Source organism: Schistocerca gregaria, chromosome 1 (assembly GCF_023897955.1).
Source record: "Schistocerca gregaria isolate iqSchGreg1 chromosome 1, iqSchGreg1.2, whole genome shotgun sequence".
NCBI lineage: Eukaryota > Metazoa > Arthropoda > Insecta > Orthoptera > Acrididae > Schistocerca > Schistocerca gregaria.
In genome coordinates, this window is record NC_064920.1 from 555225040 (window position 1) to 555292838 (window position 67799).

The 67799-nt window shown below is 41.6% G+C and overlaps 1 protein-coding gene and 1 non-coding gene across 2 annotated transcripts; one reads left to right on the top strand and one right to left on the bottom strand.

The window, feature by feature from the left end:
* Nucleotides 1–26125: 26125 nt before the first annotated feature.
* Trnas-uga (transfer RNA serine (anticodon UGA)) lies at nt 26126–26200 on the bottom strand. The gene has a single exon. It is a non-coding gene; the product is annotated as a tRNA-Ser (tRNA).
* Nucleotides 26201–37125: 10925 nt separating this feature from the next.
* Nucleotides 37126–60647, top strand: LOC126356302 (DDRGK domain-containing protein 1). Its single transcript, XM_050007251.1, has 6 exons — nt 37126–37364; nt 37437–37538; nt 48080–48216; nt 54523–54786; nt 56290–56395; nt 60423–60647. The coding sequence occupies exons 1-6, from the start codon at nt 37271–37273 to the stop codon at nt 60599–60601; spliced, it is 882 nt and encodes a 293-aa protein (XP_049863208.1). The 5' UTR covers nt 37126–37270; the 3' UTR covers nt 60602–60647.
* Nucleotides 60648–67799: the final 7152 nt, after the last annotated feature.

Consider the following 67799-nt stretch of genomic DNA (forward strand, 5'->3'; position numbering starts at 1 on the left):
ATCTCGTCAATTAGAGATTTATTACAACTTTTGTAAGTCCAGCAGTCAGAATATTCATTCATAAATAAAAATTTTCCACAACATAAGCAAGGGCAACAGGTATACGGCAACTAGGATCAGCCACGCTATTTTAATAGCAAAGGAGATAGACGTTCCCGTAATGACAAGAACTAACAGCACGACTTTAATAACAGACAGAATTTTAAACGTCAGAGCCACAAAATTATCAGCAACCGCAGACATATTTTGGCAACAATCGAGGCTTTTCCCCACTACAGCAACAGAACCAGCCAGTTAGCGTACCTAACCAACAATTTTAATTTACAAGGTCAGTCAAACTTTGATGCTACGCCGCCTGCACGTACTAGGGGGGATCCAAAAGTAACTTGAATCGTAATGCTGCACATCGTGTACTTGTAGTAGCAGGTTAGGCCGCCAGAAGGTTGTAGTAGGAGCTCTGCTGAGTCATTCTGCCACTCGGCGTCACCCAACAGTGACAAGAGTGGTTTCTTTGGCAGTTCTTTGAGTGTGCGAACAGTGCAGACGTGACACGAGTAAGTGGCTAGTTCTTAAGAACAACGTACGGCAGTGAAGTTTTGTTTCTTTCTCGGCAAGAACGCAGCAGAAACTGTTGCTATGATTCAGACAGCCTACAAAGACCATGCTCTTAGTAAAACGCAAGTGTACGAATGGTTTTCTTGGTTTAAATATGGAGAAATGGTGCTTGAAGATCAACCCCGTTCCAGTCGACCTTATGGGTTCTCATCCTCCATCAGCTCCTTTCACCTCTCCCCCCTTCGCTTTTCCTCTCCTTCCACCCTTTTTTATTTTCCCATCATCTGTCCAGTCCTCCCCCCCCCCCCCCCCCACCTGCTCTCGGCTGTGGTATGTCACATTTGCCAACTTTTTAGTGCAGTGTTCCAGTGAATGTTCAGTGTTGTTCCCCTTTCTAGTGTTGCGTACAGAAACCAGACTGTCGCCTTGTTTTTTAATTGTCTGTCTATTATTTTATCTGTCTGCTTCATATGTATTTTATTAGCATCATCATCCCTTTGATCCAGAAAGGAAACAACAGTCATCGCAGTGGAAGTCACCTGGCTCACCTCGACCAAAAAAAGCTCGACAAGTGAAATCAAATGTGAAAAAGATGTTGATCTGTTTCTTTGACATCAAAGGGATCGTACACTCTGAATTTGCCCCTGAAAACCAGACAGTAAACCAACAATTCTATTTGGAGGTTATAAAACGGCTTCGCAGAAATTTGTCACGAAAACGTCTGGCTTGTGTTATTCTGGTGTGTGGTTTCTGCATCACGACAACGCTGCCGCGCACACGGCCCTCAGCGTTCGCCGGTTTTTGGCCCCAATGAAGACGACTACCTTGACCCATGCGCTCTTTCGCCGCATTTAGCACCCCAGACTTCTTCCTATTCCCGAGGATGAAAAGAGACTTGAGAGAGATGCGTTTTGCGAATGTGGAAGACATAAAACGCAATTTCATGAAAGTGCTAGCAGGTATCAAAGAGGACGAATTTAAAAGGTGCTTCGAACACTGGAATGATGTTTGTACAAGTGTATTAATGCTAATGGAGAGTACTATGAAGGAGATTAAGGTTGTATTTGAAAACAATAAAGTTTCTTGTTGTGGTCTTCAGTCCTGAGACTGGTTTGATGCAGCTCTCCATGCTACTCTATCCTGTGCAAGCTTCTTCATCTCCCAGCACCAACTGCAGCCTACATCCTTCTGAATCTGCTTAGTGTATTCATCTCTTGGTCTCCCTCTACGATTTTTACCATCCACGTCGCCCTCCAGTAGAAAATTGGTGATCCCTTGATGCCTCAGAACATGTCCTACCAACCTTCTCTAGTCAAGTTGTGCTACAAGCTCCTCTTCTCCCCAATTCTATTCAATACCTCCTCATTAGTTATGTGATCTACCCATCTAATCTTCAGCATTCTTCTGTAGCACCACATTTCGAAAGCTTCTATTCTCTTCTTGTCAAAACTATTTATCGTCCATGTTTCACTTCCATACATGGCTACACTCCATATGAATACTTTCAGAAACGATTTCCTGACACTTAAATCAATACTCGATGTTAACAAATTTCTCTTCTTCAGAAACGCTTTCCTTGCCATTGCCAGACATTTTATATCCTCTCTACTTCGACCATCATCAGTTATTTTGCTCCCCAAATAGCAAAACTTCTTTACTACTTTAAGTGTCTCATTTCCTAATCTAATTCCCTCAGAATCATCCGATTTAATTCGACTACATTCCATTACCCTCGTTTTGCTTTTGTTGATGTTCATCTTATGCCCTCCTTTCAAGACACTGTCCATTCGGTTCAACTGCTCTTCCAAGTCCTTTGCTGTCTCTGACAGAATTACAATGTCATCGGCGAACCTCAAAGTTTTTATTTCTTCTCCATGGATTTTAATCACTACTCTGAACTTTTCTTTTGTTTCCTTTACTGCTTGCTCAATATCTAGATTGAATAGCATCGGGGAGAGGCTACAACCCTGTCTCACTCCCTTCCCAACCACTGCTTCCCTTTAATGACCCTCGACTCTTATAACTGCCATCTGGTTTCTGTACGAATTGAAAATAGCCTTTCGCTCCCTGTATTTTACCCCTGCCACCTTCAGAATTTGAAAGAGAGTATTCCAATCAACATTGTCAAAAGCTTTCTTTAAGTCTACAAATGCTAGAAACATAGGTTTGCCTTTCCTTAATCTTTCTTCTAAGATAAATCGTAGGGTCAGTATTGCCTCGCGTGTTCCAAAATTTCTACAGAATCCGAACTGATCTTCGCCGAGATCGGCTTCTACCAGTTTTTCTATTCATTTGTAAAGAATTCACGTTATTATTTTGCAGCTGTGACTTATTAAACTGATGACGACGACGTAACAGCGACCGAACGCCCAATCGGTCGAAACGATGCCGTCGCCCACCTTTGATGCCCTTAAATAGTGCAGACCGCTGCTGAATCCGCCAGTTACGCGGCGCCGTGTTTATTAGAATGTTCTCGATGAGTTCGCTAACGCAAGCGCGCCACACGCGTCCCGCGCCTGCGTAATTCTGCTAATGCTGCATTCTGGCTGTTGATGGATACCGCGCACGTACACACATACCGACGCTCGTTGCAAAACTGTCACCTGCATAACGCGCCGGCCAGCCTTTATCCGCTGTCTGCCATGAGGCTGGCGCATCGCGCACTGAAACACAATAAATCACAATTTCGCACCATATTTCCTAAAAATAACCCCTTGTCCTCCATAGGATTGTACCTTTATTGGCAACAGTCGTTATTTTAGGTACGAATTTTTTGGTACAACACGACGCAATTATCGATTTCAAAAAGTCTTATTCGATGTTAAAGAATGGAAAAGAGCAGCTTGCATTGAAATTTCAGCACATATTATCAGCAGAAGAACAGGCAATTAATCGAATAGAAGTCATTTGTACATTCCATAACATAGACTGGCATTCCACGTTTTTCACAGAAACATATGTACACAACTACAATAAACCAGACGAACTTAATTACGACGTGATACAAATGATTTCTGAGAAAGTAAAACACAGCAACGCAAATACAATTCACGAACGCAGTCACCTATGCAATATTCTTTTACACGAAGCCACAGTTTTCGACAACATCCCTTGTACTATGTACGAATTTCATGTTAAACAGAACGATGCATTTAAAGCCAAAATATTATTCTATTCCTTGTATCCATAGAGAACAAGTCAAGAAAGAACTACAAGCTATGCTAGATGAAGGCATTATCGAATTGGAAGTTAGTCTGTATATAAACCCGCTTCACATTGTTAAGAAGAAAGACGGCTCACTTCGTTTTGTACTTGATTCTCGTCACGTTAACGACGTTAACATTACACAAAACCGATCGGCCACAGACACTAGAAGAATTTCTTCAGAAACATCATGGTACTTCTATTTATTCCACCTTAGACTTAAAATCCGGGTTTTGGCAGATTCTACTCCATTCGAACTGCAAAAGTACACAGCTTTTCTCTGTTTTGGTGATTGTTATCATTTTTGCATACTACCGTTTAGTTTAACAATTTCTTCAGCTGCATGTATTCGTGGTATGAACACAATACTTCCGAAAGAACTTAAAGATAGAATTACAACGCACGTAGACGACATCTTTATAGTAGAAGCTAACTGGCCTCAACATAATTTCATTCTTGAACAACTGTTACGAAGTTTTCGTGCACAAGGACTCACAGTTAACCTTAGCAAATCGCGCTTTGGCAAAACCTCCATAAAATTTCTTGGACATGTAATCTCAGCAGATGGGATTGCGCTTGACACAGAAAAGCTTCAGCTTTACGTGACATCACTGTTCCAGCGACTAAGAAACAACTCAATAGTTTTCTAGGATTCATTAATTTTTTTTCGTAAATTAATTCATTACTTTGCTTTGGACAGTCCTAGATTATGCCAGTTGACAGGCTAAAACACTATTTGGTCCTGGGATAACCAAGCGCAATCTGAGTTTATTAATCTGAAACATTCCTCGTTGAACGCACCACTTTTATCACACCCATATCCCACCCAAAATTTTTCCGTTGCTACAGACGGTCCTAACACCGCTCTAGGCGTACACATCTTTCAGAAAATCGAAGAAGATGGTTCTACAGTAACAAAAAACATCGCATTTGCAAGTCGCATTCTATTACCTGCTAAACGGAATTATTCAGTTACAGAGCTTGAAACATTATGTGTTGTATGGGCATTTACCAGATTTAGGCATTTTCTTAATAGAAGACATACTACCGTTTACACAGACTAAGGAGCCATACAGTTTTTACTTTCCGCCAAATTCACACATGGCAGATTAAGTAGATGGAAAATTTATTTGCAGAAATTTGATTTTACAATTGTTCACATTTCCGGTGCGAAAAATATTGTAATAGGCGCACTATCCCGTTCTCTTGGCAATAATCAGCAAAATGTCGCAGCCAACTTCTGCCAAACAAATTTCATTTCGTTCTCATTACGAGACATTGCGAAAGACCAGAGCACAGACAACGTATGGAAATAAATTAAATACCTTCGGGAAGACAGGAATAACGTACCATTAGAAACAATTTGCTGTATGCAACAACATTTTGTTTCGCCGTTCTCGCCCTGACAGCAACAACTTGTTACTCTGCATTCCGGAAGAGCTTGTTAACAAATTAATCTGGAATACTCATTTAAGCTTCGCCCATTATGGAGGCAGATAATGTTTCCTCATCCTAAGACAGAATTGTTAATTTGCAAACATGGAAAAACCTATTCGACGAGTTTTAGCGTAATGTAAAATCTGCCAAAAATCTAAATCATCCACTACTTCACATATTCCACCGTTATATCCTATTGCAAAGATACTGCTAAATCTGTTCCAAATGCATTCGTAAAACATTTTCTATCTCATGTAGGCCATGTACTAAAAGTAATTTCCGACAATGGACCACAATTTCGATCTGCAACATGGATACGTATGTTACAAGCTAAAAACATTTCTCTAACTTATATTTCCAAATATTATGCTTCGTCCTACCTTTTTGAACTTTGGACGAAGGAAATTGGTAAATTATGTAGAATATACTGCCATAAGAAATACACTCCTGGAAATGGAAAAAAGAACACATTGACACCGGTGTGTCAGACCCACCATACTTGCTCCGGACACTGCGAGAGGGCTGTACAAGCAATGATCACACGCACGGCATAGCGGACACACCAGGAACCGCGGTGTTGGCCGTCGAATGGCGCTAGCTGCGCAGCATTTGTGCACCGCCGCCGTCAGTGTCAGCCAGTTTGCCGTGGCATACGGAGCTCCATCGCAGTCTTTAACACTGGTAGCATGCCGCGACAGCGTGGACGTGAACCGTATGTGCAGTTGACGGACTTTGAGCGAGGGCCTATAGTGGGCATGCGGGAGGACGGGGTTGATGTACCGCCGAATTGCTCAACACATGGGGCGTGAGGTCTCCACAGTACATCGATGTTGTCGCCAGTGGTCGGCGGAAGGTGCACGTGCCCGTCGACCTGGGACCGGGCCGCAGCGACGCACGGATGCACGCTAAGACCGTAGGATCCTACACAGTGCCCTAGAGGACCGCACCGCCATTTCCCAGCAAATTAGAGACACTGTTGCTCCTGGGGTATCGGCGAGGACCATTCGCTACCGTCTCCATGAAGCTGGGCTACGGTCCCGCACACCGTTAGGCCGTCTTCCGCTCACGCCCCAACATCATGCAGCCCGCCTCCAGTGGTGTCGCGACAGGCGTGAATGGAGGGACGAATGGAGACGTGTCGTCTTCAGCGATGAGAGTCAATTCTGCCTTTTTGCCAATGATGGTCGTATGCGTGTTTGGCGCCGCGCAGGTGAGCGCGACAATCAGGACTGCATACGACTGAGGCACACAGGGCCAACACCCGGCATCATGGTGTGGGGAGCGATCTCCTACACTGGCCGTACACATCTGGTGATCGTCGAGGGGACACTGAATAGTCCACAGTACATCCAAACCGTCATCGAACCCATAGTTCTACCATTCCTAGACCGGCAAGGGAACTTGCTGTTCCAACAGGACAATGCACGTCCGCATGTATCCTGTGCCACCCAACGTGCTCTAGAAGGTGTAAGTCAACTACCCTGGCCAGAAAGATCTCCGGATCTGTCCCCCATTGAGCATGTTTGGGACTGGATGAAGCGTCGTCTCACGCGGTCTGCACGTCCAGCACGAACGCTGGTCCAACTGAGGTGCCAGGTGGAAATGGCAATGCAAGCCATTCCACAGGACTACATCCAGCATCTCTACGATCGTCTCCATGGGAGAATAGCAGCCTGCGTTGCTGCGAAAGGTGGATATACACTGTACTAGTGCCGACATTGTGCATGCTCTGTTGCCTGTGTCTATGTGCCTGTGGTTCTGTCAGTGTGATCATGTGATGTATCTGACCCCAGGAATGTGTCAATAAAGTTTCCCCTTCCTGGGACAATGAATTCATGGTGTTCTTATTTCAATTTCCAGGAGTGTATATTGATTGGGACAAACACATTTTTTCGTCCCAAGATGTAATTAATTCTATATACCAAATGAATCCACTATGTTATCTCCTACTGTTATTTTGAAGAAGGTTTAACCATCCAATAAAATTAATGAACTGGTATCTTTTCCTACATCACATCGACTACGTCACCATGAAATAATTGACATTGCCCTCAAAAATCTCAAGTGTGCCACACAGCGCCGCAAAAGACAGCAAAAATAGGTTTGTAAACTCCGTGAATTTCGCATAGGACAGAAGGTATTGGTACGCACACATTATTTATCCAACAGAGGAAAGAATAAGTGCGGTATATTTGAACTTCTATACGCTGGTCCGTATTGAATCCTCAGCATCCCTCACTCCAATGTAGTACATATCAAAACTTTACAAACCAGAAAGTCAAATGTTACCACCACATTTCAAGCGTCAAACCCTTTATAGAATGAACTTGTTTTATGATTTATCACACTATAATGCCATTTCCAGTTACATTTACATTTATGTCACTACATACTGATTATGATTGTATTTTTCTTGGGAAATGCCGAGCAAGGTGAGCGTAGCAGATCACTTTTCTTGTCGTAATAGCAGACTATCTACATTTTCTACATAATACAATTTTTCTTGGCAAATTCCCAATAACTTGAACTTAGCAGGTTAGTTCACTTACTGTAATCACAGACCTAGCACATTTTCCACTTTATAATGTACATATGATGGTTTGCTATAGAAAGGAGAGTATTCTCTGTATATACTGTATATTTTTTTAAGATATAACAAACACCAGTTCACTTTGACATATTGCCTTATGACATTTCACTATCTTGTTTATTTCATATTTCTTTATGCCACTACATTGTGATATTGTGTATGCATTCCTGTGCTAGAATATATTCTTGTCTATGGATTGGTACCTACCACATTTTTCTATTATGCTATGCTATATACACATACTTGATGTATATTATAAAACAAAAAAATTTGCTATGTTATATTTGATCATATCTTTAGAAATAAGTTTTTCAAAATCTGTATGTAATATAAATGCTAGATATTGATCCATATTCATCATTTTCAGAAAGTAATACCTGTAAAAGAGATAAGTTAAACAATAACAGTGTTTACTATAAACTGACTTGGAAATTTTACCATCAGAACGAAAGAGAGAATATGCAACACTTTGCCATGAAACGTAAATGGACCGACATTAACAAGCATTAACAAGACTACAGTATACACACCATATGATAGCAGTCTTTTTACTAATTATCTTTCTTTCATAGTATGACACGACTATGGCAGGCCAACAAGTAAAACTATATAGATAAATTTTAGTGATGAGGTATTTTAGATGTCAGAAACTCAATCATTTGTGAAATGATGATGAGAATGAAATAATGTGAAAGAGAATGGTGCAGTGTGTGAAGTAATATTAAAGAGAATGATAAAGGTAATAATTTTATATGAAGGAGAATGATATTAGAGAAGTCATGCAATGAGATGACACAAACAAATGATGATGATGAATACTGAAGTCTTTATTTTTGCATATGATGATAATGATGAAGTTTTCCCTTTAGTTATGAGATGGTATGTAGTTGTCTAATTATTTCTTGTAATTTTTTGACAGTATGTCATATATTGCATAGTATAGTGAATGAATATTTTTGGGAGAGACAGCTAGCATACATTCATATTAGACACAATTTTTCATTACCTATTAATTTGGAGTTAATTACTTTTTCTGCATAATATGCATACATTTCTTCTTTCAGCTTAATAATCCACTTTGTATTTTTTCCAGGAATAACATTTCATGTCATCAGAATCATATTTGAAATATGTTTTTTATGTTATATGCTACAGACACTTAAGTATTAAGCTTGTTCCACTACTTGTATTTTATCAACTTCTTTCTATCATTCATGAATGTGATCACATATACTTTACTTATTTGATAACCTTGCTGCAGCTGACTCATGATGAGTGACAAATGACGTTAATCATTTTATTTCCAGCAACAAATCAAAAGCAAATATTCTCACATGCCAGAAATTAACCATTAATCCCAAAGGAATACATAGCTAGTCCATAAAACAAATATATATATATTATATATTCCAAAATTCCGTTCTTATCTCATGTATATATTCCATTATCTGTAAGTATCATTAGGCTAATCATCTTGCTCACTAGATTTGAAACGTCCCCTTAGAACAATTATACAAGACTGTGCTTAAACTGACACACAATATTTTTAGCACAATGCAGTCTGAGTTTCAAAAATCCCTACAAAAGAATGGCCCTGACTAACATTAACCTATACGTTTCACAAATAACTTACCTCACAAAAATGTTGATTACTCGAACTATTGCAATGCAGCGAGCGCCACTACTACCAGGTAAATAAAAGATTGAAACTACTGAAGGCACTAACTACTGATAGGGATAATTAGCAAATGAAAGATTTTAATAGAGAACAAACAATGCATTTACCTTAATATCATCAAAAGTCGTAATATATATAGCAGTTCATAACATCCAGTCTTACAAATTTCCAAACTCCGCCATTTTTCGCCCCACTCCACCACTGCTGGTGGCTCACCTCCAACTTCGCAACACTAAGTGCTGTTCACAACCATCTGCCCAACACTACAATGGCGAGTATTACAACAATGCCAAGCAGCCACAGACTGCACACAGCACAGCCAGTGATTTTCATACAGAGGTGGTGTTACCAAAAAGAAAACCTAAACAGCCTACTTACAGATTAAATGTCATTCATTTTAGGTATCTCTCATATCACTTACACAATATTATATGTACTTACTAGCAGCTAAATGCTACATTTAATAACAACTATTTCTGGATAATAATTTGTATATCATTTGTATCAGTTAATGATATTTTGAATGGCCAATGAGTGTCAACACTTCTCCAGCTAAGAATATATAAGACTGCTGCAGGTGATTTCTATGTTACACTTTGATATTTTAATTTTACTGTTTGGTCTTTGAACGCCGCAAAATTTTGTAAAATTGTCATGTAAAGCTTCCTAGAAAACACATAAATGAGTAACATAAAAATTTTTCTTCATCTACTAATTACATCAAATCGAGTATATACTGAATCTATGTAAAACCAATAATGAAACGCTCATGTAAGCTTAACTTACATATGCTATGGGACAGAAACTCAGCTTATGTTTTATAACTATGGATTGATGTCAATAAGGTAATTTTCACAAAATGTTATAAGACTAAATGTATCCTTCAACCTCTGACCCAATTATCACCAATTAACGAGACTTTCCTATATCCTGCCCATCGTCATGGTCACGGAGCACTCTATTTGGTTTTTTTTGCACTGATTCTGCTTTGATGAACAAATAATGGATTCTACAAGAACGTGGTGTTGACATATCAAGCTGTCCACCACACTGACCAACAGAGATATTGTTATGGACCTACTGCTTAGTGTATCTAATGTACTACCAAAAGGGCAATATACATTATTAGTACTACATTTCAGTGTCTTGGCTACACTGATTAATACTTCGGAAAAGAGAACTTCAGATTGTCACACCTGGTGTTGTGCTTCTGTAAAAAGATGCAGACTTTTCAGTGCAGCTATGTGCAACCCACTGTGGTACAACCATGATGTTATTTTTTCCATTCCTCACCTTCTTCTTATAAAGGGTACTAAAGACTTATACTAATCAATAATTTGAATTGACATTGCTTGTGCACTTTATATGATTCTTAATATTCATAACTACCTTTGTATGGTCAGTACTTAGATAATTTGTCAATGATTTCATATATATACTCTGTAATTATGTAAAACAAATGTATATTAGTTACCAAAACTCATTTTGTAGACTTAGTAAACTAAATATTTCATATCAGTTTGCAATAGAAAAATTTGTTGCTCATGGTACGTCCAATTGTCTCACTATTGATGCCAAATATTTTATCCGCCAGTGGAGGGTTATGTAAGGGGTTCACCACTCTGCTGGAGCAAATGTAATCTTGATGTATTGCTCACTTGCTAGAACGACAATTCACAGGCGCTGCCTGAGACATAAAATATCTTTGCCCCTGTCAAAAGGGAGCTGCAATAGACTCACAGGTCAGAGCAGTCTCTGCAGCACTTCCAGTTGCTCGCTGCTACAGGTTAGTTGTAGTCTGTCGCTGGTACAGTACTGTTTATAGTTAGTAGTTGTTAAAGACACAGTGCAGAACAAATTGTAAAATTTTATTATATGGAACTGTATAGTATTTTCGTTCAGCTGCAGAGCTAAATGATACCATGGAATGAGATGATGATGAACAAATGAATAATTGTCAATATAATGAAAAAACAACAGTCTAATAAGTCAACCATCTATCGTAAGGTAAATTTTATTATTTTTATTGGCATGCACATAGTTAAGTCACTTCTCTGAGAAGTTAATATGAATTTGTTTCAATCTTACTTTTGCGATTCCTCAGCACCAGTTGACTCAGATTCGTAACATATATAACTTTCCTGTGTAATGGATTGTAGATCTTTATCAATAACGTAAAAAGTTTAAGAAAATAATTGTTTTTACCAGTCAACTATAAAAGTATAATTTCTCCTTAAGTCATTGCATCCTGATGCAGTCATTTTTCTAAATTAAAATGTTCCAGAATTTTTGTCAGATCATAGTAATGTGCTCTTTAGTAATCAGATGACCAGATGTGCAACTGTGTCACTAAGTAAAGTCAGTTTTTTAGTAATTCACATCTCAGACAAATGTTATCCAGTATTAGTAGATAGTCCAGCATTGTACTAAGCTGTACCATTTATGAGCAGATATACAGACAGCGATACCCGGTGACAGCATCATGAGGTGAGAATTTTTCATTTTATTTCTCACGGTCAGATTCAGATTGATTTCACAGAGCCATGGCGTAGTGCTGCTTACATTAAAATTTATTAGTTTTTCATAAGTGAAGATTTATCAGTTTCCTTACATCAGAATTTAATTATCCAAATTTAATTATTTTTATTTTCTGTTCAGGAAGGTTACCCATCTTTATTTTATATTTTTTTATTTATACAGGAAGGTTACAACCTTTTATCACCGCCCTGAATGTGTCTCGCTCTGATGTTGGATATGTGTGATGGGGAATGTTGTTCCTCTGGAAGTAATCTTTTATTGTCCTGTAATCTGGAGGTGAAGACGCCTGAAATGTTACTGATAAGCCCTTACATGAGGCGTTGAGGCCACCTTTTAACATCAGCACAATCTCTTTGATTATATTCATAGTACAATTTTGAATTGTGGCAATGATGGGGGGTATCTTTTCCCTCTACTGTTTAGGCTGGGTCCCCAGTGTGGAGGGTTGATCCTTCTTCGCCACAGTTTCATTTGCTTTTGCGGTTGGAACTGGGGCAAAGCTGTTTGATGTGGAGATGTTGGTGACTACAGTGTCATCACTAGCTCTATGTCATCTCCGGTAGTGGAACACACCGAAGCGAGCTGGCCACAGGCCGAACACTCAAAACGAAAACAGCACGACCCCAGCGGCCTCCCCACTGCCAGTAGACCGGCAGCAGCTGCGTCACAAAGGGACCATGCCTAGGTCTTACCACACAAGAAAGTTCTACTGCGTTGCGTACACACAACGCACAGGATGACTTCTACGTCGCTACAGCAAGTGTAGCGCACTCGAAGAGCGACAGGCAGCACAGCGTCCGACCACCACGAGTCCTCCCACTCGAATGCCGTTTCTGTTTTCGATAGCATGAATGCATAATTTTGTAACCTGCAAACTTATTCTTGATTAAGATTAATTTTCATTGAATTATGAAACAAAATGATATCCAGTTCTGTAAAACAAAAAACAACTATGAAACTCATTGAGACTGCACCAATAATGGAAGTAAATCTCGAAAATTTTGATTTCGAATATTCTTGTGACATTTCACAGAAACTTGGGGAAATGACACATATTTCCCTTGTTCAGTTGTAATTTGAAAAACTTAAGTTTACACCAGAATCCGTAAACAAATCACAAACAGTGTGTTCCTTTCATTGCGAACAGTAATTCATATTATGTAAATAATTTGTAAAGTCTCTTAGAATTGCTGATTATGGTGAAAAAGGTGAATCATCAGTTCATCTTCAAAGTTCTTACTATCCTCTTTACTTTAAAAGTTATATTCTTAGTGCAAAAAGGCTAGTTAAACATTTTCCTGCACAGGCGACGAATTTCGAAATGAAGAAGTATGTCGCCGCAAACCGCATTAACTTCTTCCAAGTATTATTTAAATTTTCGATGAGAGAGAGAGAGAGAGTATCCTCAGCGTATTATATTCGCAATTTTCGTTAGTCTTTCATTGCGGACAGCAGTCTGACTTTTCCCACATGGTGGTTTTTGGTGAATAATGTAGTGAAAAATTAAACTATCCCGTCTTTTCTTAACTGACTAACGAAATTATTTTCGCTACCGACCGCAGCTTGCTGTGTGTAGGTAAAAATTTTAGAGCGTTTTTTGAAACCACAAATTTTGTGAACGCACTTTTAAATTGAATTAAACTATACAAATCTGTTATCTTGAGCTTTGAAACTAAAGCGAGTAACTCTTCTCGTACGGAAAGTCGTCCTTTAACACGCGAGAAAGATTAATAATTGACAAAGATCTGTTCTACTAGTACTCTCTTCCACACACACAGAAATAGTACATACAACTTGGAATTAAATTGTTGTTTCTTTTTCATGTTATGTACAATATCATGAATTAACAGTATCACGTGACAAAGCAGCTGTATTAAAATGTACGGCTATTGCCATTTCTATTGCAGATTATTTTTTGAGTAAGTCGGCGCTTGCTAATTTCTGAACTTTATCTAATTTTAACTGCACACTATAGGATGCTGTGATATTCTATTTTTTAAACTCGACGATTCAAACAACACTTATACCTCTTTTCTTTATCGACAAAAGAGCATAGTTCATCGTGAGAGCAGCCCCTATAGTTTTTTACATATTAAACATTGAGATTTTTCATCTGAATTGTGTACAAATAGTAATCGTAGAAAAGTACTGGCACTCTCATAAGTGATCCAAAGTTTCTAATATGTTTGGAATAGGGTATGCGTCCGTTACTGTCTTATTTTTGAGGTATCGGTAGTCACAACAGAACCTGTATTTCTTAGTTCCATCCATAGTTTTTTTAGGCACAACGACAATGCACCAGCCCCTGCTACTATTACTATGCTCTACAACACTGTCCGCAAGCTTTTGATCCATGAAATCCTCCACAGTCGGCTGCAAACACATCAGTATTCTGTATGGTTTATGGTAAACAGGTGCTTCATTCCCTGTTGGTATACTTTGTTGAAGTAATGGAGTTGCTGTTAACGGCCCTCGCGAAAAAAAACAAATCCTTAAATTCCCACAACAATTTTTTCATATGCCCTTTTTCTCCTCCTTTTAAATTCTTAACTTTGTTGCGCAGTTCAGTTCTATCGGCAGTTAGTGGCTAATCGCCACCCATACCTCTCGAACACCAGTCTTTGTCATCTGGTACATTCAGATTCGCTACTAAAACTCCTTTTCCCAAATTCACGTCTACAGCACTAAAATTATCCAAGTTCACCGGGACTAATAGCCCGTCGTTCACCTTTTGGACGCATACAATACTGCGTTTCACAAAACAGCGTAATGGATCCAAAAATTCATTATCCTCCAATGGTTTAATAACACATACCATACCCACAGGTACTTCTGACTCTACACTTACCCAAAGCGACTACCCGGTGCCACACTCATGCGAATTAAGCCTTCATGCTAATGTACGGGCTTCAATTGGTTTGTTCATTCTTTGAATGCCCATCGCGACAGCTCTGCATAGACAACTGTTTCCACTAGCTGAAATAATATTCCACCAAGTTCCACAGTTCATTGCCATGGTCAGTTTTGGCCTGATGTTGAAGTAAGAAATCTACTCTCAGGATCATGTCGTAGCCCTCACTTACCCATGGTACTACCTCCATGCATGCATCAAATCGGACTTTCCCTATGCGAAAGTCAACTGTTATTGACCCCAAAGGTGTGACTTCCTTATTCCTCACTCCACGCAATGTATAACGTGGTGGGTCTAACTTCTTCGTCCCGTTAAACTCTTAGTAGCCACTGACATTTGCGTCCAACAAACTCTTAAACTTTTTGGTTCCTATGGATCCTACCACTGAGCATTCCACCTCTGCATACGTATTTGTAGCATTGAAATTAAATGGGTGCTCCGTGAAGTGGGTCTTGGGCTCCCCCTGCCGTTTAACGAATCGTCAAATACAAATCTTTCCGAGTCCTTTCACGCACTTTCAGCGCCATATGCCCTGGCAACTCCCTCAAAAGTACATCAAGTGCCCTTTGTTCGGCGTCCTGCAACAGTACACCATTCGCTTCATCGCTCTGACGCAACAAGTAAGTATACTCTTTAATTTCTCTCATTTTGTCCGCAAATTTCTCTGCGTCTCCCCTGGCTCTTAGTCATTTCACTCAACCTCTTCCTGAAGTACCGAGAGCTATTCTGTTTCTTGTACCTCTGTAAAAGCCCCTCCTCCAACTGCTTAAACTGTCCTGCGTTCCTTAAGGCCTGAGAACACCTTACAAATGTCTTCGCTTCACCTGTTCTAATCTTGGCTACATGTAACAACTGTTCATGAAACCAACTATTCATCACAGCTAAAGTTTCCAAGTCCTCCACAAATCAACGCACATCCTCAGATGCCTTGCCGGAAAGCGTAATAATCAAAGTCGTGCTCGCTGGCTCAATCTCTTGCTGCGGCACCCTAAGCAACAACGACTGATCGGATGTCTTTTCCCGCTCACTCATAGATGTTAATTCACTTCACAACTGCGCATTGTATACTGTCAATTGTGCTACCTTTTGCAACAAAATCCGTACTGCTTGTGGTTCCGACACACCTTGCGTCCCTGACCTGACTCTGCCATTGTGTTGCTTTCGTTCCCAGTTAGTCCCGCAGAAACAAAACATTCAACTACAAAAATAAACTGACTTCCTGCAGCTCAGTATCTCGCCTTACATTTTATGCGATGATGTAATAGGAGGAGATAAATAAAACATCATACTCAACTCAATACAAAAGTAATTAAATGCCACAAAAATATTACTGCCCAAACACACTAACACTAACTCTGACAACACAAATAAAGGAAATGTCCAACACTCAAAAAGAAAAATTGTACAAAACTCACCACATTTTGTGACTTTAATGCAGGTGGTGGGCTCAAATGTTGTACTGTACAGATGACGCCCGCTGTTCTGACACCAAATGTAGGCATCACTGCCAAATGTAGATGTCGGCATGTGGAGGAGGAATGTTGGACATGGATGGAAACTGTCAGGATGCGCCGTATTAAAACTCAGCCGTGATCTTCAAGTATTTTATTATTCCCAGCTATAAGGCCACATTCCCCTCTGTCTGTGTCACAGGGTCCCATGATGCCAGGGACACCACTTTGCTGTCTGCAAAACAGCTCGGCGCTCAAGGCTACCTCAGCGACCCATACAATGTACTGCGGCAAGATGGCCATGTACAGCCACGGTGTTTTCACGATGTCAGGATGCGCTGGCAGCCGACTCAGCGGCCTTCGTCACCGTTGCGTCAGCGCTGATGTCTGGGAGCCGCAGCGCCACCCGCTGCGTGCTCCTTTGCCGTCGTGGTTAAGATCACGGCGACAACAAGTGTCTGAGATCGCACAGCCAAATCTGCGGCCCTCGCCACGAGATGCCTCTGGCGTGTGTTGGGAGCCAACGAGGTAGTGAGCCATCGAGTGGCCCGCCGCTGGCTGGCTACAGACCCCGCGTTGGCCTCAGAGGGTCGAACCAGCGACCCGCAGTGGACTGGAATTCTGGCGCAAATCTGCTGCTGCATGTAGCCGGTGATGTGACACACCCTGCCGTCCAGGAGAGCTGACACACTTGAATCCCTCTCATTAAATGTAAATGTCGTGTGGCTAGGGTCTCCTGCTGGGTAGACCGTTCGTCTGGTGCAAGTCTTTGAAGTTGACGCCACTTCGGCGACTTGCGTATTGATGGGGATGAAATGATGATGATAAGGACAACACAACACCCAGCTCCTGAGTGGAGAAAATCTCCGACCCAGCCGGGAATCGAAACCGAGCCGTTAGATGTAACATTCCGTCACACTGACCACTCAGCTACCAGGGGCGGACATCCCCCTTGTTTGAAACCCGGCCTATTTATATGCTGCTGAGCGCCTCTGTTTTGCTAATGCAACGCTCCGAGTCATGTACTCATAACACCTAGGTTGGGCCAGTGGGCCCCTTCTGCCTTTAACTTGCGCCATGCAAACTGCTATGTTTACTCATTTCAGCTGTTCTATGGCCCTGTGGTCTCCATTCTACTTCACAACCACTGGCAAGCCTAACTTACTGTCAACAGGCCCACACCTGGCTGTAACTTGTGCACTCAGAAATATTGCACCGAATCTTATTTTTTCCTATCGTAAATGGTAGTGCTACTACACCTGGAAGAAAACACTTAATACTAACTTAAAACTAAATCTTCATAGATCAGTGTGTGGTTTCTCGATTGCTGCTCATGATGATGATAATTGGGGAGCGCTCAAGTGCGTGGTCATCAGTGCCTGTACGAAGTCCTAATTTTTGCACTGTCCATTTTGTGACAGTCCAATCTAGCCTCTTTCAAAAATGACGATGATGATGAAATGACGAAGACAACACAAACACCGAGTCCCCAGGTAGAAAAAATCCCCAATCTGGCCAGGAATCGAACCTGGGACTCCATGATCCAGAGGCAGCAACGCTAAGCAGGACCACGAGCTGCAGACGGCTACTCACATTTTATTCATATATTCAACCATGTATTCATACACATCACTTTGCAGTCGTGTTATCACAAAGCTTATATCATGCGATGTGTGCATCTCTACTTACCGTATAAATCCAAAAGATAAAGTTCATTAGAAGTATGGTGCGACTTCTTATTCGGTTTGCCACTTATACTGCACTCGCTTATTTACTTCCAGCAAGATGTTTCTAGTCTACCAAGTATGACTGTGTGTGCACTTTCAGTACTTAAATTTGTAAATAATGCCCATATATACAATGTAGATAGTAGCGTAGCTTAAGTAAGTATCTAGTAGTTTAAATTCCCTTTCATGCATATATAATCTCTTAGCTGATCTTTGTATGTGTGTTTGTGTAGATAGTCACAGTTGTAGTATAAACTCTCCATTAATTTTCTATGTCTGTGTTTATTCGATAAACTTTACAAATGATAGTGCAGGCTGTAGCTCATCAGGTTTGTTTGTTTTTAGCACTCCAACATTTCCAGCTGCGCCTGTCTGGCGTGCACATGCTTGTGGTTTGTTGACCAGCTTGCTCCCCAATGTGCATGTGATGCATTGCCATGATGCCACTTAAGCTGCGGCGAGTTGTGCATTGCATTGCGTGCTATCATGCATTTTACAGGTTCATTTATTTGTTTAGAACTGGGTTACGTGCAAGACAAGTCATTGTATTTAGAGTATCGTCGTCTATAGACACATAAAATTAAAATTCTTCCTTGTTACAACCACTCATCTTATCGTTTACACATTTGATATATAAGAAAAAAAAACACAAACAAAAATTTTCCTTAACTAACTGACTTCTCAGCAACCTAAATGTAACATCATTTTACATATATACAGCTTAGAGGGTATACTGCCCTTCTTTCAATATGTAAAAGATTTCAAGTCTTTGTTTGGTTAAAGGCTCTTGTCTTAACCTCTGTTTGTGTGTACTAATCTGTTTGCTCCTGGGTAGGGAATTTCAGTAATTATTTATGGTCTATAGTACAATAGTTATCACTTACAGCTAAGTTTTCCCATTTTTGTCGATTTTGGATGTGTTCTGTGTAACACCTTTTGTCCTATATAAAATTGTGTTGTACGCTTCAACTTTCTGCCATAAATTCCTTTCCTGTATTTATACCAGGTTGCAAAGTTGATTACTGTTTCTCTATTTTATCTTCAGGGCATAATTTCTGTACCAATATCTTGGGCAAAGGTCTCTCCCACTCGTCTAAATGTTTGCAATTGAACACCAGATCATTTGGTGCAAATCCAGTTGATGTATGGAGAAGGCTGTTAACGACTGTTAAGAAGGGAGTGACATATTCAGTCCACTTTGAATGTTTACGAGGTATATAGGTCCTCACAAATCTGTTGAATTCCTTAAACATCCTTTCTATGGGGGATGCTTCAGGATGAAATTTGGATGCTAAAATGTGTCTGATTTGGTTGGAATCTACAAAGTATTTCCATATCCAATAAAATATGAGGTATTATCTGTTAACATGTCTGCTCTTGCAAAATAATTCTCTTAGATTCGTCTTATAATTGAACTGGCTATAGTGTTCCGGACAGCATACAATTTTATGTGTTTGGTGAAAATATCATACAGACGTACTATATACTACATACCACCCTTACCTCTGGTATAGGGTCCAGCCGCATCCAAAGATACCTTTTCTAAAGACGTTTGTAGCCACAATCGGATGTAGTTCAATCTATTGGAGACGTTAGAATGTTTTGTTTTCTGGCAGACAACGCACTTTCTTACCGCCTGTAGTGCTCTTCGTCTGAGGTTGGAGAAATAACAACATTTACCTGTAATGTCAGTGCACTTTGCAGTGGCATAATGACCCCAAGGATTGTGTGTGTGCAAGATAAAAATCATCCACATATTTCTCTGGCAAACACACATGCCATTTTTCTTGTTCGACATGGTACCTATGGAACAGAACACCTTTGTAAACAGTGAAAAACCTTTTTAACTGTTCATCACCGTTTTGCATAAGTTTCGCTCTTACCTTACTTCAGCATGTGTCTTCCTGCTGTAATTGCTGCATGTGTTTACACATGTGCACACAGTATGGTCGGAATGTTTTGGCTTCCATCAACATAGTTCTCATTTCACATCCCTGCCCTAAAAGATCGTTAAATTCCTCTAAGACTCGTGGTAATCGAGAAAGAACATCAGCTATTATGTTCTGGTTTTCTTTTATGTACACTATTTCAAAATCGAATTCTTGAAGATGCATAGTTCACCTGGCTGTTCGTTGATGTAGCAATTTACAAGTAAACAAAAACGATAGGGACTGATGGTCACAGTATGCTTTTGCGTGTTTACCCCGAACGATATATAAAAAAATTTTAAAGGACCAAATTACAGCCAAACCCTTCAACTCCATAACTGAATATGAACATTCAGCTTCGGATAAGGTGCAGCTTGCGAAGTTTATTTCTTTAGGAATGAGTTTTCTCTCTTCTTCTACAATTTGAAAAAGGCATGCACCAGACCTTGAAAATACGAGTCGGTGCATAAGTAAAAGTCCTTCTTCATGTCTCGTTGAGATAGAGTATTAGCATTTAATAAGGCTTGCTTCGCGTTCTTGAAATCGGTTTGACATTGCTTGTCCCATAACCAAAGTCTGTTTTTGGGGAGAAAATTGAGTAGAGCATCATTGTTCATAAGTTGGTTAGGGATGAATTTCCTGAAAAATGAGACTAAGCCTAAGCATGCATTTAACTGCATCTTGTTTTGAGGAACTGGACAGTTCCTAATGGCATCAAGTTTCTTGGAATCTGGCAGTAAGCCTTCTGAAGAGATTATGTGTACTAAAAATTTTACCTTTTCTTGTTCAAAATTAGATTTCTTGAGATTTGCTGTTACTCCATGTTCAGGAAAGTGGTTCAATATGTGTACAATTAATCTTAAGTGTTCTACCCAAGTGAGTGTGGCGACTAAGAGGTTGTCAAGATATACTGTTACCTTACTCAAAAGTTTGAGTCCAAGCACTTTGTCCAGAGCACAGATAAATACCTGCATTTACTGTTCAATTCAAATGGTAATACTTCAGATTCGAAGCTCCTGCCCTGCCCTCACATTTGAAGGCGGTACACTTCTGACTTTCTTCATGTATCGATTATAGTAAGAAAGTTAGCATCATGAAATTTCACAAGCTGTTCGTCTAAATTGTCTGGACATGTTCGTACTGATGCAATGATCTTATTAATGTTAACAGCGTCGAGGACCAAGCGCACTTTGCCATCTGGCTTACTCACAGCGAAAATAGGACTACGATAAGGAGAAAATGATGGTTGTATTAGTAGTGGGACAAAGAGGGCACCACCCCACTCTCCATTGTTGCCAAATTTATTCAAGATGGCGGCGATGACATCATCCAAGATGGCGGCATTTAGACTTGGCAACAGCACATGACGTGATCCAAGATGGCGAATTTTGGCGGGAGAATAGTCCAATTGTGCTACGTCCTAACCTCAAAGAAAATTGGTGGGAAGTTTGAATTTTGGTGGGAAAATCGGCCAATCGTGCTACGTCCACTAACCTAAGCCTCTAGAAGGAAAAATGGCGGCAAGTTTGAATTCCAACATAATAATGCATGCAAAACTGTACTTCTCTTTATTATTATTATTCATTATTATTGATTATCATTTATTAACATTCAATATCATTTATTATTATTTATTATCATTTATTATTATTTATTATTACTGACTTACCTCCACTAGAAAATTCACTCCAAATTCAAATTCCAACATGATAATGGCTGCAAAACCTTACTTTGGTTTATTATTCATTATCATTCACTGTCATTTATTATCATTCATTATCATTTATTATCATTCATTATCATTTATTATTATTAGCATTATTATTTATTATTATTATTATTATTATTATAGGGCTACATCCATTAGAAAAATACCCCAAAATTAAATTCCAACGTGATAATATCTCGGACACTGTTCTTTTATCTATTAGTATCATTTATTATTTATTCAAGATATCCAATTTTCTCGGCGAGAAACCCATCTTCCTTACATCCATAACAAAAATCTATCACAAGCTCAAATCCTAACACCATAATTGATCACACGTACGAACTTTCTCCCTCACTTATCTTTTTCACTGGTAGCGTATCATAATCGCGTCAAATAATAAAATATACACACTGCAGAGACCTCTTTAAAGTTTGATCACTCATACTCTAAGCGAATGAGAAGCTGCCTCTCGCCCTTGTTCAGACAGTGTTTTCTAACACGCTTTTGCACACTGCCAAGCATTTTGTCTTTCTGCCGCGACTTCGAAGTCAGTGTCTGATTCTAAACAGACATTAATACGGACTGATGCGCAGCCTATCACAGGAAACTATACCTTGCACTTGGTAAATCATAGTCTTACAGTCGATAGCGACTTCCCTCGAAAGTGATTGACCACCTCTACATTTAAACTCATATGTCACATTGACTAAATAGTTTATAACCCTTCGTTCCATTTCTAGTGATCGGTCATTTTTGCACACAAGTATGGGATCACCGTTTTCGTGCTAGCAACCCCGGAAGTTGTGGTCCATCAACCAAAATTTGTCCCCCAAACCAAGCAAGCATTGTCAGTCAATCATTATGTGATACCCAATGCACAGATGCGATGGATAAGACACCACCGATCTACTGTAATATTATCCATCACAGCTGATATCGCGAAAAATTTTATAGCAAGTCCAACACTGACCAATCATGTGACAGCTTGTTTTCTTAATTTCAGTATCATAGCTAAACCATACTTCCTCTACTTTGCAAGTATCATTGCGAACATTCATAGATGACTGCTCAGTACGTCCATTCACACTTAATTTTCGAACACATAAAGACGATCAAAGTACACCAGACAACGCTATACATATTTCTAAGACCTCGCGCACAGTACTCGATCAATCTCTATGCATATAGCGGTCACAGAGCTATCTAGTCCTCTTATGATAAAACATCATTCTCACCTCATCATTGACCAAACTACCCCGCAACATCGCTACCCAATTATTCCTCAACCGAGCAGACGAATACAGCTACACTCCACCTCTCTTGACTGAATAGAGCTTTCCTAGTCCTAACTCCTGCACAGTATTTCTCGAAATGTAACCAAGTCTTGGAGCTTAGCACACAATATCGATCTATAGTAACAGATCTCAAAGTGGCTTAATTTAATAGCATACAGAACGGAGCGATATTTATACACAACATGGTTTGATACATTAGTAAGTAAATTATCCAATCTGTCGTGTAAAGTATTGTTCTAGAGTCCATGATTGGTGCATCGAAGGTTCCGGTAGGAGAGAGAGAGAGAGAGAGAGAGAGAGTGTGTGTGTGTGTGAGAGAGAGAGAGAGAGAGAGAGAAAGAGAGAAAGAGACTGAGAGAGAGAGAACATAAACACACATAATTACACTCTCCTAAGACTATAACGTTCAGCACTTAAAAACGGCCAATGACCTTAGATTGCTTACTTTTCCGTCCTGTCAGACATACATCATTCTCCCCGGTCACCATACGCAGAGCGATCTCTACCCCAATCGCAACACTTTTCCGTTCTATGATACGAGCCCAATATAGCCCTGCAGAAACGTCTAGTGCCCAATGATAACACCAGATCATGAGTCAGAAATAATACTATTACTCCATCAGGTTTATATAAAAATGATAGCTATTAGCAGCCGGTACATCCTACAAGCAAACAGAAGCGCATAAAAGCAGCGTCCAACATGTAAAAATTACAAGTCATCCCGTCACCAACTCTGTAAATACCCGTCTGTCGGGTATGTGGGTAAACAATGTTTACAGCCCCTCACAAATACCCACAGCTAGCGTAGTTATGACGCTGAAGTCTCAATTTTACACCGAGCATGCGACACGGTGGGGATCGCGTAAATCAAAGTGCGTTTAGAGGAATGTGTCAACTTTCATCACACATGAGATGGAAGTCCTCTGATGACCGACGGGTTCACCGTTAACGATCGCAAGTAGACAGTGCTTTAAACCACATACTGAACACGTAGCCACATACGACTAGAATGCTGGCTATATCACGTGACTAAAGCATCCAAATAGAACACTGGAAAAAAATCTAGTTTCACCAACTTGTCCTTCTCTAGAATAAATGAGTCAACGTTTGAATTGTACCTAGTTGATGCTCTGTCTCAATCGATCATCCTGTACAACCTCTGTTATCATTTAACACAGATGTTAGTTTAGATGTGAATGATTCTCTGTCTTCTTGAAAAGCATCAAATACAGTATTCATCTCGTGTGTATCACTGCTACCTCAGTAGACATACACTATAATATGAACTCAACGAGCAAAAATTGACTGCCGTCCTTAATCAGCTCACTTTGAGGTCATGGTGACTTACGTTACTATAAGTGCATTTTATTACTTGATGCAATTATGACAGGCTTCCAGTGAAAAAAATATAAGTGAGGGAGAAAGTAAGTACGTGTGATTAATTATGGTGTTGGGATTTGAGCTTGTGATGGATTTTTGTTATGGATGTAAGGAAGATGGGTTTCTCACTGAGAAAATCGGATATCTTGAATAAATAATAAATGATAATAATAGATAGCAGAACAGTTTTCAAGATATTATCATGTTGGAATTTGAATTTCGGGCAATTTTCTAGTGGATGTAGGCCTATAATAAATAATAATAATAATAATAAATGATAATGATTGATAAGGAATGATAATGAATGATAATAAATGACAATGAATGATAATGAATGTTAATAAATGATAATGAATAATAAACAAAAGTAAGGTTTTGCAGCCATTATCATGTTGGAATTTGGAGGGAATTTTCTAGTGGAGGCAGGTCAATAATAATAAATAATAATAAATGATAATAAATAATAATAAATGATAATGAATGTTAATAAATGATAATCAATAATAATGAATAATAATAATAAATAGGAGTACAGTATTGCATGCATTATCATGTTGGAATTCAAACTTGCCGCCAGTTTTTCTTCTGGAGGCTTTGGTTAGTGGACGTAGCACAATTGGCCTATTTTGCCGCCAAAATTCAAGCTTCCCCCCTTTTTTTCTTGAGGTTAGGTTAGTGGACGTAGCACAATTGGACTATTCTACCGCCAAAATCCGCCATCTTGGATGACGTCATGTGCTGTTGCCAAGTCTACATGCCACCATTTTGGATGACGTCATTGGCGCCATCTTGAATAAATTTGTCTCACTACTTGTATTGTGCCCCATTCAAGCTTCCTGTTAATCTCTTTTCTTATTGCTTCCTTCTTTGTCCATGGGATAGGGTATAAAGTAGAACAAAAAGTGGATATGCTTCCATTCCGTACACAAACTCCTTAATGGTACCTGATCTTTATTCAAATTCAGGTAATAAGCAAGTATCAGCTTCCTAAGTTATGGCCATCCTGATTTAGGTTTTCCGTGATTTCCCTAAATCACTCCAGGCAAATTCCAGGATGGTTCCTCTGAAAGGGCACGGCTGACTTCCTTCCCCATCCTTCCTAATCCGATGAGACCGATGACCATGCTGTCTGGTCTGCTTCCCCAAAACCAACCAACCAACCTAAGTTCCGCTTGCTATTTTTGAGACAAGGACTTTGATTTACTTACCTTCTTCTGCTGCCGACTGTTGGATGTGTTGATAAACACGATTATGGAATGTACTAATTGAACCTCAAAGTCATGAGTAACTTCCATTTTACGTCTATCAGTACTTCCCCTGATTAGGCTATTGCAAATAATTGGTTATTTACTGTGATATAACATTGGCCCTTGCCTACATCAGTTTGTACTCGGTATGTTCTAAATGTACTCATACTGATTAAACAGTCAACTATTAATTTCTGTACTATCAAAAAATTGGATCGTACAGAAAACTGTCCTAATAAGATGGGAATGACCAGCCGCAGTTTGTACCTTGCAATTTTGTACTGGCAGTGTGGGTGTATGCCCACATTTCTTCAGTTCTTGAAAGACTCCCTGTGACGTCAAATTTGTCATAGGACCTGTGTCAACCAAGGTTGGTACATCAAGGTCAAATATTATGGCTGTTTCTAGAATGAAATTTTCACTCTACAGCAGAGTGTGCGCTGATATGAAACTTCCAGGCAGATTAAAACCGTGTGCCGGACCGAGACTCGAACTCGGGACCTTTGCCTTTCACGGGCAAGTGCTCTACCAACTGAGCTACCCAAGCACGACTCACGCCCCGCCCTCACAGCTTTCCTTCTGCCAGTACCTCGTCTCCTACCTTCCAAACTTTACAGACGCTCTCCTGCGAACACTCCGCTGTAGAGTGAAAATTTCATTCTAGAAACATCCCCCAGGCTGTGGGTAACCCATATCTCCGCAATATCCTTTCTTCAGGAGTGTTAGTTCTGCAAGGTTCGCAGGAGTCCTTCTGTAAAGTTTGGAAGGTAGGAGAAGAGGTACTGGCAGAAGTAAAGCTGTGAGAGCGCGGCGTGAATCGTGCTTGAGTAGCTCAGTTGGAAGCCGACACGGTAGCTCAGCGTGTTCGGTCAGAGGGTTAGCTGCCCTCTGTAACAAAAAAAACTGAGTTAATAGATCAACAACGAACTTAAAAGGGTGTCTTACGACGTCCGCCCCGATCAGATTCAACGAACAAATACGAACAAAATGAGATTAAAAAAAAAAGTTGGCTGCGAAAGGCAAAGGTCCTGAGTTCGAGTCTCGGTCGTGCACACAGTTTTAATCTGCCAGGAAGTTTCATATTATGGCTGTAATAATAACTTGTACTTTGCCCTCTGACAAATTTTCCTGTGTATCCGCATTGCTTTGATACTGTAGAGGACAAGGGGTTATTTTTAGGAAATATGGTGCAATATTGTGATTTAGTGTGTTTCAGTCCGCAATGCGCCAGAATAACGGCAAACGGCGGACGAAGGCCGGCCGGATCGTTATGCAGGTGACACAGTTTTGCAACGAGCATCGGTATGTGTGTATACGTACGCGGCAGCCATCAGAACGCAGCATTAGCAGAATTACGCAGGCGCGGGCCGCGTGCGACGAGGTTGCGTTAGCCAACTCATCGAGAACGTTCTAACAAACACGCTGCCGCGTAACCGGCGGATTCAGCAGCGGCCTGCACTATTTAAGGGCATCAGAGGAGGGCGTCGGCTTTCGGTTCGACCGTTTGGGCGTTCGGTCGATGTCACGTCGTCGTCATCAGTGACGCTGTCCCCGAGGACTGGTCGGCAGAGGGCGTTGCCCGCTGCTGCACCGGCAACTCCCGGCGTCGTCACTTGCCGCGGCGTCTGCAGGAGGCTAGCTAGACCGGGCCTCGTGCTGCTAACCTCCTACCGCCTGTGCAGCGTTCCCCGGACTGCGTGCATCAGCTCGTCTCCACCACGACACGAGTGGAGTGGTGGGGCAGAGCTACCGGAAAATGTATTGGGAGAACCAACAATAAAGAGGAAGATTGCTAAAAACAGCCACCTTCTTCTACCCAGCCACGCCCTACAACCCCGACCACATCACCCGCTCTGATCATCCTATTACAAGTGGTGTCAGTCGGGCAACCTGCGCATCACAGTCTACTTTTACAATTGGTGACAGTAGTGGTCTTCTCCCTGGATTTGGAGGAAATTGTGGCTGGTAATCGACGAGGATATGTGGCACCTGAGAAGGGCAACAATGGATCAATAACTCCTGTAACATGACAAGTAAGTGCCAATTTTTCGTTTGGTGGTTTGATTGAACCTGTAGCTTAGTCCGTCTTCCCTTCCTGTTCTTCTTTCTGGGATTACTGTAGTCTTGATTCGATAGCTGGTAGTGATGGAGCAGTCTGTGTCAGCTGAGGTGGCAATTCAGCAGCTACTTGAGCGAGTGTCAGAATTAGAGATAGAGCTTTCTCGGTCTAAAGAAGCGAGCAAAAAACGGTTCCCTGTTAATGCAGTAATTATTGACACTAATGCTACGTCTTTGGTCACTCCTTTCTCGGGAAAAGCTGGGGATTATGTTATGATTTTTTTGAGAACCTCAGCATGGCTGCTAAATTGGGAAATTGGGGGGGGGAGAAACACTTTTGCATGTGGCTAAGTTGAAAGTAACTGGGGATGCCACAGCGTACGTTACATGCCATGAAGAATTAAGGGATGCTCGAACATCTGAAGTATTCATAAAATGGTTGCTGGAAAGATATTGGAGGAAAAATACGTGTAGATGTTATTGGGAACAGTTGAATAGAATGTATTAAATGAATGAGCAATCAATAGAAGCTTTTGTGGATCGAATGCGAAAAATTAATGTTAATACCTATGAGCTAACGGATTCCGATAGGGTTAATGAAGCCATTCTACAGGAAGCTGAATAGACGGCACTCGACGCATTTTTGCGGGGAATAAAACCCGAAACCTCCCGCAAGATTATGATGGAATTCCCTAAGACTCTCAATGAGGCAGTTGGAATCGCTGTAGCATTAGAGGAAGTTGAAGCAGTAACAAAAACGCGGGACAGGAAAGCACTGTTTAATGCAGAAATGAAATGTATCAGATGTGGTCAGATGGGACACATTCGATGGGACTGCAAGGAAGTGTAGTCCGGAAATTTAGACGTTGGGGCCATAAGGAGCGGAATTTGCAATGGGTCCTGGCAGAAACATGATAGGAAACCGCAATGTGGGCCTCACCCCCTCAGTTAAATGGGGCAGGGGGTGGTGTGTCCACTGTGCAATACCCCTGGTAAGGATTAATGCTAGTGTAGAATCAATGGCAGAATTTTTTCTGACTGGCTTGGTGAGGGGCAGGCGGTGCAAATTTTTATTGGATACCGCGTCTCAGGTATCCGTGGCGAGTAGAAGTGTACTCGATAAAGTAGAATTAAAACCACCACGCTGGTCGTTAAGTAGCGTCGGTGGGGGACAGGTGAAGTCACTCAGATCAGCTGTGTTAAACTTCCAAGTGGAAATGAGGAACTTACAGGTGAAGGTAGAAGTTCTTCCAGTTGTTGGCAGCAGCTATGATGTCATACTCTGATTGGATTTCCTGGTTTGGACATCCTGCAAAAGTTAACCTGGAACGGCCTACAGTAGAACTGGACGGAATACAATTTCGCCTAGGCTCCACGGCCAGGAAACCATTACTGTCGCAAGGAGCCGCCCAGAAGTCGGGTGGGCCACCTAAACTGCGTCAAAAGGTCTCTTAGGGTTAACTCGCGGAATACTATACTGAATGGTACAGGGAAAATAATCTGGGCAGATGTTGGAGCTAGCGTGCTGGTAAATTCGTTGTATGTCGTTGAACCTTTGTCTGAGAATGAGCCAATGGATAAAATGAAGTGTTTTACGCGCCGTAGCGTGTCCTACATGCGGGAGATAGCAGGAAAAAAGGTTGTGCCTATCAGTATTGATAATTTTCGCCTTGAAGAGATGCAGTTGGCACGGGGTAACGTAATAGCGAATCTGGAGATAATAGGGGAAGATGAACTGGATAAGGATTTCGCAGCAGATTACGCAATGCCAGGAGAGTCTGTCAGCTGGTCCGCACTGAGGGGTAAAGCAGCACATTTAGAAGGGCAAGACAGAGAAGTCATGGAGAGCCTTTTGACGGAATTTAAAGAGTTATTTAATTCTCATGGTCCACTGCCTGCCACACCATTAGTTCAACATTACATCCCCACTGGGAAAGAAGCACCAGGTTATAAACGTCCGTATCGTGTTCCAAAAGTTTAGAGCCTGTCATGGAAGAATTTATTAATCGACAGCTTAGGGATGGGATAATAGAAACCAGTAGTAGTCCCTGGTCCATTCCGGTCGTAATAGTGGGTAAAAAATCACCTGATGGGGGCAGGGCACATCGTTTTAGTTGTGATTATCGTTTCCTGAATCAAAAAACTGTATCGGGTGCATACCCAGTGCCTAATATCACTGAAACTCTGGATAATTTGGGTCAGTGTCGGTACTTCACGACCTTTGATCTTCGAAGCGGGTGCCACCAGTTGGAGGTCGCCGCGTAAGACCGACCGAAGGTATCTTTTTCAACACCTACAGGTCATTTTCAGCAGCGACGAATGCCTTTTGGACTCAAAAATGCTCCGGCAACCTTCCAACGGTTACTAGATAGCTTGTTACGAGGGCTGAAACCTAATCAGTGTATGGTATATTTGGATGACATAATCGTTTTCTCAAAGGACGTGCAAGAAAGAACATGTGAGCCGTTTGCGCGAAGTTTTCGAGCGTCTGAAAGCGGCGCAGTTAACTCTTCATATCGCAGTATGTCTTTTTTTGTTGCAAGAAGTCCGTTACTTAGGTCATATTATAGGACAGGAGGGTGTTCGCATGGATCCAAAACTTGTAGAGGCGGTAATGAATTTTTCGACACCTACAAAAGTAAAAGAGCTGCAATCTTATTTAGTCTCGCCAGTTTTTACAGAAGGTATATTCCAAAATTTGCGGAAATTGCAAGGCTCCTCACGCGGTTGTTGAAGAAGGGAGCAAAATTTCACTGGTCAGCAGAATGCGAAGAGGCTTTTCAAAAGTTAAAAAATTTGGTAACATCTAGTCCGGTTTTAGCTTTTCCAGATTTTAGTAAACAGTGTATATTATCTTGTGACTCTAGCAATTTTGGTTTAGGTGTTGTATTATCTCAGGAAATAGGTGGGCAGGAACACTCAATAGCATTGCTTCCAGACATCTAAACAATGCAGAAAAAAATTACTCAGTACCCGAGAAGGAGTTATTGGCATTAATTTTCGGAATAACGTATTTCTTTTGTAATTTGTATGGATGACGTTTCAAGGTGATTGCTGACCATGCAGCACTTAAGTGGTTGTTAGGTCTTAAAGACCCAACGAATAGATTAACTAAGTGTGCTTTACATCTTACTGAGTACGATTTTGGTGTAATTCATCGATCAGGTAAATCGCACGGAAACACGGATGCTCTGAGTGGTAAAGTATGCACCATGAAATGTGCAGGAATAAATGAGAACGAATAGGTGGAGGCACAAACCGCTGACACAGATTGTCAACGTGTCAACGATTTACCTCGCAGTGACAGTTCGTTGTGGAAGATGGGATGTTGTACTGTAAAACTAGGAACAGTACACTCATAGTCGTACCAGAAAAACTGCAATGTGAAATTTTAAGGCAAGCACATGATTCAATGTTTTCTGGTCATTCAGGTCAAAGATCAACGGAAAGGAGGGTGGCACAGAGTTATTAGTGGTCAACATGTAGGCAAGATGTCGATCAGTACGTAAAGAATTGCATTCCGTGTGCTCAATGGGTGGAACTGAGTCATCAGAAAATTGTGTTGCAACGACTACCGGAAGTGGATAGACTTTTTCAATTACTTGGCTTGGACGTCTTGTGACCGTTTGTGCAAACACCAGCTGGTACTTGCTATGTTTTAACAATAATAGATCATTTTTCGCGCTATGTGTCTATGACAGCTATTCCGGACCAGCGAGCTGAAACAGTGGCTCACGCCATGGTACATTAATGAATATTGAAACTCGAAACACCTGAAAGTATAATTACAGATCATGTCTGATTTGATGAAACAGTTATGCAAGTTGTTGCATGTAAAGAAATTGAGGACGAGCGCGTTACACATGCAGGCTAATGGTCGGACCAAAAGAGTTCATCATACAATAGCTAAGATGTTAAGTTATTTTGTAAATTCGCAACACAACAAGTGGAATACCCTGTTGGCATTTGTAACCGCAGTGTATAACTCAAAAGTACATGAAAGTACAGGATTGCCTCCATATGAAGTACTCTTCGGTCAGAACATGCCATCTCCATTTGAATTGCTCAAGACCCCACCAGGAACCGATATTTCGGCTGTTAAGGATTTATTCACAAAGTTGAAAACAATCTGGCGGCAGGTGAAAAAATGAACACTAAAGCGTTAGAGAGATAGGACAAAGTTCACAATATGAACGTGGCTTTACCCAAGTATTATGTAGGACAATGGGTGATGATGACTAATCTGTATTGGTCAAAAGGCAAAACGAAACAATTTGTATGCTGTTATCAAAGTCCTCTCCAGGTGATAGAGATGACACCGCCGGTGAATGTAAAATTACAGCTTCCAACTCGCCTTACTATTGTGCATGTGAGCCGAATTAGGCCTTTCAAGGCCTTGAGGAACTTCCATCATTGCCTGCAGTAACTTCTAGTGGAGAGAAAGATGAATCTAAGAAAAAGAATAAGAAGGGAGTAGATAAACAGGAGAACCAAGTTAATTGTGGAAGCGATCAGACACGCTATTATGCTGTTAGGCCACACGTAAAAAGGAAGAGCTAATGTGAGTTGTTTTTCTTTTGTTTCTCAGGACGCGTTACGTTCAGTTAAGAACAGTAGTTCCAGCGTCATATATTGTGCTGAACAGGGAAGAGGGAAGGTGTGCACTATGTTTCGGCATAGTTATCTGTTTTGCTGTTGCAACTTAGCTAAACCTTGAAGATACGTCCTATATCAAATGGTGTTCTGTTCTCGCGACAAGCGGATGTAATTATATCCGGACATCACTGGACCTTAAGGGTGGACTGTAATATTTGGGCGGTTGAAGACGAAATCTGTAAATTAGAGGATACATTTAATGAACTTCATTCCATGGTGGCTAATCAGTCAAGGTTTAATGTCACACAGGGGGAATAACAGCTACTACAATCAGCTTTTGTACACAATTGCCGGGCACCTAAACTCGGTACTGTTACCTTTGGAACAACTTTGGGAAGGATACCGGAAAGTTCAATTGGAATTGCCGGCATCCCTGGAGCTACTGACGACATTAACAGACGAACTACAAAATGGCCACTGTTACTAGTATGACAGGTACTCTGCTGAGAATTCATATCATAATACCATAAACATGTAAGAATAGTAAATTTGAATGTTACGCCTTGCATACATATCCAGTGAGGTTGGGACTTTTTTCAGAAATTCTTACAGTTAACCGTATGGGAAATAAGGTTAGTGGCACGTAACAAACAAACTCATTCGTTCCTCACTCACAAGACTTGCTGTGTTGTCGAACAGGTCCAGTTACCATCTGCCCTGCGAAATTGTTACACACTGTTCCCAAATCTGGTGAGTATTCTCTATTCCACTCTCAATAACCAGTCACGGAGTGCCCTAAAGAAATTATAGAAGGCACGGTGCAGTTCTTTCAGCAAGTGGGTCCACATTGGGTATTTTCAGTAGTGGAAAACACAGTCGTTATTTGCGGTTGTTACGGGCAGGGTAAGCAAGGGAGTACGCAAAGAATAGAATTGCAGGGGCCGGGACTGTTAATTAATGGCACACAGTGTGACATTTGAAGGCCAACTTTCCGCTTACCAGCCGTGATTACTGGAGCTACTATCATGAACATAACAGACACATTGATCTATGTACCCGACCAACCGGTGCAATTCGTCACGAAAGAAAATCTCTCTCTTTTGAATAGCACATTAGACCTGACTTTGCTCCCCTCTTTGGACCGGATGCTAGCAGCTCGGGATGGACGTATAACTATGGAACATCTTTTTCAACAAGTGCATGAGTACCATAATGAGCATAAGCAATGCTTACTAGTTATTGTAACATCAACTACCACCACCTGTATTTTTATCTTTGTCGTAGGATTAGTGTATTATCGGCTGAAGAGGAAGGTAGCCCAAATCCTGCCCCTTCCAACCTTAACCTAAGGGGCCAGACAAACTCACTGAACAGTTGCGAGACACTGCAGCGGAGCACTGAGTAATGCTTATGGACAAAGATTAGACTGAGGATAGAAGTGACTGAACACAGGGTAAATCGCATTTTGTGGTGTTTGTGAAGCGAACTGTAGTTGTTTTGACTTTTTGGTTGAATTTGGGGACGAATTATTTTCGTACAAGGGAGAAATTATCGAGGACAAGGGGTTACTTTTAGGAAAGATGATGCGAAATTGTGATTTTGTGTTTCAGTGCGTGATGCGTCAGCCTCAGGGCAAACGGCGGACTAAGGCCGGCCGGCGCGTTATGCAGGTGACACCGTTTTGCAACGAGCATCGGTATGTGTGTATACGTGCGTGGCAGCCATCAGAACGCAGTATTAGCAGAATTCAGCAGGCGCGAGCCGCATGTGGCGCGGTTGCGTTAGCCAACTCATCGAGAACGTTCTAATAAACACGACGTCGCGTAACCGGCGGATTCACCAGCAGCCTGCACTATTTAAGGGCATCAGAGGTGGGCGTCGGCATTCGGTTCGACCGACTGGGCGTTCGGTCGATGTCACGTCGTCATCATCAGTGACGCTGTCCCCGAGGACCGGCCGGCGGAGGGTGTTGCCCACTGCTGCACCTGCAACTCCCTGCATCGTCAAGAGCCGCAGCGTCTGCAGGAGGCTAGCTGGACCGGGCCTCATGCTGCTAACCTCCTACCACACGCGCAGCTGCTGACCGAGCACGGCATCGCGTTCCCCGGGCTGCGCTGATAATGGAGGGGCCTTATGTTTCTCATGAATTTGAGACTGCAGTGCACACTCACTTGGCGTTACCAAAGGTGGATAGGATTTGTTTGTCTCTTTTAAAACCGTCACCTCTGGTGAGAATCTGACCCAGATGCTAAGTAATACATACCTACCATCGACCCAACACATCACTGAACTCCACATGTGGCTTGGTAATGATTTTGACATAATGCAAATGTGCCACTCTGAATGAACATTCTGACTCCTGTTTCCCTGGAGCGGATTACAGTCATTTTCTAGTCTGGTCGAAGCGCCTTTAAATAGCCGCCTCTGCTACCAGTCTGATTTCATAATCACTGAAATAAAACCACATAACAGACATCGATATAGTTGTCTTCCAGTTGAGGTAGCATGCTCAACTAAAATGTTCTGCAGTGCAAAAGAAAATCTGTGATACTGAACCTATTTTTCGGTAATTAAGTAACCACACCTCATCTGTCTGCTTACAGTATCAACCTGTTAGAAGCTCAGAGATAAATTACTTCATTTTCTTATCTGCCAGTAGGAGCAAACCCATTGAAATAAACATTGCTGAGAAAGAGTTCCTAGTTGTCTGTCCTGATCAGAACATTTTCTGTTGCATTGGCTTATGGTCGCCTGATACAAGCTGGCATCAGCCCAAGTTATCATGTTTCATTGAAGCGTGACCCTGTGATCGACAGCGGACGTTTCTTCTCTCACAGTGGCTAGCACAAGATTATTTAATATTGTGTCTTAGTTTTCAGCCCCAAATATTTTTGACAAACTGAATATTCACCACGCTGTAACAACGTTATAGGCTCACACAGCATATGGAACCTACAATGGAGGCCAAAATTTATCTGCAGAAAACAGTTTTATGCATAAGTTCATAAGTTTGTGGCTATTTTGTTTGGTTCATTGTTATGCGAGTTGCTAAAAATGTATTTATGAATCATAATTCTTCAGTTGGGGTTCTAATTTGGTCTTGCGTCGACATCTTGAACATTGCATATTTGAGGTTACGAGTAGCATTGTTTGCAAGTTAGAAATAGGAGTGTTACATAGAAGCGTTGTTCGCCACATTTAGAAAGCCCAACAGCTGTCACTCTGTTGCTTAAGACATGAAGTGCTGTTCCCCGTAAGACTTGAACCTAGAATCAGTGCAGCCTGTACTTTATAGCACAACGACGTTTCCACAGACCTAGCGACCAACTGCATCATTCAGTGCTCCGTCATTGTCTTAGTGATGGATAAGAGATATAATATGCAATTAAAATGAAGTTAGAACCGAATGCAGCAATGAAAAGTAGCACATTGGAGAGGAGTACAGAGACACAATAATGTAGGCTGGTGAGTGTACTGTGTTCAAAGGTTTCAAGGTGAGTATACCAATCCAACATTATGTCTCCTCACAACATAACACCTGGACACCAAAACTATCATATTCTACTATGTTCCTGGTTGTGTTAAGTTTTTGTTCTCACCTACTGTCATATGAAGGTATGTCTAGCAATGTTAAACTTGATATACCTAGATTTTCATGTAATGCTTGCTCATATAATATTACATAATTTTACTTGACTTGTCTTATGTTACTAGTAAACTAAATGCACAATATGTAAGTAAAGGACTAAATAAGATATCAATTAAAATCAAATCATTGAGGCATATCTGTCACTTTAAAATTCACTGAGCAATGTAAAGGCTGATCACAACTCACAGAACGAAACGGAATATGAAGTCAAAACATTCTACAATGCGGAAACGAAAAGGAAAGACAGTTTTGACATTTACATCGATTGGGAGAGACTGGGTTGTCATCTGCTAACACCGGAAGTTAACCTATTTTCACTGCGCTCACAAAAGTTTTAATAGTTTATTTTGTGCTTTTGCGTCTACTTAGTCTTTATTTTATTATTTTGCTTTGTTTTCTTTACAGATTTCAAATGCTACACGACGACTTGGATATTATTTCCATTGTTTGTTGTTTGATAAGAGCGTCCAGATATCAAAAAACGAAAGTTTTTCAATAACTGAACAGCTCTGACGCTTATATTATGTATAAATAAGAACATAAAATAATGAGGTAATTTTCATCAAGTAACCTTTTATTTAGTCAAAAAATCAGCTCTGCTGGAGAAGAAAAAAACATAAAGCATAAGGCCTTATATATTCGCTGATAAATAAAGTTTTACGTGTTTGCATTTATACATTTTCACTAGCAAACAAATGTTGATGTGTTGAAATGTTGTTTCATTTCTCGCATTTACCATAAAAAAAGTTCTAAAACATCTGTTATGAAGTTTACTTTGGCTACTAATAAATCTTATTGTTGCTATTTCCTTAATTACGAAATTTTAGTCTCTTTTTCTGAATGACGAGTGGCCTCTCAGAACCATACTTTCACTGTTCGGTATTGAGGTAAGCGAGGTCATGTCGAGTGGTGGTTCCGCGTGAATGTTTTATTGTTTGGCGATGACGTCGCCTGACAGTCCGTTCCATTGACAAGTTTTGTGAATCGTCCTGAAATCTAGAAACACTAGACTAATAAGCATGCGAGTCAGACGCTTTTCATGTGACGTATGTGATTTACTTCCGGAGAGAAAATTTATTCAAACGTAAGAGTTTACATGTTTGCGCAATTGGTCACTCATTGCGCTACGATTTGCCTGCACAGATATTGTTTGTGGAGTATCTACGTTCTTCAAAGAAAATGATTCCACCCCAAGGCAGAATGTGTGTAAGTATGTTGTGCTGTCGTTGACAGGGAAGGTTATGTTGTTGTGGAAGGAATGCGAAGAAATATCTTGTTTGCAGTTCGTTAGCGTGTACCCCCCGAACGAAAGAAAATGGACATTGTTATTTTGTTGACAATTGCATCTGGGCTTGTTATACTGCTAATAGCCCTTGCTTTATTAAAGCAGAAGAAAGTTGTACAAGATGGTACGTAAACAACACTGTTAACAGCTTAGTATCACACTTCGAAATCAGTAAAAAAATATTTTGATACAACAGAACCCAGAATTAGAGCAGCCGGCAACCAGAGAGTTCAAGACAGACGTTTGCCGAGAAGGGCAGTAGCAGCAAGAGCGCGCCTGAGAGCCAGGGGAGAATCAGGTAAGCATTATTAACTTTTTTTTTTTTTTTTTTTTTTAATTGTAAATCGTGGAACCACAATGTGGGATTCACACAGCACAAATGTAATACCGTAGTTACTTTTTACATTACTTTTTAAAAATCGTGTCGCTTATAAAGGCGAGGATTTATCATCTTATTTGGTGGTTAAAAGGGTATGATGTAAAGGAGAAACTAGAGTGTTTATTCACAGCCAAACGAAAGCACTGAAAGATCAGGGTTTACACCGAGGTGATAAGTCATGGGAAGCTGCTAATATTGTGTCATACGTCATTTGGGGGTGTAGTGCTGCAGTTTGATGTGGCAGTACTCAACAAATTATTAGAAGTCCCCTGCAGCAATATTGACCCATAATGCGTTTATATGAGTTCATAATTGCGAAGATGTTGCCGGGGCAGGATTTTGTTCACAAACCCACCTTTCGATTATGTACCATAAGTGGAATTAAAGTCAGGCAATCTGGGTGGCCAAATCATTCGCTCAAATTGTTCAGAATATTTTTCAAACAAGTCGTGAACAAATGTGGGCAAGTGACATGGTGTGTAGTCAGCCATTAAAATTCCACCGTTGTTTGAAATCATGAAGTCTGTGAATAGCTGCAAATGGTCTCAAAGTAGTCAAACATAACCATTTCCAGCCAATGATCAGTTCAATTGGCGAGAGGACCCAGTCCATTCCATGTAAATACAACCCACACCATTATGGAGTCATCTCCATCTTGCACAGTGATTTGTTGACAGCTTGGGTCCATGGCTTTGTGAGGTCTGCAATACATTCGAACCCTACTATGAGCTATTAGCAAATGAAGGCCATGGTTTACCAGTCGTCTAGGGTCCAACTAATATGGTCATGAGCCTAGGAGACGTGCTGTTAGCAAAGGCACTTGTGTTGGTCATCTGTTGCCATGGCCCACATTTCTCTAACATATAGGTTGATTGTACTACCCACAGTGATTTCTGTTGGTTATTTCATGCAGCATTGCATGTCTTTTAGTGCTGAGAACTCTACGCAAATGCTGCTGCTGCTCTTGTTAAGTGAATGTCTGTGTTGAGAGGTAACGCCTGAGGTGTTCTCGGCACACTCTCGACCCATTTCAGGGTGGAATGTCCCATGTGTCTAGCTCTATCTACTATACCGCATTGAAAGTCTGTTAATGTCGTGCAGTCCTAATCACATTGGACTCCTTTTCAAATGAATCCTCTCAGAACAAGTGACAATTCCATTAATGCACTACCCTTTTAAGCGCAATACTATTGTCATATGGGCATTACAGAAGCGGCCAATTCCACACATCTGCTCTGCCCCAGGACATCATCATTATGGCGGAAACGACTACTTCCAGCAGTAAAAAATGACAATGGCATCACTACATACACATTCCAACAAACATGGACAAAAATAAAAATGGTACGATAATGTCTCACTCCAAAAATAAAATGAAACCAGTGAACAGTTGTGTAATCTTGGGGCTTTGGGGTAGGGACAAGCTAAATATACAACAATACAAAAACACAGCACCGTCCCAAAATAACGAATATCTAACAAAAATGTAAATTACAGGATTCTGCTATACTAACAAAGCCACAGGAATCGGGCATTTCCCTTGACCCATGTACTTTAACCGCAACTATCAGTACCAAAAAACCAACACCTACAACCCCAAAAAGTATCCTTGAACATTTTCCGTGAGCTACATATACCTCAGCTGCACCTATCAATGCAAAAAAAAATCAGTACCCACAACTCTGAAAAGTGAAACCAAAACCTCAAGTATTCAAAGGTCCAGATACCCCATATGTACTACATTAATTAAAACACAATCGATATATCATAAATGTACAATAAACATCACAATCACTATAGAATAAAACAAAAAAAATAATTACTTACCAGCAAAAGCCTCAGCCTCCTCTTCCAGTGAGCGCCAAAACACACTCACACTCACTCACTCTCTCTCACTCTCTCTCTCTCTCTCTCTCTCTCTCTCTCTCTCTCTCTCTCTCTCTCTCTCTCTCTCTGTGTGCGTGTGCGCGTGTGCGACCGTCATGGTGTTGTCACAAATTTGACACCTAACATATTCAGCAATAAGACCGAACATCTGCAGGAACTATATGACAAACATCATATCATCCCAAATCTTAGAACATTATGATACATTTGTGATGTCACTATCATATCCACATCTAACAAATAAGCATTAAGAAAAATTTGGACTTATTTTGCACTTGAAACACCAAACTAATCAGAGCCAACAAAAATTTCAAACACACAAACAAAACAAAAAACCCTTAATAGCTAATGAAAACACTTCCACAACCCACATTACCAAACCAACTACCTAAACTTGAAACCACATTAGCACAATGACAACAAAAACTCAAATTAACCAAATACCACATGTTAAACTCAGTACATTCACCACTAGTAGTGACATCACACACACCACCATTATCCAGATGGGTGGAATCGGTCACTTCTGTTGACCCTGTGTATGTGCATACCAGTATCGCTATCCCACCTCAGTGTATGTAGCTTAAACCAAAACTTCTACCGAATATTGCTGCAAACATAAATAAATAAAATTATAAATAAAAACAGACCAAATCATTTCAACTGATTGACATATAATAATCATTAATCTGTTTAACTATTTGTGTCTTTTGAGTAGCACTTATGATTAGATTTATACTTCTCTTCTTTAGTCAGGAGATATGACCAGTCAGTGTTCATTTAGTGGAAGGGTGTAGTATCTACTTACGTCCGTTTTTTCTATAAATAACTTTCCTTTGACACATCACTTAGTTTCCAGTACAGTGCACACTTATTCCGGATGAATTGTTATCACTCATGCAATAAAATGGAACTAACAGGACAACCACAGGAAGTAGGGGGTGTAGGCTGGGGTCAAGCTAAATACATGACAACATGAAAATATGAAGAACACCACCATCCCAAAAAAATATTATCCACAAAATCAAACATAAAAAAATTGTCAAAATATGTCATAATGCTACGAACCACAAAAACTGCAGGAATATTAAATTTCACTTGACTTATATAGCCCAAATGAAGCACTCAATACCAAACAGCCAAGACGGAAAGCTCCAAAATGTGGTGGTGCAAATTTCATTTGACCTTATAGCTCAAATTAAATCATTGTACCTAGGACTCGAACACAATTCAAAAATCCCTGTATCATAAATTTCACAATACTTAGATAGCTCAAAACAAAGCCAACAGTACCAAAACCCACATGCAAATCATAAACCTAAAACTTCTAGATTCACTTGACCAAGTAAATAAAAAAAAGCACCAAAGCAAACAAACAAACCATAAATAACAGCACACACACAAATACCAACAAAATCCTGCAAACAACCCCAACCGACTCTCCCTTTTTTAACCAACCACAACCCACCTAATACCACTGAAGAAAAGAAATATCAGAAACCGCACCAATAATTCCACCAACCCACTCAACTAAACTCTCAACCCTTGGCCTATACATGCTCTCCACTAATTGGAAGAGCATCTCTTCCACCTCCCTATAACAGATTCGATGCCCCCCTCCCCCAAGTCACCTCTATTGTATTTGTATAAGCCCAAGTGCCATAATTCTGAAACTCAATACTACGGTTCATTACCAGATGATCAAAAACTTGCAAGATGAAAAAGACTCACTCATGACAGTACTCCCATCCTCAACTTATTCATCTGTCAACCACACCAGCAACCTCTTAGTTAGACTTCGCAGTACCTGAAAAACACAATTCGAAAACCCACCGTCATAAACCAGCACAAAAACCACCCCTTCCATGAATCCTTTTTCCAGACTGCAACTTTTCGATTTCCATTACCACTCCAGTCCCCTCTCCCCCCCCCCCCCTTCCTCCTCCTCCTCCTCCTCCTCCTCCTCCTCCTCCTCCAGCATTCCCCCATAATTCACTTACTGAGTAAAAAAAGAAAACCAATCTGCCACACTTCTCTCACTCACTCCAGTGTCATGTGCACAAAGATGTAAAGATGTACAATAACCAAAATAATTTGCATGTAAAACAATCTCTTTGATGGCCAATCTAGATCTGTTGAATCAGGTAAAATATTGTCACGGTGTCACTACCACGTAGACGGCCTCCGGGGCAGAGAGGCTGGATCTCTTGTCACCTTCATAAGCTCATTACAAACACGGCACCTCGTGTAGTCTGCAATCGAGCCAAACCCCTGCAAAAACCTTATTGCCATCATCATATCATTGCCCAGCACAGCCTGGAGTGAGTGACTATTAGATTTTTCTATCGTGTCCATCGCTTACAAAAAACAAGGGAACTCTCTTAAACTTTGGTCCATAAGAAACACACATCACAAATCGTACCTAACACACTCTTATGCATAAACTTGCGAAACAGTAAATCAAAGTAACTCACTGGCAACAGAGCACATTCCTCCAACAACTATGTCACAGAATTATTACACATAACACAAACAACTTGTGTTGTGAGCACCTACCACAAGAGCACGCTACCAGTACTACTACACGCCATCTGCAAACATGACCCAACTCAAAAACACTGTGCCACAGTAATGTAACACAACACAAGTTGCTTAAGTCACAGGCCAAAGCTGAAGGGTAGAGTTGGGCACCTCCGTTGACCCAAAAAATTCTTCTTTTACATTCCACAAACTGTCATATGGTGTGTGTGACGAGTATACTTCTGGTACTTCTCTCATTTAGGTTAATGTTAGCAGTTATTGGATAAAATATATCTAAAAACAAAGATGATGTGACTTACCAAACAAAAGCGCTGGCAGGTTGATAGACACACAAACAAACACAAACATACATACAGAATTCAAGCTTTCGCAACCAACGGTTGCTTATTCAGGAAAGAGGGAAAGACGAAAGGATGTGGGTTTTAAGAGAGAGGGTAAGGAGTCATTCCAATCCCGGGAGCGGAAAGACTTACCTTAGGGGGAAAAAAGGACAGGCACCCCCCCCCCCCCCCCAAACACACACACACACACACACATTTGTAAAGGCAAAGAGTTTGGGCAGAGATGTCAGTCTAGGTGGAAGTACAGAGGCAAAGATGTTGTTGAAAGACAGGTGAGGTACGAGCAGCGGAAAATTGAAATTAGTGAAGGTTGAGGCCTGGCGGATAACGAGAAGAGAGGATATACTGAAGGGTAAGTTCCCATCTCCAGAGTTCTGACAGGTTGGTGTTAGTGGGGAGTATCCAGATAATCCGGATGGTGTAACACTGCGCCAAGATGTGCTGGCCATGCACCAAGGCATGTTTAGCCACAGGGTGATCTTCATTACCAATAAATACTGTCTGCCTGTGTCCATTCATGCGAATGGACAGTTTGTTGCTGGTCATTCCCACATGTGCACGGCCAGCACATCTTGGCACAGTGTTACACCGTCCGGGTTATCTGGATACTCCCCACTAACACCAACCTGTCAGAACTCCGGAGATGGGAACTTGCTCTTCAGTATATCCTCTCTTCTCGTTATTCGCCATGCCTCAACCTCCGCTAATTTCAAGTTGCCGCCGCTCATACCTCACCTGTCTTTCAACATCTTTGCCTCTGTACTTCCGCCTCGACTGACATCTCTGCCGAAACTCTTTGCCTTTACAAATGTCTGCTTGTCTGTGCATGTGCGGATGGATGTGTGTGTGTGTGTGTGTGTGTGTGTGTGTGTGTGTGTGTGTGTGTGTGTGTGTGTGTGTGTCTATACCTGTCCTTTTTTTTCCCCCTAAGGGAAGTCTTTCCACTCCCGGGATTGGAATGACTCCTTACCCTCTCCCTTAAAACCCACATCCTTTTGTCTTTCCCTCTCCTTCCTTCTTTCCTGAAGAAGCAACCATTGGTTGTGAAAGCTTGAATTTTGTGTGTTTGTTTGTGTGTCTATCGACCTGCCAGTGCTTTTGTTTGGTAAGTCACATCATCTTTGTTTTTAGATATATTTTTCCCACGTGGAATGTTTCCCTCTATTATATTCAGTTAATGGATAAGGTATTTTAAAAATGAAATGCTGGTTTCTTCTGTTAAGTCCTCTATTCTCTTCCCTGCCGCCGTTGGATAAGCAGCTGCTGCAGCAAGTCGTATAACCCTAGCTTACTTATTTGTTAGATAGTTTAATTAATTTCTTTGCGTGTTTTTGGGTACTTGCATTGTTTAATTCATATATTTCGGGCGTATTATAGTATTTGACAGTTGTAGCATCACGCTTTAGTGTTTACTTCGTAGATTCTTATTTAAATTGCGTGTGAGTTTCGTATAGGAGGTGCAATTTCGAGTTTTATTTACTGTAATCGTAAATTCAGCAGATTGTAGCGCATTCGTTAGGCATTTGTACAGGTTAGTTGATACATTCTTTGTGTGTTCCGCTTGCGTTATCTAGGCACGGACTCGTGTTTCAGTAACTGTTGTTAAACATCAATTAGAATGGACAGGGACTGCGATTGCTGTGTTCGGATGAGGGCTGACTTGGCATCCCTTCGCTCACAGCTGCAATCGGCGCTGACTTCGGTCGCGCAGCTTGAGGCTGTTGCCAATGGGCACCACTGTGGGGAGCCGGACTCGGGTATCACGGGGATGTCAACCTCATCCCGTCTGTCCCCAGATCGGTCTGCCGCTGTGGTTGCCCCGGTTGCTGCCCACAGTGGGGCTGAGCCCTCGCCTGTGGTTGATTGGGAGGTCGTTCCAAGGCGTGGCAGGCAGCGAAAGGCGTCCCCGGAGGCTGATCAGAAAGCCTCCCCGGTGCGTCTGACAAACCGGTTTCAGGCACTGTCTCTGGCTTAGCCAGATGCAGCCGCCTGCCCTGTTTCAGAGGATCATTCTCAGCCTTCAAGGTCCGGGCAATCGCAGAGGGTGGGCTTACTGGTAGTTGGGAGCTCCAATGTTAGGCGCGTAATGGGGCCCCTTAGGGATATGGCGGCTAAGGAGGGGAAGAAATCCAGTGTGCACTCCGTGTGCATTCTGGGAGGAGTCATTCCTGATGAGGAAAGGGTCCTTCCGGATGCCATGAAGAGCACAGGGTGCAGCCAGCTGCAGATGGTGGCACATGTCGGCACTAATGACGTGTGTCGCTTTGGATCTGAGGAAATTCTCTCTGGATTCCAGCGGCTATCTGATTTGGTGAAGGCTGCCGGTCTTGCTTATGAGATGAAGGCAGAGCTCACCATCTGCAGCATCGTTGACAGAACCGACTGCGGACCTTTGGTGCAGAGCCGGGTGGAGGGTCTGAATCAGAGGCTCAGACGGTTTTGCGACCGTATTGGCTGCAGATTCCTTGACTTGCGCCATAGGGTGGTGGGGTTTCGGGTTATGCTGAATAGGTCAGGAGTTCACTACAATCAGCTGGCGGCTACACGGGTAGCGGAGGCTGTGTGGCATGGACTGGGCGGTTTTTTAGGTTAGAAGGCCTCGGGAAAGTGCGGGATGGGCTGCAATGTCAAAGGGTGCTTGGCAATTACAGGACGTGCTTGGATCAAGGAACAGTCGGAATTATAGTTGTAAACTGTTGTAGTTGCGCTGGAAAAGTCCCTGAGCTTCAAGCGCTAATAGAAAGCACAGAAGCTGATATCGTTATAGGTACAGAAAGCTGGCTAAAGCCTGAAATAAGTTCTGCAGAAATTTTTACGAAGTCTCAGACGGTGTTCAGGAAAGATAGATTAGGCAGAATTGGTGGTGGAGTGTTGGTGTCTGTCAGTAGTGGTTTATCTTGTAGTGAAGTCGAAGTAGATACTCCGTGCGAATTGGTGTGGGTGGAGGTTATACTTAACAGCCGAATTAAGTTAATAATTGGCTCCTTCTACCGACCCCCAGACTCCGATGATACAGTTGTGGAACAGTTCAGAGAAAGTTTGAGTCTCGTAACAAATAAATACCCCACTCATACGGTTATAGTTGGTGGGGACTTCAACCTACCCTCGGTATGTTGGCAAAAATACTTGTTCAAAACCGGTGGTAGGCAGAAAACGTCTTCCGAGATTGTCCTAAATGCATTCTCCGAAAATTATTTAGAGCAGTTAGTCCACGAACCCACGCGAATTGTAAATGGTTGCGAAAACACACTTGACCTCTTGGCCACAAACAATCCAGAGCTGATAGAGAGCATCATGACTGATACAGGGATTAGTGATCACAAGGTCATTGTAGCTAGGCTCAATACCATTTCTTCCAAATCCATCAGAAACAAACGCAAAATAATTTTATTTAAAAAAGCGGATAAAGTGCCACTAGAAGCCTTCCTAAAAGACAATTTCCATTCCTTCCGAACTGACTATGCGAATGTAGACGAGATGTGGCTCAAATTCAAAGATATAGTAGCAACAGCAATTGAGATATTCATACCTCATAAATTGGTAAGAGATGGAACGGATCCCCCGTGATACACAAAAAAAGGTCCGAACGCTGTTGCAGAGGCAACGGAAAAAGCATGCGAAGTTCAGAAGAACGCGAAATCCTGAAGATGGGCTAAAATTTACAGACGCGCGAAATTTGGCCCGTACTTCGATGCGAGATGCCTTTAATAGGTTCCACAACGAAACATTGTCTCCAAATTTGGTAGAAAATCCGAAGAAATTCTGGTCGTATGTAAAGTACACAAGCGGCAAGACGCAGTCAATACCTTCGCTGCGCAGTGCCGATGGTACTGTTATCGACGACTGTGCCGCTAAAGCGGAGTTATTGAACGCAGTTTTCCGAAATTCCTTCACCAGGGAAGACGAATGGAATATTCCAGAATTTGAAACACGAACATCTGCTAGCATGAGTTTCTTAGAAGTAGATACCTTAGGGGTTGCGAAGCAACTCAAATCGCTTGATACGGGCAAGTCTTCAGGTCCAGATTGTATACCGATTAGGTTCCTTTCAGATTACGCTGATACTATAGCTCCCTACTTAGCACTCATATACAACCGCTCGCTCACCGATAGATCTGTACCTACAGATTGGAAAATTGCGCAGGTCGCACCAGTGTTCAAGAAGGGTAGTAGGAGTAATCCATTTAACTACAGACCTATATCATTGACGTCGGTTTGCAGTAGGGTTTTGGAGCATATACTGTATTCAAATATTATGAATCACCTCGAAGGGAACGATCTATTGACACGTAATCAGCATGGCTTCAGAAAACATCGCTCTTGTGCAACGCAGCTAGCTCTTTATTCGCACGAAGTAATGGCCGCTATCGACAAGGGATCTCAAGTTGATTCCGTATTTCTAGATTTCCGGAAAGCTTTTGACACCGTTCCTCATAAGCGACTTCTCATCAAGCTGCGGAGCTATGGGGTATCGTCTCAGTTGTGCGACTGGATTCGTGATTTCCTGTCAGGAAGGTCGCAGTTCGTAGTAATAGACGGCAAATCATCGAGTAAAACTGAAGTGATATCAGGTGTTCCCCAGGGAAGCGTCCTGGGACCTCTACTGTTCCTGATCTATATAAATGACCTGGGTGACAATCTGAGAAGTTCTCTTAGGTTGTTCGCAGATGATGCTGTAATTTACCGTCTAGTAAGGTCATCCGAAGACCAGTATCAGCTGCAAAGCGATTTAGAAAAGATTGCTGTATGGTGTGTCAGGTGGCAGTTGACGCTAAATAACGAAAAGTGTGAGATGATCCACATGAGTTCCAAAAGAAATCCGTTGGAATTCGATTACTCGATAAATAGTACAATTCTCAAGGCTGTCAATTCAACTAAGTACCTGGGTGTTAAAATTATGAACAACTTCAGTTGGAAGGACCACATAGATAATATTGTCGGGAAGGCGAGCCAAAGGTTGCGTTTCATTGGCAGGACACTTAGAAGATGCAACAAGTCCACTAAAGAGACAGCTTACACTACACTCGTTCGTCCTCTGTTAGAATATTGCTGCGCTGTGTGGGATCCTTACCATGTGGGATTGACGGAGGACATCGAGAGGGTGCAAAGAAGGGCAGCTCGTTTTGTATTATCGCGTTATAGAGGAGAGAGTGTGGCAGATATGATACACGAGTTGGGATGGAAGTCATTACAGCATAGACGTTTTTCGTCGCGGCGAGAGCTTTTTACGAAATTTCAGTCACCAACTTTCTCTTCCGAATGCGAAAATATTTTGTTGAGCCCAACCTACATAGGTAGGAATGATCATCAAAATAAAATAAGAGAAATCAGAGCTCGAACAGAAAGGTTTAGGTGTTCGTTTTTCCCGCTCGCTGTTCGGGAGTGGAATAGTAGAGAGATAGTATGATTGTGGTTCGATGAACCCTCTGCCAAGCACTTAAATGTGAATTGCAGAGTAGTCATGTAGATGTAGATGTAGTTATTGTTGTTTTGTATTGTTAGCTTCTAAGGCCAAAATAATCAATTTGCAGAGACTTAAATTTTATTTCTTTTTTTTGTATAAGTGTTCGATAATAGTATTAAGAAGCATCTCGTTGCCCACTTACTACAATTTATGCATCTACTTAATTCACTTATTTTCTGGTGATAACTTCAATTTATTGTGTGACATTTTGGCATTATTTCTTTCAGCTGTACATGACGACTCTGAAGCTGAAGATGAGCCTGTACAAGACACAGCTGAAAGTTTGGACTTGGGTGATGCAAAAGTTGGTGCAAAAAAGAGGGCAAAACTGGAAGCAAAAGCTGAACGCAAGGCTCAGAGGGAGGTTTGTGTTGTTCATGCTGTTCTTAGCACTTGAAAAGTCGGGCACCCCCAAAACCTAACTGTAAACATTCAAGTGAGAAATCAAGCAATACACTGCAGCCCTGCACATGTTGCTACTGTAGCAGCCGTGAAAACAAGAAGAGAATAATTATAGTGTTAAAGGTACATTTAAACTGCCATTCTCCCTGGTTTTCATATATGCAGTTGGAATGGGAAGAAATTGTAACATGTGGTTTAGTGGGATGTAGCCTTCTCCTTGCACTTCAGTGTTTTGCAGAGGTCAGAGGTGGATGGAGTCTTCTTTATACACATCCTTGTTTAGTAGTTTCAAGGTTCAACATGTGATTGCTAGTTGGTTCTAGACTTAACACAAGTGTAAAAAGTGGGCTCCAAAAGTTAGTTATCATGACTGAAACTTCCCGGCAGATTAGAACTTGGGAAAGTGCTCTATTGAATGAGCTACCCAAGCACGACTGACAACCTGTCTTCACAATCTGTTCTGCCAGTATCTCATCTCCTATCTACCAAACTTCACAGAAGCTCTCCTGCATTCCTTGCAGAACGAGCACTCCTGGAAAAAGGGATATTGCAGAGACATGGCTTAGCCACAGCCTGGTTGTTTCCAGAATGAAATTTTTGCTCTGCAGTGGAATGTGTGCTGATATGAAACTTCCTGGCAGATTAAAACTGTTACACTCAAACTCAGGACCCCTGTCATGAGTCGTGCTTGGATAGCTCAGTTGGCAGGGCACTCGCTCACGAAAGGCCAAGATCCCAAGTTAGAGCCTGGATCTGGCACACAGTTTTAATCTGCCAGGAAATTTAATATCGGTACACACTCTGCTGCCGAGTGAAAATTTCGTTCTATCACTGACTAGCTGGTTGTCTTCAATAGCCTTGTTGGGGATGTCATTTTAATCCTTTAAGTGACAAAATGTATTGCATAACAATGAAATAGATATCAGGATGTATTTGTTGGCAATAGTAACGAATAAAACTGCTCAATTTATTATTTATTTTTAAGTCCACCATGAGGTATAGGGTAGCAAACATACATAGCAAAGAACTGGGTGAAAGAAATATGCATGATAGTTCCAGTGGCACATACATTTATCAGTGTCACTTGATGGGTTAAGTGCACTAAGAACTTTGCTGTGTTGATTGACTTCATAAGAAATCCTAATGTAATAAGATTCTTTAGTTTTTAATGGAATTTTTTAACCCAGTTTCTGTTGAAGAATGAGGATGGTGATGTAATCAGAAATGTTAGTAGCAGTGTTTATTGTGCTTGCTGTTGGGTGTGATGGGACTTGTGGTCCATCACCTTTAGTCTGTTCAGTTACTTAAGGATTGATACTTTGGCAGGAGTAGGTGGAGGTGCAGAACAGTTGCCAGGTCTCATGCAGAACACATGCCTAATCTTTCTTTTCATTCAACTCTCTCAAACTCGTAAATTATTCAGAAGTACAAATATGGAACTGGCAATTTTATTCATGGTAAAAAAAAAAAAAATATTAAGATGATATACAGACAGTTTACAAAAATGTTTTCTGGCATTGTTACTGAAATGTTGACATGTGGGGAAACTTATTTGTTCCTTAAGTTAGGTAGGGTCAAAAGCAATATTTAGTACTAAACTCTGGCTTTCATCTGTGACATAATGTTAATGGATGCTGTGGCAGCACCTTTTGGTGCATATTTTCAGTTTGGTGTCAGTTGGCAAAGCTGACAAATGTGAAATAAAAAGCTTGGTTGTGGTAACAGACTGATCTCTAGCATAGTCCTTTTGAAAGAGTCACCACAGATATCATGCTTAGTCAGCATGTTAAGTACAATGTTTGTTGCATGTTTCCTATGTCACTGATTCAAACCAACTTCAATTAACTATTCATTTTTTCCATTAGTTGAATGCTTTATGCAAACATGATGTTACATAGTTATTATCCACTCAAAACTGGAACTATGTCACTAAAATGACAATTCCATTTAAATGTGGTGCACACAGGTCTACTCACAAATAAAGTACTAAATGATCACCTGTGTTGTTTTATTATGAGAAACAGACTCTTATGTTTATAATTAGTCTGTTAGTAAGTTTTCTGATTGACCTACTTACTTCTAACATGGTTCTACATCTACACTCCTGGAAATGGAAAAAAGAACACATTGACACCGGTGTGTCAGACCCACCACACTTGCTCCGGACACTGCGAGAGGGCTGTACAAGCAATGATGACACGCACGGCACAGCGGACACACCAGGAACTGCGGTGTTGGCCGTCGAATGGCGCTAGCTGCGCAGCATTTGTGCACCGCCGCCGTCAGTGTCAGCCAGTTTGCCGTGGCATACGGAGCTCCATCGCAGTCTTTAACACTGGTAGCATGCCGCGACAGTGTGGACGTGAACCGTATGTGCAGTTGACGGACTTTGAGCGAGGGTGTATAGTGGGCATGCGGGAGGCCGGGTGGACGTACCGCCGAATTGCTCAACACGTGGGGCGTGAGGTCTCCACAGTACATCGATGTTGTCGCCAGTGGTCGGCGGAAGGTGCACGTGCTCGTCGACCTGGGACCGGACCGCCACTTCCCAGTAAATTAGGGACACTGTTGCTCCTGGGGTATCGGCGAGGACCATTCGCAACCGTCTACATGAAGCTGGGCTACGGTCCCGCACACCATTAGGCCGTCTTCCGCTCACGCCCCAACATCGTGCAGCCTGCCTCCAGTGGTGTCGCGACAAGCGTGAATGGAGGGACGAATGGAGACGTGTAGTCTTCAGCGATGAGTCGCTTCTGCCTTGGTGCCAATGATGGTCGTATGCGTGTTTGGTGCCGTGCAGGTGAGCGCCACAATCGGGACTGCATACGACCGAGGCACACAGGGCCAACACCCGGCATCATGGTGTGGGGAGCGATCTCCTACACTGGCCGTACACCTCTGGTGATCGTCGAGGGGACACTGAATAGTGCACGGTACATCCAAACCGTCATCGAACCTATCGTTCTACCATTCCTAGACTGGCAAGGGAACTTGCTGTTCCAACAGGACAATGCACGTCCGCATGTATCCCGTGCCACCCAACGTGCTCTAGAAGGTGTAAGTCAACTACCCTGGCCAGCAAGATCTCCGGATCTGTCCCCCATTGAGCATGTTTGGGACTGGATGAAGCGTCGTCTCACGTGGTCTGCACGTCCAGCACGAACGCTGGTCCAACTGAGGCGCCAGGTGGAAATGGCATGGCAAGCCATTCCACAGGACTACATCCAGGATCTCTACGATCGTCTCCATGGGAGAATAGCAGCCTGCATTGCTGCGAAAGGTGGATATACACTGTACTAGTGCCGACATTGTGCATGCTCTGTTGCCTGTGTCTATGTGCCTGTGGTTCTGTCAGTGTGATCATGTGATGTATCTGACACCAGGAATGTGTCAATAAAGTTTCCCTTTCCTGGGACAATGAATTCACGATGTTCTTATTTAAATTTCCAGGAGTGTACATTTATACTCCGCAAGCCACCCAACGGTGTGTGGCAGAGTGCACTTTACGTGCCACTGTCATTACCTCCCTTTCCCATTCCAGTTGCTTATGGCTCGCGGGAAGAAAGACTGTCTGAAAGCCTCTGTGCGCGCTCTAATTTTACATTCGTGATCTCCTCGGGAGGTATAAGTAGGGGGAAGCAATATATTCGATACCTCATCCAGAAACGCACCCTCTCGAAACCTGGCGAGCAAGCCATACCGCGATGCAGAGTGCCTCTCTTGCAGAGTCTGCCACTTGAGTTTGTTAAACATCTCTGTAACGCTATCACGGCTACCAAATAACCCTGTGACGAAACGCGCTGCTCGTCTTTGGATCTTCTCTATCTATTGTGATTATTGTTGTGATATAATGTATCTTAAATTGGTTAACCAGTGTTGAGAGCAAGATCAAGAGTACGGCACAAAAAAAAGAGGTATCTTAGTATTGCAGCAATTATATTTGCAAAAAGTGATATTTATTCTTTGTGATACAGTCTGAATTCCTGAGATGAACTTCTTTTACAGTTGGTTTCTGATAATGCCCCCCTTATTAAACTGTCAGATCAGGCCAAGAGAATGATATTGAACTTTTCCACTCATAACTTTCAACAAACTTGTATGTGGCAGTGTTCATTACCACACAACAAATAAAATAATTCATGCGCTGTAAAAATTGAAACAAACAAAATATTGCCTACAATGAATGACTCCTTAAGACAAAAATATTAGGCAGAGTACGTGCTTGTGCTGATGAATTGTACCTAATCAATTACATACTGATCGTAATATTATCTTGTGATATGCTATGTACGAAAATAACACTGACACTTTGTTTGGAGACATTGTAAATGAAAATTCTCTTGTGGAAACGTAATCACAATGTCAGACTGGAGTATATATTACAAGAAATGGCGGAGAGCAAGAAACAAATTCTGAACAGTTTGGAAAGCTTTCACTGATAAGAGCACATCACTTCCCCCCCCCCCCCCCCCCCCCCCCCCATTGGTTACGTATCAAACTTTCCTTCCATTGTGTTCCAGAAACTGACTAGTTGCCAGCATATGGGCAGTAGAGGAACAGAATTCTTATCAGCACTTCCACGATTCTCGACTTAACAAATTTTTACTTGCTTTGCATTGCAATAAGGTTTAACTTGCAACTCAAAGGTGGTGTTGCTCTGTATCGTATATTGCTTGCATTAATTTGAGGAACTGAATGTTGTCAAGCAGAGTTTGCTTTATAAGTGGAAGTTATGCCACATAATAGAACCTGTAGTGACTCGGCAATTACACATTTAGGGAGCTTACATAGAAACAGAGGGAAGAAGTGAACAATATTGATACTATGAATTAGAAGTTTAATTTCCTCTTAAATAAGTATTTTGTCAGAACATCTGGTAAATTTCAGACAATGTTAACTTGGTTATTGGCTCCAACTGAACCATTATTGTCTGTAAAAAAAGCTGCATTTACTTGCAGTTGTAAGAGATTTTGATTAGTAGCCCACAACCAGAAAAATTTGAGGCACTAGTGATGTGGGCACTGAGTGCTGAGTAGGCTGCTGGTTAGAGCTTGGCAGATGACATTCGGTATTACGGTCATGGTCTAGTGTTTAGTGTTGCTGCTTTCAGAACTTGGGGTCATCGGTTTGATTCCTGGCTAGGTCGGAAATTTTCTTCGTTTGGTGACTGGATATTTGTGTTGTCCTAATCATCTCATCATTGATGTGTGAGCAACTGCACTGATGTGAGATAGAAAAACTTGAACTATGTCGCTGAACAACAGTGGATGGGGTCTCCTGGTCAGTAATGCCACACAGTCATTTCATTTTCATTTACCTTGATGCCCACATTGTTGCTGCTTCAATAGCCCAATGCGGCAGCTGCACAGACAGCAACAGGTGTGGAGTGATAAAACAGTAACAGCCAATGTATATAGCATGCTGAGCTGAGTGGGGTGGTGTTCATCAGGTACCACCTGAAGATGGTGTCTAGTCAGTTTGCTGAAATACCATAAATACCATGGAGAAGTTACGATGTGACTAAGGACTACTCCATGGAATTCTACAAATAAGATTGACATGTCCATTTAAATAATTGATACGCAGAGGAAAAATAGTCATCTATAAAGACTTGTGGTCTGCTCAGTTTTAAATTATAGTGATGGTAATAACTGCAGCAGGAAGCTTGTAAATAGATCCTCATGTTGATCTCGTGAGTAATTGATAACTGCCCTTTTTCAAGTTCACTCTGTGTACGCGGGGTGTTCAGTAACTAATGCAACGCGTTTTTTCCCCCTGAAAGCAGGTGGTTTTATTTAGGATTCCAATATACCATATTATTCAACATTCTTTTGGCCACAAAGACCCTGTTTTTCAACGTAATCTCCATTCAGTATGATGGCCTTATGCCACCTCACTTAGCGAGTCTGTATGCCCGCTTGATACCGCTCACTGGTCGATATTGGACCCAGTACCTTGCTGCATCAATAATCTCCCCATCTCTATGTATAGTCCGCCACATATTGGAACTTCATGAAACTATAGGCTGTAGCAGAATATTCCACAATGTTCCACAATAAATTCTACAGTTTTTCAATCGAAGTTGGCTGAGGAAAATGTTGCATTACTTATTGAACATCCCTTGTATGTTGCTGCACTTCTGTTTTTAAGATGAATTTGAAAACTTAATTTCAAATCATTTAGATGTAGCTGAAATAATGAGGGTAATTAATATTTGTAGTGAGCAGTTTATATATGATTCCTAACTTTAATTTTATTTGACTCCCAGGCAGAAGAACGAGAACGTGAGGAACGAAAGCGCCGCCAGGAACAGAGTGAAGCTGAAAGACAAAAGGAAGAAGAACGTGCTGCCCTAGAACAGAAACAAAAAGAAGAAGCTGAGAGACGTGCCCGTGAAGAAAAGGAACGTCAGGAGCATGAGGAATACCTAAAAATGAAAGCAGCATTCAGTGTTGAGGAGGAGGGCTTTGATGAAAATGCTGAAACTGAGGGCGAATCAAATCTGCTTCAGGAATTTGTTGAGCATATTAAAGTATGTTAAAAAAATAAGTGTTATGTTATTTAAGTTTGTTGCATGTAATGTTGGCTTTTAGCATCACCTGTCATGTTCATACAAGGATTGTGTGTCATGTCCATTCAAAGTGAGGTGGCACAATGTTCATACTTATGTTCATGTGGAGCCTGATTTAAAACAATGAAGACAAATTATATCAACCAGAAGAGATACTGCTAATTTCCTTCACCCCATTTTTGTCCTGTCTTAGCTTGTATCCAGCTCTAATGACATCATTGGTGATCGAATTTTCCTTTCTTTCTGTCATATTGGAATATTTTTCCCTTATGAATGGGAAGGCAATTTAGATTTTTTCTTTCCATACTATAGTCTTCTTTCCTCAAATACCCACCCTCTGAATATTTTTGCACTTGTTCATTATCCTTAAATGCAATATAAATTCTTTGAGAACAATGAAAATAAGTACTTGCAGCTAACTTGCAGTTCAGGTTTTTTTTACATTTGTTGTTTTATGGAGATTTAGTTCTTGCTTTCACTGTGCCATTCCCTGTGTGGGTTTGATCAAAGCAGTACTTTCAGGGGCCACTGCTGATTTGTGTGACCTTGACATATCCTCAACAACTGTTCTGTGCCCAGTTATTTTTTTGTTCTCTCTGTGAAATTATTCAGCATTTGGTCCCACGTACAGTTTGGCATGTGATCATCATCCACCAATTTATAAGCTTCTTTCTCACTTTGTGTGCAATGGTGGCAACTGTCATAATTCAAAGTAACTCCCACCAAGTGGTGAAACATTCTCATCTCAGCTGCATTTTATCATCATTCATCTTATCAGTGTAGCATTCAGAGCTACGCATCATGCTAAAAGGAAACCATTTCAACTGAAATCTTTTTCTTCATCCTGTTGATTTGACACATTCTTCTTGTCCACTGTTTAGTGCTGAAATGCTACCAAGATGCTTGAACTTTGCACAACTTGCGTACACAAAGCAAGGTAGCACAGTCGCTAGTATACAGCCATTAAGATTTACTTTTTTTGTGATTTCCCCAAATCTCTCCAGGAAAATGCCGGGATGGCTGCTTTGAAAGGGCCTAGCCAATTTGCTTCTCCATCTGTGTGTCTAATTATCTCAACATCCTTGGGTCATTAAACCCTAATCTTCTTTCCTTCTTGTTTACCACACTCCAAATCCTATTTTGCTTGGGATTCTAGGATCTCAGTGCATCCCACTGAATTGTAAACAGGAGACAGGCTGCGTGTCTCTCCAACCCCCCCCCCCTCCCTCCACCCACCCACGGTCTCTCTCTGTCTCTCTCTCTCTTCCCTCTCCAGGAATTGCAGAATGGTTAGGTTCAGTGCGACTATATTTTCGTCTATGTACATACCATTGCTAACAGCTCTTTTCTTGGTGCCTCTGTGCACCTCAGTGTCAGTTACTCTTCACCTGGGGAATGATTTATGCTCTTATTAGTCACTATGTTTAACTAATTGCTCAAATTTTCTCACTGTTTTATTTACAGAACATGAAGGTGGTGGTTCTGGAAGATTTGGCTGCAACATTTAAGCTCAAGACACAAAATGTTATTGACAGGATACAAGAACTTCAAGCTGAAGGAACTCTTACAGGTAAGAATGCAGGGCAGTTGACTACATGTTTGTGTATGTATTTCAAAGTGTAAATCTATGAGAAAAATAGTTTTTAAGCTAGTGATTAAATATTGTGAATTTAATGTTACGGTGATGTGAGTTTAGGTGGTCAAAGAAACCTTGAACTTTTCCCTCTCACGGGGCCATACGACAGAGGTGTCATCCACATACCTAAAGAAGCATTTCATTTGTCTGGGACCAATGTATGTGCCTCCTCTTCAAATCTTTCCTTAAAGAAATTGGTCACCACTAATGAGAGAGGACTGCCCATTGCCAACCCTTCGGTTTGCTTGTAGGATTGACCCCCATATAGGAAATATATCAAGGTAAATATGTGCCTGAATAAGTCCAGGAGAGCACCGTTTTCTCCAATCAGCTCAAGTGAATCATTCAGTGGTATGCGGGTAAATTGGGAGACCAAGTTGAAACTGACTAGACTGTCACAGTCTGTGACCTGTAGCTGCTTGAGGTGTTGTAGAAAACCCTCAGAAATCCCAGACTTGGTGTCCCACAGACGAGGTGAATAAGACTACCAGGGCTTATCTATAGGAAACCGGCCTTCTGGAAAAGATCGTTAAACTGCTAAGGACTAAAGCACCAATACCACCAAGACTTCATGGCGTACCTAAGGTTCACGAGGAAGGGGTTCCTCTGTGTCCAGTGGCCAGAAACATTGCATAGCCACCTACCTCACTGCTCAACACCTTAAAAAGGTGTTCTTGCCATATGTGGGGAAGTGTGCCCATCACATTTGCAACTTGCAGGATTTCCTATGCCACCTCGGACATCTACAAATCATGGACTCTGACATTATGGTCAGTTTTCGATGTGGTCTCCCTGTTTGCCTGTGTACCACTGAATGATTCACATGAACTGATTAGATAAAAGTTTGATGGTGCTCTACTGGACTTATTCAGGTACACATTGACCTTGACACACTTCCTATATGGGGGTCAATTCTACGAGCAAACGGAAGGAGTGGCAATGGGTGGCCCTCTCTCACTGGTGGTGATGGCGGCCAATCACTTTATGGAAAGGTTTGAAGAGGAGACACTTACATTGGCCCCTTATCAACCGAAATGCTTTTTTAGGTATGTGAATGACATTTTTGTCATGACACCATGGAAGGGAAAAGCTCGATGTTTTCTTGGACCACCTGAACTCACACCATCCTACATTAAATATACAGTGAACTGGAGAAGGATGGACTACTCTCTTTCCTGGATGTACTAGGCAGATAGTACCTTCAGTCACAGTGTGTGTCACAAACCCACTCACTCTGACTTGTACTTGCAAACCAGTAGCTTCCATCATTAGGCACAGAAAAATGGTGGACTCAGAACTCTGGTTCACCGGGCATGAACTCTGTCAGATTCCCATAATTTGGTGACAGAAATAGAGCATCTACAATCTGTGTTCTACAAAAATGGATAATCTTTTGAGATGTTCAAGAGGCACTGTGCCCTGTTTCCCCATCCAAGGTTCCTGAAGTACAAGAAAAATACAGAAGGTGCATTTTTGGCATGTCAGGCAGATATCCGCCAAAATCAGCACAATTCTATTCGAACACAACACCAAAATCACGTTCCTTCCATCCACCAAGATTAAGGCTCTGCTAGGGAGTCTGAAGGATAACCTGTGTCTACAGAAACTGGGTGCTAATCACCTAACCATGTGAATGTGGTATGGCATACATCTGCCAGACGACCACACTGTTGACACCAGGTGCAATAAGACTGAGACAGGCAACCAAGTCAGCCATTACAAAGCATTGTGTAGAATTCAATCATTCTATGACACATAATTATGCCAAGATTTTAACACAAACATCGAGACACTGGGACAGTGTCATCAAAAAATCTATTGGGATTGAAGTCAGGGAGAAAGTCATTAAGCCTGATATGGGTTACCAGCTGAGCTCGTCTGGGAACCCAGCACTTGATCTAGACACAATACCCGAGGACGTTCTTCCAAGTCTTGAGCTGCAATTCGAACACCATTGGCCTTAAAATAATACTGCAGTCACTCCTGGTGGGTAAGGACTTTGGACAAAGTGCTCAACACAGCACACCACAGAAACAGAACGGACTAGATCATAGGAGACTTAAAGACAACAATCTGAAGATAAAATGGCTAGCACGGTGTGGACATCATTCAGAGCTTCTACAGCAAGATTGACAACAGATAATACACACAAAGTATGCACACAGCATTCTGAATAGCCATGGCTAGAAGAAAACCTACAGACGCTGCTATTGGTCAGAGCGTAAAACAGACAGAGCGCCTGTCACGGTGTGGAGCACCTAGCACAACATAGGCATAAATATCAAACTTGTTCCACACTGGAACCAGTATGAGACAGCACCTGCAGAAAACTGAGTCACACAGTTGAAATATTGTGGAGGAAATACGAGAATAACTGACAGAAACATGATTATTCAACACAACAGTGCCTCACCGGAAAAGCCTGAAGAATTGCAAAGATGAGTCATTTTTAGACACACAGAATTTCAGTACAAAAATAGATATTACTATGCAGTTAACTTCACTGTTAACAATCCTTCAACATGACTACTGAGCACTTAGTGCTGGATGTTCCACTGCCAGGTTCTGCGGAGCTGCCAGTGGCCACGTGGCTAACAGAATTGTTTCCAATGACTGGAAGAGAGTTCAAGTCAGAACTGCCATCTAAAGGTGGGAGATATGAGCCACAGAACAACCGTCCTATATCACACCTGTTTGGAGCAGAATTGTAGAACATATTCAGGTCAAACATAAATGATTGTGTGAAATCAAAAGCTTACTTATCTTGTATGATATTTGAACTACTACAGACAGAGGTGATCCAATGGATTCAGTATTACTAAGACTTTCACTTTAAAGTTTATAGCAAAGCAGCACATAGGGCAACCTGAATTAAAATTATTCTACAGACATCAAAGCAATATCTGGTATGCACCAGGAATGGTTCATGTTATATTTGAGAACATTTTGGGAAATAAAAATGGTATTATACAACTGTACTTCACAAAAAAGTCAATTATCACTTTAAATATACATTAAGCTCTCATTACAAAAGTCATTCTTGTAGCCTGTGGTACATGGTAAATTTATCATATAGTCAAGACTTATACAAATATCCGTGTGAGGTGGCACATTGGACTCACATTTGGGAGGACGGCAGTTCATATTCCCTTCTACATTTAAGTTTCACATTATTCCCATAAACTGATGGGTGGTTCCTTTTAAGAACTACATGACTGATTTTTTTCCCTTCTTCTTACCTTGTTGACATGACATTAAATTCTAACCTTACATTCATAATTGTGCCATTATGTTATCAGTACCCTGTAGTAGTGTAAGACAGCAAATCCTGTGTTTGTTACCTCTGATAATCTCTTTGTGTCAAATAATAATAATGTTGATCTGTTTGGTCCTATTAGTGGCTGAAGCAGTCAGCTCAAAGGTTGGAGGCAAGTACATACTGCCCCAAACAGAACCACACATAGTGAAGTACTTCAATGTTAATCCAACCCTTAGTCTGAGGATAGGTCTGTTTAGTAACAAGACTGTGAATTAGCCAGATAGCTCACATCTTTCAAATAAAGTATAAATCAACAGTGTAGAGACAAGCGAAATGTCCACCAGCATTTGAAATAGTGTAATGTTACTTCCATACTCAAAGAAATTCCAAAACAATTCAGCCAGTTTTAAAACAGTACAATTACTTCAGTGTCAACATGTAATTTAAAAAAGTATCACTGGAGATGTGCCAAATAGAAGAGGAACTGAAATTTCAGGCTGCTATTGTTAAAGTCAAGTCAGATATGTAAGTGAGAAGAATTACACACACCGCATTCTTCTTGGTGTTGTACTATTTCTGCTTCCTTATTAATGCTATTGTTCAGATGCAACATTCAGTTCTTAATTCATACAAAGACTAAGCTGCTAATATTATTTGTGACCCGTAGGATATGCAATATTAACTCTGATTCTAATGTTCCAGGTGTGATTGATGATAGAGGCAAGTTCATCTACATTTCTCAACCAGAGATGGAGGCAGTTGCCAAATTTGTTAAACAACGTGGGCGTGTGACTATTACTGAACTAGCAGAAAACAGTAATCGTCTGATTACCCTAACCCCAAGGAATACCATGCTTGAGAAAGGACTAGCAGGTTCATAAGCTAATAAGTAATTAATTGTTTTGAATAAAGAGGACTTAAAACTGCCAGGAGTGTATTGTAATTATTGTCCCTTACCAAGATACTATTATTCTAGTTCCACATAGTTATTTAAGAACAGGCATCAACTCAAGGAATTTTGTGATGTTTGCCTGCTTTATTTCATCGTTGATTAGCCTCAGTGTTAACATACTGTGTTACTATACTGTCTGAAAAAAGGAAAGGGGGGGGGGGGGGAGGAGGAGGTGGTGGTGGAAGTGGAAGTTCAACACTGACTACTTCAAATAATGTAGCTGACAGGTACACATTTGCGTTTCACAATTTTTTACTTTCACTGTTCACAACCCGCCAATAATACAGTTATATGGCCAGTGCCTCGTCAATAGTTTGCAGGCAAACATCAACATACTGCTACAATAGTTCACTGTTGAACATCTATGAGAAAAATGTAGCCACGCATTTCAGTCTTTCAAATAACTTGAACAGACACTGTCATTGATTAACACACAGCCTATAGCTGTACCACTTATCTCACAGTTAAGTTGATATGTTGTTGTTCTAACCAACACAGATTTCTTGTCTGAAACTCGAGCCTTTATATATCTTCACAATAATAGGTACTGAAACTATACACTGTTTGAAGTTAAAGTTACAGAAATAACAATTAAAACATAACAAGTTCAATTAACTGAATACATCGAATATTCCGTGTTTTTTAACTGTTTCTTCTACTAAAAGAGTTAGGCTGAATTATTTGTTTAAATCATAAAATTAACAGATATAGAGATGCAAACAATACTTTTGACAAAACTGGTAATTACTTTAGACTTAAGAGCTGGCTTTGCTAACATGTTTTCGAATAGAGCCAAATAGGTCCTTTAAGAACACTATTAGTTGTTCCTCTTGTCCGTCCCCGGTAGCTGAGTGGTCAACGTGACAGAATGTCAATCCTAAGGGCCCGGGTTCGATTCCCGGCTAGGTCGGAGTTGTTCTCCGCTCAGGGACTGGGTGTTGTGTTGTCCTAATCATCATCATTTCATCCCCATCGATGCACAAGTTGCCGAAGTGGCGTCAAATCGAAAGACTTGCACCTGGCGAACGGTCTACCCGACGGGAGGCCGTAGTCACATGACATTTATTTAATTATTCCTCCAAAAGTTTATAATTATACAGAATTTATATTTCTTTACATGTCAACAATAGAATTTAAGTTAAGAAATAATTACTGATTTCACCCTGTAACAAAAGTTGCTAACTAGGCATAGTAAAAATAAATTAGAAAATCAACTACATACATAAAACTAAGCACAAAATTAGACCTGGTGTTAATTTCTTTAAAACTGGGGGCCAACTTTTCTTTTTCATAAAAATACAGATTACTCATGTATGTTAATATTAATTAGTTAGTTAATTAAAATGAATTTTAAGGAGGCAGATGGTAAAATGAGGGGAAGTAAAAATATCCCAGCTTGCTTTGTCACAAGATCATGGCTATTAAATGACTGTGTTCTTTGGGTTTAAGGTCCACAATATGATGTCATTAGTACTCCCATAGGAATATTTGCAGGTTAAGAGAAAAAGTCAACATAAACTATTCAGAGTGAAAACGACTAAGTATAATGACTTCAAAAACTCAAATTCAAATAACTCCAAAGCTATCATGCCCCAGGTGGTACACTGTATACAAATAACAGAAACTTCTTGGCTGTTATTTTTGGATACTTCTCTCTAAGCCACACATTAAATCCAAAGTCACGTGGCGTAGTGTAGTGCTTAGAGAATTTCTGCGTAAATTCTAGAACCGCTTGGCCTTCCTCCGTCTCGAACCCACCATATTTTAAATAGAAGTGTGAGAGAGACGAATCCGACCTACTGCGCATTGCGTGTGCGTATGTTTGAAAAACAGTCATGAGCAAAGTGTGGACACGGCGGCCGACAAGTACCTGCTGTACGATCCATAGAGTTAGTTTCAGTGTATGTGTATAGAGAAGAGTCTGTGCTATTCTTTGCTGGTTTAGTGACGATGATTGTTAAGACAATGTTTGACGACTTGGCTGCCTCGCACGAGTTTGAATATTTATGAGAACTGGTGAATTTGTTTCTATTGTGAAAGTTGAAATATACCCTGACTGAACTAAAAGTATCCTCAGAGTACCAAATTATTTCAAGAGTAGAGAGTGAGTCTGATAAATTCCCTTGGCCGACTATCCAGAGAAGATCGGCTGTGCATACAAAGTAAGTCAACCTATGGGGGAGAGGTGGGAAGTTTGAATACCAACTCCACATTGCTTCTTGTCGTCTAAAGCGTTGGAGTAGGTTCCACAAGTCATTGGAAGCCCTTGCAGAAACATTGAACCATGCTGCCTCTATAGCCACCCAAAATTGCGAAAGGGTTTTCAGTGCGGGATTTTGTGCTCAAATTGTCCCAGATTGGGCAATGCAAACGGTCCCAGACTGGGTAATGTGGATGGCCAAATCATTCACTCAAACTGTTTGGGATGTTCTTCAAACTAATCATGAACAACTGTGACCTGGTGCATTGTCATCCATAAAAATTCCCTCATTCTTTGGGAAAACGAAATCCGTGAATGGCTACAGATGATCTCCATAGCCATTTCCAGTCAATGATAGACTGGGTTCTTTGGTCCAAGTGAACCTATTTCATGTAATCACATCTCACACCATTATGGAGCCACCACTGGGTTGCATAGTGCCTTGTTGACAATTTGGGTCCAGGCTTTGTAGGGGTCTGCACCACATTTGAACACTACCATTAGCTCTTACCAAATGAGATTAGGACTCATCTAATCAGGCTTTTTTTTTTCAGTTGTCCAACCAATATGGTCACTAGCCCAGGAAAGTGCTGCAGGTGGTGATGTGCTATTAGCAAAGGCACTTGCATTGGTCATTTGCTGCCATGGCCCTTTAATACCAAATTTTGTTGCACTGTCCCAATGCACACATTCATCATATGTCCAACATAATTTCGGCAGCTATTTCATGTTGTGTTCCTTGTCTGTTGGCACTGACAACTTTATGCAAATTCTGCTGCTCTTGATCGTCAAGTGAAAATTGTTGGTCACTGCTTTGTCTGTGGTAACTCCTGAAATTTGGTGCTCTCAGCACATGCTTGATACTGTGGAGCTTGGGATATTGAATTCCCAAACAATTTCCGATACATTAATTTGTGTATGCACGTATTGCTATCCCATGGTTCGAATCTATATGGCAGATTAACAACTGTTAGTCTAGCACCAGCCAGTATGTGGTTTCTAATCAGTTTTGACAAAATTATGCAAAGGACTTATTGCTAATCACCATATAAATATGTTGAGTTGCAGCCAGACACAACAAAAAGACTGCTGTACTTTAGAGCTTTAGGCCAAAAGGCATCCCAAACTAGAAAAGAAACAGCAAAAAACACACAAGTAGTATCTCTATCTACTGAAGCTGGCCAGACACTGGCAACAGGAAAACCACGAAAACAAGTTTATATACCTTCTTGTTTCCACTGAAACTGTATCAAACACCAATTACTCAAAGGTAATGAAACCCAACTGACTTAGCTTATATTATGCCTTCTGTTTTAATCACAGATAACAGGTTCTGAAACTGGATTTTGCTTTCATTTGAATGCTGAAGTTACCTTAATAATTCTTTATGAAACTAGCAATGAAAACCATATCAAAATCTCTACAGTAGTTCCATACATTAATCCAGACAGCAGTAGATGACCTCAATTTTATATAGTGTGATGCAAAAAAAGTGTTTACAAACTGACATGGCACATTGGGCATACAGCGAAGATAAGTAAAGATAAGTAATTATGTAGGAACCCGGGGCCACAAACGCCACCAGAGGGCATACGGTCAGATGTGGGCTGTCATCAGAAACTGGGCCATACATTCTCCCAGACCAATTCGTGATGATTGCATGCATTTCATAGTCCTAAGAGAGGTTCTGAATAATGATCTCTTGTCTATTCGTCGCTCCATTCAATTTCAACACGACAAAGCACCTGTGCATTTCAGCAGACAAGTGAGGACACACCCACAGGCAACCTTTCCTGGACGCTGGACTGGTTTGGTGGGCCAGTCACAAGGCCTCAGTTATCACACAGTCTGTTATCAACAATTTTCTTCCTGCTTGGGTATCTGAAAGGCCTTGTGTATGAAACACCTAGTGGACAGGCTTAATGTGGCAGCACGATATCTTCAAGGACACGCCAGGTATCTTCTTGAGAGGGTGTGCCATTCAATGCATCTGGACAAAGCTTTGAGCATCTCCTGTAGTGGGCATCCATTTATAACATGCAACACCATTTAGTGGCCCCAAATAGTCTTTGCAATGCCTGGTTCCCACAAGATTGATTTGTCTCGTTTCTGTAAACTTTTTTAAAATCATCCTGTACATGTATAGATAACCAGAAGATAGATATGTGGTTAATAATGCCAATTTATATAACTTAGGCACACTAACGATTTATCATGTTAAACAGACTGATTTGTCAGTGGATAACAAGAGTACTCCAATTTCCACTTTTTGTTTATTAGCTATTCTTCACCTTGCAGACAACAGACATGCTGAATTTTCTTTTTCTTTTTTGTGGTGCACAACTACAATGGTCATTAGCGCCCTGACTAATTTAGGAATGTACCGCGAGGCACAAGGTTAAAACAGCAACTAAAAGGGACAACACTATAAAAGACATATTAACAGACATAGGATTAAAAAACTACAGCATAATCAAACGTCCTTAGACAGGTGTGTCAAGTTGATAAAACGAAGAATGCGAGCAGCAGCTCCTGGGTCATCCACTAAAATGGCATGCCAAGATCCAGACGCAGCATAGTAAAATCCGGACAGGACGTTAAAATGTGGTGGACCGTCAGCAATTGCCCACATGGACAAAACGGCGCCGGTGCTGCCGTCAGCAGATGGCGATGGCTGAACTGGCAGTGTCCAATTCGTAGCCAGGCCAAACCGACCTCCCGCCGAGAAGGACGTCAAAGCTGCGGGAAGAGGTTTCAAGGCCCGAAGCTTGTTGTCCGTAAGTGCACCCCAATCGGCATGCCACAGCGATAAAATGCGCCGACAAATGACCGTGCTACAATCTGATGAAGGGACACAACAAGAAGCCGTCCGAGGATGGAGGACGGCAGCCTTGGCTGCGGCATCTGCAGCTTCGTTCCCAGGGATACCGACATGGCCAGGAACCCACACAAAGCTAACTGGAGACCCGTCGTCCACCAGCTGCTGAAGAGAGCGTTGGATCCGGTGCACGATAGGGTGAACCGGATACGGATCACTGAGGCTCTGGATGACGCTCACAGAATCGGAGCAGATGACATAAGCAGAATGTCGGCGGCAGACGTAAAGAACAGCCTGGTAGAGGGCAAAGAGCTCAGCTGTGAAGACCGAACAATGGCCATGTAGCCGGTATTTGAAACTTTGTGCCCCGACAATAAAAGAACACCCGACCCCGTCATTGGTCTTAGAGCCATCTGTATAAATGAAGGTCATATTAATGAATTTCGAACGAAGTTCGACAAAACAGGAGTGGTATACTGAACCGGGGGTAACCTCCTTTGGGAGTGAGCGGAGGTCAAGGTGAACGCGAACCTAAGCCTGGAGCCAAGATGGCGTGTGGCTCTCGCCACTACCAGGCTGTTCTTTACGTCTGCCACCACCGACATTTTGCTTATGTCATCTGCTCCGATTCTCTGAGCGTCATCCAGAGCCTCAGTGATACGTATCCGGTTCACCCTTTCGTGCACTGGATCCAACGCTCTCTTCAGCAGGGAGTGAAAAATCAAGGTGTTGAAGGAGGCGACGAAAGCGAACTCCAGGGGGTAGCGGGGCAGAGACATACAACCTGTATTGACGGTCGAGAGAGTCGTCAAAAAAAGGAACGATACGATGGGTGCTCGGGCATTGACAGTAGCCGACAGGCGTAACGACAAAGCAGTATATCGCGCCGGTAGGTAAGTGGCAATTCACCGGCTTCAGCATGAAGACTCTCGACGGGACTTGTATAAAACACTCCAATCGCAAGCGTTAAACCCCGATGTTGTATGGAGTTGAGGCGGCATAAGATGGACGGCCGTAAAGTGGAGTATACAAAGCACCCATAATCCAGCTTGGAGCGGACGATCGACCAATATAGGCGAAGTAGGACGGTTCAATCAGCTCCCCACGACGTGCCACTGAGAACACGGAGGACATTTAGAGAACGGGTACAACGGGCAGCCAAATATGACACAAGTGGAGACCAACTAAGTTTACTGTGAAATGTAAGACCTAAAAATTTTGTTGTCTCCACGAATGGGAGAGCAACGGGGCCGAGTCGTAAGGACGGTGGGAGAAACACTTTGTAGCGCCAGAAGTTAATACAGACCATTTTCTCGGCAGAAAAACGGAAGCCATTGGCGACACTCCAGGAGTAAAGACGGTCAAGAGAATGCTGAAGACAGCGCTCCAGGAAACATGTACGCTGTGCGCTGCAATAGATGGTAAAATCGTCCACAAAAAGGGAGCCTGATACATCTGGGAGGCAATCCATTATTGGATTGATCGCTATGGCGAAGAGAGCGACACTCATAACGGAGCCCTGTGGCACCCCATTCTCCTGGCGAAAGGTGTCTGACAGGACAGAACCCACACGTACCCTGAACTGTCATCCATTAAAAAGGAACGAATAAAAAGAGGGAGGCGACCGTGAAAGCCCCATGTATGCATGGTGCGGAGAATGCCCACCCTCCAACAGGTGTCGTAAGCCTTCTCCAAATCAAAGAACACAGCCACGGTCGGGCGCTTCCGCAATAAGTTATTCATAATGAAGGTCGACAAGGTAACCAGATGGTCAACAGCAGAGCGGCGCCTACGAAATCCACATTGTACATTGGTAAGTAGGTGTCGAGATACGAGAGTTAACCATTCGCTCCATCACCTTACAGACACAGCTGGTAAGCGAGATGGGTCGATAACTGGAAGGCAAGTGCTTGTCCTTCCCCGGCTTAGGAATCGGTACAACAATAGACTCGCGCCAGCATGCGGGAACATGTCCCTCAATCCAGATGCGATAGTAAGTACGAAGAAGGAAACCTTTACCCACAGGAGAAAGGTTCTTCAGCATCTGAATATGTATAGAATCAGGCCCTGGAGCGGAGAACCATGACCGGGCAAGTGCATTTTCGAGTT

Bases quoted from the DNA above. Each gene is read 5' to 3' on its own strand.
- LOC126356302 (XM_050007251.1), top strand. From the start codon at position 37,271: ATGGACATTGTTATTTTGTTGACAATTGCATCTGGGCTTGTTATACTG. The intron at 37,539-48,079 runs GTAAGCATTATT...TATTTCTTTCAG, and splicing joins GAGAGCCAGGGGAGAATCAG to CTGTACATGACGACTCTGAA. The intron at 48,217-54,522 runs GTTTGTGTTGTT...TTTGACTCCCAG, and splicing joins AACGCAAGGCTCAGAGGGAG to GCAGAAGAACGAGAACGTGA.